The sequence below is a fragment of the Triticum aestivum genome, chromosome 2A, assembly GCF_018294505.1.
Source record: "Triticum aestivum cultivar Chinese Spring chromosome 2A, IWGSC CS RefSeq v2.1, whole genome shotgun sequence".
Lineage (NCBI taxonomy): Eukaryota > Viridiplantae > Streptophyta > Magnoliopsida > Poales > Poaceae > Triticum > Triticum aestivum.
This window is the reverse complement of record NC_057797.1, coordinates 454,656,955-454,729,043: the sequence shown is the minus strand read 5'-3', so window position 1 is coordinate 454,729,043 and position 72,089 is coordinate 454,656,955.

Below are 72,089 nucleotides of genomic sequence, written 5' to 3'. Positions count from 1 at the left end.
TCACGCGGTGACATCCGGAGTCCTACCTAGCCTGCTATAGCCCGGGTTCCCGGAGTCCTGTCAGCCCAGTGCTACAGCCCGGATTCACACGCTGCTGACCGACATGCTCGATGTGATTCATGTATGCCTGTCCCCATAGGTTAGTGCCGCTTTGGGTTCACGACTAGCCATGTCGTCCCGGGTTCTCTGTTATATGGATGCTAGCGACACTATCATATACGTGAGCCAAAAGGCGCAAACGGTCCCGAGCCATGGTAAGGCGACACCCGTGGGAATACCGTGCGTGAGGCCTCAAAGTGATATGAGGTGTTACCGTCTAGATCGATGTGACTTGGAATCGGGGTCCTGACAATTGTGGTGATGATGATGGCCGCGGTGGCACTCCGGTGCCACCGGAAGCGAGGGGAGAGAGCCCCCCTCCTTCTTCTTCTTCCTTGTCCTGCTCCCTAGATGGGAGAAGGGTTTTCTCTCTGGTCCTTGGTCTCCATGGCATGGGAGGGGCGAGATCCCCTCCGAGATTGGATCGTATCTCTGTCTTTCTTTGTTTCTGTGTTTCCAGATTCTACCCTTTTACCGTTTCTTATATTCCCGGAGATCCGTAACTCCGATTGGGCTGAAATTTTAACACAATCTCTATCCAGATATTAGCTTTCTTGCGGAGAAAGAAGGGCATCAACCGCCTTATGGGGTGGCCACGAGGGTCAGGGGCGCGCCCCCTGTCTCGTGGGCCCCTCGAGCATCATCTCGCGTGGATTTTTCTTCCCAAAAATCATATATATTCCAAAAAAAATCTCCATTAGTTTTTGTTCCGTTTGGACTCCGTTTGATAGGGATATTCTGCAAAACAAAAAACATGCAACAAACAGGGACTGGCACTGGGCACTGGATCAATATGTTAGTCCCAAAATAGTATAAAAAGTCGCCAAAAGTATATGGAAGTTGTAGAATATTGGCATGGAACAATCAAAAATTATAGATACGATGGAGACGTATCAACATCCCCAAGCTTAATTCCTGCTCGTCCTCGAGTAGGTAAATGATAAAAAAGACAATTTTTGATGTGGAATGCTACCTAGCATAATCTTGATCACATATCTAATCATGGTATGAATATTAAGATATGAGTGATTCAAAGCAATAGTCTATCATTTGACATAAAACAATAATACTTCAAGCCTACTAATAAAGCAATCATGTATTTTCAAAATAACATGGCCAACGAAAGTTATCCCTACAAAATCATATAGTCTGGCTATGCTCCATCTTCACCACACAAAATAATCACATCATGCGCAACCCCGATGACAAGCCAAGCAATTGTTTCATACTTTTGACGTTCTCAAACCTTTTCAACTTTCACGCAATACATGAGCGTGAGCCATGGACATAGCACTATAGGTGGAATAGAATGGTGGTTGTGGAGAAGACAAAAAGGAGAAGATAGTCTCACATCAACTAGGCGTATCAACGGGCTATGGAGATGCCCATCAATAGATATCAATGTGCGTGAGTAGGGATTGCCATGCAACAGATGCACTAAGAGCTATAAGTGTATGAATGCTCAGACTGAAAACTAAGTGGGTGTGCATCCAACTTGCTTGCTCATGAAGACCTCGGGTGTTTGAGGAAGCCCATCATCCGAATATACAAGGCAAGTTCTATAATGAAAATTCCCACTAGTATATGAAAGTGATAACTCAAGAGACTCTCTATATGAAGAACATGGTGCTACTTTGAAGGACAAGTGTGGTAAAAGGATAGTAACATTGCCCCTTCTCTCTTTTTCTCTCATTTTTTGGGCCTTCTCTTTTTTAGGCCTTTCTCTTTTTTTCCTCTTTTTTATTTTTTTATTTTTTCGTCCGGAGTCTCATCCCGACTTGTGGGGGAATCATAGTCTCCATCATCCTTTCCTCACTGGGGTAATGCTCTAATAATGATGGTCATCACACTTTTATTTACTTACAACTAGATATTACAACTCGATACTAGAACAAAGATATGACTCCATATGAATGCCTCCGGCGGTGTACCGGAATGTGCAATGATCTAGCGTAGCAATGACATCAAAAAACGGACAAGCCATGAAAACATCATGCTAGCTATCTTACGATCATGCAAAGCAATATGACAATGAATGCTCAAGTCATGTATATGATGATGATGGAAGTTGCATGGCAATATATCTCGGAATGGCTATGGAAATGCCATGATAGGTAGGTATGGTGGCTGTTTTGAGGAAGGTATATGGTGGTTTTATGGTACCGGCGAAAGTTGCGCGGTACTAGAGAGGCTAGCAATGGTGGAAGGGTGAGAGTGTGTATAATCCATGGACTCAACATTAGTCATAAAGAACTCACATACTTATTGCAAAAATCTATTAGTCATCGAAACAAAGTACTACACGCATGCTTCTAGGGGGATAGATTGGTAGGAAAAGACCGTCGCTCGTCCCCGACTGCCAATCATAAGGAAGACAATCAATAAATACCTCATGCTCCGACTTCGTTATATAACGGTTCACCATACGTGCATGCTACGGGAATCACAAACCTCAACACAAGTATTTCTACTATCCACAACTACCCACTAGCATGACTCTAATATCACCATCTTTATATCGCAAAACTATTGCAAGGAATCAAACATATCATATTCAGTGATCTACAAGTTTTATGTAGGATTTTATGACTAACCATGTGAATGACCAATTCCTGTCATCTCTCTAAATAGATATAAGTGAAGCAAGAGAGTTTAATTCTTTCTACAAAAGATATGCCCATGCTCTAACAAATATAAGTGAAGCAAAAGAGCATTCTACAAATGGCGGTTGTCTAAGTGAAGAGAAACAGGCAATCCAAACTTCAAATGATATAAGTGAAGCACATGAAGCATTCTATAAAGCCATACTCAAAAGATATAAGTGAAGTGCATAGAGCATTCTATAAATCAACCAAGGACTATCTAATACCAGCATGGTGAATAAAAGAAAAGTGAAAACTAAATGCAAAAGACGCTCCAAGATTTGCACATATCACATGAATGAAACGAATCCGAAAACATACCGATACTTGTTGAAGAAAGAGGGGATGCCTTCCGGGGCATACCCAAGCTTAGACGCTTGAGTCTCCTTGAATATTTACTTGGGGTGCCATGGGCATCTCCAAGCTTGAGCTCTTTCCTCTCTTCCTTCTTCTCACATCGAGACCTTCTCGATCATCGAACACTTCATCCACACAAGACTTCAACAGAAAACTCGGTAAGATCCGTTAGTATAACAAAGCAAATCACTACTCTAAGTACAGTTTCAAACCAATTCATATTTTGTTTTGGCATTTTGTCTACTATAATATAACTTTTTCATGGCTTAATCCACTAATATAAATTGATAGTTTCATCAAAACAAGCAAACTATGCATCAAAAACAGAATTTGTGTAAAACAGAACAGTCTGTAATAATCTGAACATTCACCATACTTATGATACTTCAAAATTTTTACCAAAATTTGGAAAAATAAAAAATTTTCATGGAAAGACATTGCAAAAAGAATCAGAACCATTTGACGTTCCATCTAAAAATGTAAAATCGTGCGCTACAGCCAAAGTTTCTGTCCTGCACTGTACAAACCATCAAGCTAATGTAAACATCCTAAAGGCAAACCTTGGCACATTATTTTTATAATACAATGAAATTGTACAAGGGGATAATTATTTTTGTTGAAAATTTTCTGTAATCAAGATTCACAAGGTTGCCGTGAGCATGAACAAAGTTCAAGGAGCTCTCCCACTTCAACAATGCTTGTCTTTCTCACTTTCACTTTCCTTTTGGAAAATGTTTTGGGTTCCCCTCTTTATTTTTGTTGTTTTTAAACCATAAGAAAGCACTCAATAGAAATAAATGACTCTCTAAAACTTCCTGGTTGTCTCCTTGGCAGCGCTTTCTTTAAAGCCATTAAGCTAGGCATATAGTGCTCAAGTAATGGATCCACCCGGATCCCAAGGTATATCAAAGCCAATTTTAATTAAAAATGATTTGTAATTTAGTAGTGAGCACAAAGTAACATATATATCATATAACAACGAAGTCTAACTCTCTTCCTATGCATCAGCATGTCATAAAAGAACAATTCATGCACACATAGTAAAGGCCAATGCATAGTATAAACAGTTTCTTGAAATTTTATCGTGTTGGAAACATAGAGAGGTGGAGATATAGTTCCTCTCTCATAATAATTGCGAGTAGGAGCAGCAAGCACATGCATATTTTATTCATCAAAATCATCATGTGCAACGGTAAAAGGCAACCAATCAATATAATCCTTAATAAGGGCAAACTTCTCCGATATAGTGTAGTGGGGAGAATTCAAAAAGATAATAGGACTATCATGTGTGGGTGCAATAGCAACAGTTTCATGTTTAACATAAGGAACTATAGCAAGCTCATCTCCATAAGCATAATTCATATTGGCATCTTGGCCACAAGCATAGCAAGCATCATCAAAAAGGGATATTTCAAAAGAATCAACGGGGTCATAGCAATCATCCTTCGGTAAGCACGAAGGGAAATTAAACAATGTATGAGTTGAAGAGTTACTCTCATTAGAAAGTGGGCTTAAGTAGCTAATCCGTTCTTCCTCCTTTTGTTCTTCGCTCTCCTCATCATCTTTTTCATCCAATGAGCTCACAGTTTCATCAATTTCTTCTTCCATAGACTCCTGCAAAATATTAGTCTCTTCTTGGACAGCGGAGTAGTCCTCAATATATGGTTCAACATAGGCATTAGAAGAATAATTATCATAGCAATATTTAAGTATGGCAAAATTTTCAGATTTGTAAAGAGTAGCATCATACGTTTCAATCAAAGAAGCAATTTCATAAGCACCCTTAAAAGCAAAAAATTCTTCAATTTGTTGAACATCATAGTAACTATAAACACCCTTAGCATACAAAGATACGATTCCATTATCACTAAACTCACATTGATAGGTAAGGTGTCTCTTAGGGTTTTCAGAACAACAAATAATATCATATATTTCGCATAAATTCCAAGCATAGCATTGCAACCGATGAATTTGACCCAGTAAAATTTTCCCTTTTTCAGATATTCGGTGTCGCACATAACAAGCATGCTCATCTAAAGATTTGCCCTCAACTAAGATAGTTGGGGTTTTAGCACGAGCACATAGGGATCGAAGATGATCCAAGTAACAAGCTTCATCAGTGTGATAGATTGTGAGTGGTTCTTCAACCATTGGTTTAGTAGGTACAACTAATTTTTTTGGTATTTTGTGTTTCCTACCCATAACTAAAGATAGAAAACAACTAAGAACAGCAAATAAAAATTACTTAGTGATAAAGCAAACAAACACACATGAGAATATTCACCCCACGTTATTGCTCCCCGGCAACGGTGCCAGAAAAAGGTCTTGATAGCCCACAAGTATAGGGGATCAATTGTAGCCTCTTTCGATAAGTAAGAGTGTCGAACCCAACGAGGACCTAAAGGTAGAACAAATATTCCCTCGAGTTCTATCGACCACCGATACAACTCTACGCACGCTTAGCGTTCACTTTACCTAGAACAAGTATGAAACTAGAAGTACTTTGTAGGTGTTTTTGGATAGGTTTGCAAGATAATAAAGAGCATGTAAATAAAAAGTAGGGGCTGTTTAGATAAAGACACAACTAAGTTAGGTTTAGTAGAGAGCTTGTTGTTACGAGAAAGTTATTTGTCCCTAGGCAATCGATAACTAGACCGGTAATCATTATTGTAATTTTATATGAGGGAGAGGCATAAGCTAACATACTTTCTCTACTTGGATCATATGCACTTATGATTCGAACTCTAGAAAGCATACGCAACTACTAAAGATCATTAAGGTAAAACCCAACCATGGCATTAAAGTATCAAGTCCTCTTTATCCCATACGCAACAACCCCCTTACTCGGGTTTGTGTTTCAGTCACTCACGCAACCCACTATAAGCGAATCATGAACGTATTGCAACACCCTACAGTGGGGATCCCTCACACATGCACGACACGGAGAGCACCATAGGACAACACCAATAATAAAACATGCAACTCAAACCAATCTTGATCATCAAGTAGCCCATAGGACAAAACGGATCTACTCAAACATCATAGGATAGCCATACATCATTGGGAAATAATATATAGCGTTGAGCACCATGTTTAAGTAGAGATTACAGCGGGTAAGAGAGACGTTACACCTCTGCATAGAGGGGGGAAGAGTTGGTGATGATGGCGGTGAAGTTGTTGGTGAAGATTGTGGTGATGATGATGGCCCCCGGTGGCACTCCGGTGCCATCGGAAGCGAGGGGGAGAGAGCCCCCCTCCTTATTCTTCTTCTTCCTTGACCTCCTCCCTAGATGGGAGAAGGGTTTTCCCTCTGGTCCTTGGTCTCCATGGCATGGGAGGGGCGAGAGCCCCTCCGAGATTGGATCTCTCTCTCTGTTTATGCATTTCCAGATTCTACCCTTTCAACGTTTCTTATATTCCCGGAGATCCGTAACTCTGATTGGGATGAAATTTTAACACGATCTCTATCCGTATATTAGCTTTCTTGCGGCGAAAGAAGGGCATCAAACGCCTTACGGGGTGGCCACGAGGGTCAGGGGTGCGCCCCCTGCCTCGTGGGCCCCTCGAGCATCGTCTCGCGTGGATTTTTCTTCCCCAAAATCATATATATTCCAAAAAAATATTCGCTAGTTTTTATTCCGTTTGGACTCCGTTTGATATGGATATTCTGCGAAACAAAAAACATGCAATAAACAGGAACTGACACTGGGCACTGGATCAATATGTTAGTCCCAAAAATAGTATAAAAAGTTGCCAAAAGTATATGAAAGTTGTAGAATATTGGCATGGAACAATCAAAAATTATAGATACGACGGAGACGTATCAGAGGCCACTGTCCGGTGCGAATTCCTCGAGAAGGATAACAAGGCCAAAGCGACCAATCTTGACAAGGCATTACAAGAGGCAAGAGAAGCACAATCTGAGTCTAGAGCGGCTTGGGAAGAGATCCGGCAAGCTGGGGAAGTAGCAGCCGGTAAGCCTTCCTTATTACAGACTAAGTTTCGTGATCCGAAGTATGCCCCTCTTAATCAAATGTGGAGCTCCCCAGGCACCTTTTTGGACTTGCCGAAGAGTGCCTCCGATGCGGCGCGGTTTTACGAAGCGCAGGAAGGGCATGCAACGGAGAAGGTTTTTTGGTCACAATTCGGCACGCAGAAGCACCCACTGTTACTGAATGAACAGATGGCCCAGTGGGACGAGCTCCACAAAATATCCAGCTCTGCCATGAAAGACATCGTAGTCCGGCTGTGGCCAACTGAGCCAATTCTGAAGAGTTATTTCAGTTTGGTACGACGACTAAGTGATGCGGTGCCGCGTATCGACGCTGTTAAGCGGTCCACGTGCATTGAAGGTGCACGGATGTCCCTTGCCCATGTGAAGACGTACTGGGCGAAGATGAAGGCCACCGATGTTGCAGCGAAAATCCACCCGAGGGCAAGGAGCATCACATGCCAGAGTATCATTTTGAAGATGTCTTAGAGGGTGCCCGCTTGATAGAGGGTCAGTGCTCGAAGGAGATGATGTTCGAGTGAAATGTATTGAGATTGTAAAAACAATATTACTATAATTTAAGATTATGCCTAGAAGTTGTGGCTCCTCCCGTGTGACCATTTTTGTATAATCTGAAAGTTTTCCAGTCGTCGGCTTAAGCCCCCTCGCATAAAATATGGGGGTGTTCGGAAAAGCACTTGATCACTCTTGATCCAACGTCTTGGTCCGTGAAGGAGGTGTCCATGCCGCGAACTAGGCAATCGGACTATAGGGTTTTAGAACTTTCACTTAGCCATAGGAGTTTGACAGTGGGTCTATGATATAGCCCCTGGTATGTACGCAGTCATCCGAGTATGGTGCGTTACTGATAACCCACAAGTATAGGGGATCGCAACAGCTTTCGAGGGTAGAGTATTCAACCCAAATTTATTGATTCGAAACAAGGGGAGCCAAAGAATATTCTCAAGTATTAGCAACTGAGTTGTCAATTCAACCACACCTGGAAACTTAGTATCTGCAGCAAAGTGTTTAGTAGCAAAGTAATATGATAGTCATGGTAACGGTAACAAAAGAGTAACGAAAGCAAAGTAATGTTTTTGGTATTTTGTAGTGATTGTAACAATAGCAACGGGAAAATAAATAAGCGTAAACCAGTATATGGAAAACTCGTAGGCTTCAGATCAATGATGGATAATTATGCCGGATGTGGTTCATCATGTAACAGTCATAACATAGGGTGACACAGAACTAGCTCCAATTCGTCAATGTAATGTAGGCATGTATTCCGAATATAGTCATACGTGCTTATGGAAAAGAACTTGCATGACATCTTTTGTCCTACCCTCCCGTGGCAGCGTGGTCCTAATGGAAACTAAGGGATATTAGGGCCTCCTTTTAATAGAGAACCGAAACAAAGCATTAGCACTTAGTGAATACATGAACTCCTCAAACTACGGTCATCCCCGGTAAGTATCCCGATTATTGTCACTTCTTGGTTAACAGATCATAACACATAACACGTGACTATAGACTTGCAAGATAGGATCAAGAACTCTCATATATTGAACAAAACATAATAGGTTCAGATCTGAAACCATGGCACTCGGGCCCTAGTGACAAGCATTAAGCATAGCAAAGTCATAGCAACATCAATCTCAGAACATAGTGGATACTAGGGATCAAACCCTAACAAAACTAACTCGATTACATGATAAATCTCATCCAACCCATCACCGTCCAGCAAGCCTATGATGGAATAACTCACGCACGGCGGTGAGCATCACGAAATTGGTGATGGAGGATGGTTAATGATGAAGACGATGACAAATCCCCCTCTCCGGAGCCCCGAACGGACTACAGACCAGCCCTCCCGAGAGGTTTTAGGGCTTGGCGGCGGCTCCGTATCGTAAAACGCGATGATTTATTCTCTCCTATTTTTCTCTCCCTGAAAGCAGATATATAGAGTTGGAGTTGGAGTCGGGAGGTCTCCAAGGGGCCCACGAGGTAGGGGGCACGCCCTAGGGGGGCGCCCCCACCCTCATGGCAAGGGTGTGGGCCCCTTGGTCTTCATCTTTGGCGAGGATTTTTTATTATTTATTAGAAGATGTTCCATGGAGTTTCAAGTCATTCCGAGAACTTTTGTTTTCTGCACATAAAACAACATCATGGCAATTCTGCTGAAAACAGCGTTAGTCCAGGTTAGTTCCATTCAAATCATACAAGTTAGAGTCCAAAACAAGGGCAAAAGTGTTTGGAAAAGTAGATACGACAAAGACATATCAACTCCCCCAAGCTTAAACCCTTGCTTGTCCTCAAGCAATTCAGTTGACAAACTGAAAGAAATAAAGAAAAACTTTTACAAACTTTGTTTGCTCTTGTTGTTGTAAATTTGTCAAGCTAGCATTCAAGTTTTCAGCAAAGATTATAACTAACCATATTTGTAATAATTCTCAGGTCTCATGATTACCCATATCAATAGCATAATCAACTAGCAAGCCATAATAATAAATCTCAGATGACAACACTTTCTCAAAACAATCATAATATGATATAACAAGATGGTATCTTGCTAGCCCTTTCTAAGACCGCAAAACATAAATGCAGAGCACCTTTAAAGATCAAGGACTGACTAGACATTGTAATTCATGGTAAAAGAGATCCAATCATAGTCACACCCAATATAAATTAACAGTAATGAATGCAAATGACAGCTGCGCTCTCCAGCTAGTGTTTTTTAATAAGAGGATGATGACTCAGCATAAAAGCAAATAGATAGGCCCTTCGCAGAGGGAAGCAGGGATTTGTAGAGGTGCCAGAGCTCGGTTTTGAAATAGAGGTGAATAATATTTTGAGCGGTATACTTTCATTGTCAACATAACAACCAAGAGATGGCGATATCTTCCATGCTACACACATTATAGGCGGTTCCCAAACAGAATGGTAAAGTTTATACTCCCCGTCCACCAACAAACATCAATCCATGGCTTGCTCGAAACAACGAGTGCCTCCAACATACATTAGGTCCCAGGGGGAGTTTTGTTTTGAAATTATTTTGATTTAGTTTGCATAAAGCATGGGACTGGGCATCCCGGTGACCAGCCATTTTCTCGTGAGTGAGGAGCGGAGTCCACTCCTCTTGAGAATAACCCGCCTAGCATGGAAGATACGGGCAGCCCTAGTTGATACATGAGCTATTCGAGCATACAAAACAGGATGATTATTTGAAGGCTTAGAGTTTGGCACATACAAATTTACTTGGAACGACAGGTAGATACCGCATATAGGAAGGTATAGTGGACTCATCTGGAATAACTTTGGGGTTTAAGGGGTTGGATGCACAAGCAGTATTCCCGCTTAGTACGGGTGAAGGCTAGCAAAAGACTGGGAAGCGACCAACTAGAGAGCGACAACAACCACGTACATGCATTAAAATTAATAAACATTGGATGCAAGCATGAGTAGGATATAATCCACCATGAACATAAATATCGTGAAGGCTATGTTGATTTGTTTCAACTACATGCGTGAACATGTGCCAATTCAAGTGACTTAAATCATTCAGAGGAGGATACCACCCTATCATACCACATCATAACCATTTTAATAGCATGTTGGCACGCAAGGTAAACCATTATAACTCATAGCTAATCAAGCATGGCACAAGCAACTATGATCTCTAATTGTCATTGCAAACATGTTTATTCATAACAAGCTGAATCAAGAACGATGAACTCATCATATTTACAAAAACAAAAGAGGTCGAGTTCGTACCAGCTTTTCTCATCTCAGTCAGCCCATCATATATCATCATAATTGCCTTTCACTTGCACGACCGAACGATGTGAATAATAATAAGAGTGCACGTGCATTGAACTAAGCTGGAATCTGCGAGCATTCAATAAACAGGAGAAGACAAAGCAATATGGACTCTTGGTTAAATCTACAATAAAGCATATAAGAGCCACTTCAACGATTTAATCATGATCTTCTCCTACTGACCCCCAAAGAAAAGAAAAGAAATAAAACTATTTACATGGGAAAGCTCCCAACAAGCAAAAGAAGAACAAGAAATATTTTTGGGTTTTCTTTTTAATTACTACTACGAGCATGGAAAGTAAATTAATTAAAAGCTACAACTAATTTTTTTTGGTTTTTTCTTAAGGTTTCTTAAACACACAAGAAGAAAGCATAAAATGAAATAAACTAGCATGGATGATACAATGAAAAAGTATGAGCACCGACATCTAGCAATGAGTGTGTGTGAACATAAATGTAATGTCGGTGAGAAATACGTACTCCCCGAAGCTTAGGCTTTTGGCCTAAGTTGGTCTATGGCCACGACTGGCCTGGCTAATATCCATAATAATAGTTGTTGGGGTCGTACTGTTATGCAGCAGCTATCGCCTGCTGAGCTGCAGCATGGCGACAAGCAGCCTCTTCTCTCCTCTCGTACTCATCCGCCTCCTCTCTGGTAATAGTATATCCTTCTCTTGCCTAATAATCAAAGAAAGCAGGAGCAGGGAGAGTAATACGGACAACACGGCGTCTGTCAAATATTAGTCTGTACTGGAGAGGCGATTCGTTCCTCTCGACAAAATGGTGAGAAACCATAGAATCAAAATCTAAATAAGCAGGAGGCAGCTCCATGTCTCCTTCACGGACGTCTATCTCAAGAAATTTAGCTAAGTGGGTTGCATAAATTCCTCCAAAGAAATCTCCATTATATCTATTATGATGCAGCCTACGAGCTACAATAGCTCCCATATGATAAGATTGGTCTCCTGACACAGCACTCCTGAGAATGCAAAGGTCAGGGACACACATGTGACATGCTTCATCCTTAGCATTTATGCACCTACCTATGAAGAGAACAAAATAATGTATAGCATGAAAGTGAATGCTCCCGATGGTAGCTTGCGTTATATCTCTAGATTCCCCTACAGTTATACTAGCAAGAAAGTTTCTAAATTCAGATTTAGGGGGATCCTCCATTGTGGAAGTTTGCAAGAAAAAGTGAAATCCTCTAAGTCCATGGTATAAGATTTGTCATAAATATCAAACATGACTGAAGGAGAATTACACGAAGATGAATACTGAAACCTCCTCACAAAAGAGCTTGTGAGATCATGATACTAGGGGCATTTGTCTGCCTCAAAGTCCTCAAGACCGGCATTACGCAAATATGCATTAAATTCTTCTTTAATTCCCGCTCAATCCATAAAATTTTCAGAAGGCCACTCACAAGGACGCACTGGAGCGTCTCTTGGTGGCTCTTCATTACCATCACGCATTGCAAGCCTAGGTGGCTCTTGGTGGCTCTTGGGGGTGTTCGGAAAAGCACTTGATCACTCTTGATCCAACGTCTTGGTCCGTGAAGGAGGTGTCCATGTCGCGAACTAGGCAATCGGACTATAGGGTTTTAGAACTTTCACTTAGCCATAGGAGTTTGACAGTGGGTCTATGATATAGCCCCTGATATGTATGCAGTCATCCGAGTATGGTGCGTTACTGATAAACCACAAGTATAGGGGATCGCAACAGCTTTCGAGGGTAGAGTATTGAACCCAAATTTATTGATTCGACACAAGGGGAGCCAAAGAATATTCTCAAGTATTAGCAACTGAGTTGTCAATTCAACCACACCTGGAAACTTAGTATCTGCAGCAAAGTGTTTAGTAGCAAAGTAATATGATAGTCATGGTAACGGTAACAAAAGAGTAATGAAAGCAAAGTAATGTTTTTGGTATTTTGTAGTGATTGTAACAATAGCAACGGGAAAATAAATAAGCGTAAACCAGTATATGGAAAGCTCGTAGGCTTCGGATCAATGATGGATAATTATGCCGGATGTGGTTCATCATGTAACAGTCATAACATAGGGTGACACAGAACTAGCTCCAATTCGTCAATGTAATGTAGGCATGTATTCCGAATATAGTCATACATGCTTATGCAAAAGAACTTGCATGACATCTTTTGTCCTACCCTCCGTGGCAGCGTGGTCCTAATGGAAACTAAGGGATATTAAGGCCTCCTTTTAATAGAGAACCGAAACAAAGCATTAGCACTTAGTGAATACATGAACTCCTCAAACTACGGTCATTCCCGGTAAGTATCCCGATTATTGTCACTTCTTGGTTAACAGATCATAACACATAACACGTGACTATATACTTGCAAGATAGGATCAAGAACTCTGATATATTGAAGAAAATATAATAGGTTCAGATCTGAAATCATGGCACTCGGGCCCTAGTGACAAGCATTAAGCATAGCAAAGTCATAGCAACATCAATCTCCGAACATAGTGGATACTAGGGATCAAACCCTAACAAAACTAACTCGATTACATGATAAATCTCATCCAACCCATCACCGTCCAGCAAGCCTACGTTGGAATTACTCACGCATGGCGGTGAGCATGACGAAATTGGTGATGGAGGATGGTTGATGATGACGACGGTGACGAATCCCCCTCTCCGGAGCCCTGAACGGACTCCAAATCAGCCCTCCCGAGAGGTTTTAGGGCTTGGCGGCGGCTCCGTATCATAAAACATGATGATTTCTTCTCTCCTATTTTTTTCTCCCTGGAAGCAGATATATAGAGTTGGAGTTGGAGTCGGGAGGTGTCCAGGGGGCCCACGAGGTAGGGGGCGCGCCCTAGGGGGGCGCCCCCCACCCTCGTGGCAAGTGGTGTGGGCCCCCTGGTCTTCATCTTCGGCGAGGATTTCTTATTATTTGTTATAAGATGTTCCGTGGAGTTTCAGGTCATTCCGAGAACTTTTGTTTTCTGCACATAAAACAACATCATGGCAATTCTGCTGAAAACAACGTCAGTCTGGGTTAGTTCCATTCAAATCATACAAGTTAGAGTCCAAAACAAGGGCTAAAGTGTTTGGAAAAGTAGATACGACGGAGACCTATCAGTTACATGAGTGACCAGAAGAACGGTCCTTCGTGCAATACAGGAGGAATCGTGAAAGATTCTAATAAGTCAGCGAGTGGTTGACCAGCTCTCACCACATCATGACAGTCCGTTTTCGGCTTTCTATACTGAGGTGCTCATCCAGATAAACTGGGACACAATCGCAGTAGTTCTCCCTTTACTACCCTAGCCGATATAGCGGAACGTAAGGTAGTAAGCACAGGAGCCGGGCAACCCAACTATTGACCAAAGAAATGATTCGGAGCTGATGCATATAAGGCCAAACTCGCGACGCCGAAGTGTGCTATAAAGTTGTTCAGACTTTGTCAGCAATTCATTTGTTCCCACATCAAGCCCCTGGCAACCCGTGCCGAAGTGCGAGTGTGAAATGACTATGTTTACTGGGATCTAATTGATATGTCAATTGCCTTTTTTCAAATAATAATGCCATGACCCTGGCTATTTGACATGCCGGTGGTCGAAGACTGAGGGAGAAGGCACTTTACATGCTCAAAAATAGAGTGCGGTCTACACAATTATTTGGACCTCCTGTTGCACGTCTGGGCCGCCTTGCCTCGGTTAAAGGATTCCTTTAACAAGAACAATCTTGGGGTAAGTGTATGAAGCTGAACTCTGAAAGAGTCTGTGAGGTGACCAATATTTTGCATCACCTGTGATAAGATAAAAAGAAATAGTTAGAAATGAAAAGGAGGAAATGGGAGTGCTTGTAGGCTTGCCCGTATTGTGCCTTCGTCGATGGCCAGGGTATTTTAAGTGCATAATTATGCATGCGCGGTATAAACTTCACGTGAATGTGAGGCGAATGACGGAGGATGAACTGGTAACCCTGCTCCAGGACAGATTGGTACCATTTAATGGAGACCGGCGACTTAATGGCTGATGAATTGTGCGGCTTGACGAGGCCACTTTGTGCTTCGACTGCAATGGCCGTAGTACAATCCCATGTACGGAAGGAGTGTCCTGTTTTTTGTTTATTTGGATGACTTCTATAACGGGTACTGCTCCTTTGAGGATTGTTGTGGTGGGTTTGATTCTAGAAGGATCAATGCCCGTTTTGTTGACACTGTCTTGGTACAGTAGATTAAGGCTACTACCGCCATCCCTAAGGACTTTCGTGAGATGGAACCCATCAATAATTGGATCGATGATCCGAGCTGCCGATCCTTCGGGACGGGTATGACTAATTTTTGGGGGAATCCGCTCTATGGCGTATGTGTCCCGTAGTGCACGCATGTGCTCCTTGTGGGGGTGTGCATTGCATATACCATATTTACGGTTTGCGCTTTGGGGGGAAATTGCTTCTGAACCCCGGTATTCGGCCGACGAGTCTCTTCATCATCGCTGTCACTGGGCGGCCCCTTCCCCTTGTGTTCAGCTTTGAATTTGCCGGCTTGTTTGAAGACCCAGCATCTTCTGTTGGTATGGGTAGCTGGTTTATCTGGGGTGCCTGATACGTCTCCAATGTATCTATAATTTTTGATTGCTCCATGCTATATTATCTACTATTTTGGACTATATTGGGGTTTATTTTCCACTTTTATATTATTTTTGGGACTAACCTATTAACCGGAGGCCCAGCCCAGAATTGCAGTTTTTTTTGCCTATTTCAGTATTTCAGAGAAACAGAATATCAAACGGAGTCCAAACGGAATAAAACCTTCGGGGACGTGATTTTCTCACCGAACGTGATCCAGGAGACTTGGACCCTAGTCCAAGGAGTCAAAGAGGCGGTCACGAGGGTGGGGGCGCGCCCACCCCCCTAGGGCGCGCCCCTGCCTCGTGGGCCCCTCGGTGCTCCACCGACGTACTCCTTCCTCCTATATATACCTACGTACCCCCAAACGATCAGAACAGGAGCCAAAAACCTAATTCCACCGCCGCAACTTTCTGTATCCATGAGATCCCATCTTGGGGCCTGTTCCGGAGCTCCGCCGGAGAGGGCCGTCATCACGGAGGGCTTCTACATCATCATAGCCTCTTTGATGAAGTGTGAGTAGTTTACCTCAGACCTTCGGGTCCATAGTTAGTAGCTAGATGGCTTCTTCTCTCTTTTTGGATCTCAATACAAAGTTCTCCCCCTCTCTTGTGGAGATCTATTCGATGTGATCTTCTTCTTTTTTACGGTGTGTTTGTTGAGACCAATGAATTGTGGGTTTATGATCAAGTCTATCTATGAATAATATTTGAATCTTCTAAATTCTTTTATGTATGATTGGTTATCTTTGCAAGTCTCTTCGAATTATCCGTTTGGTTTGGCCAACTAGATTAGTAGTTCTTGCCATGGGAGAAGTGCTTAGCTTTGGGTTCGATCTTGCGGTGTCCTTTCCCAGTGACAGAAGGGGCAGCAAGGCACGTATTGCATCGTTGCCATCAAGGATAACAAGATGGGGTTTATTTCATATTGTATGAATTTATCTCTCTACATCATGTCATCTTGCTTAAAGCGTTACTCTGTTTTTAACTTAATACTCTAGATGCATGCTGGATAGCGGTCGATGAGTGGAGTAATAGTAGTAGATGCAGAATCGTTTCGGTCTACTTGTCACGACGTGATGCCTATATACATGATCATGCCTAGATATTCTCATAACTATGCTCAATTCTGTCGATTGCTCAACAGTAATTTGTTCACCCACTATAGAATACGTATGCTCTTGAGAGAAGCCACTAGTGAAACCTATGGCCCCCGGGTCTATTCTCATCATATTAATCTCCATCACTTTAATCTTGCTTTGCTTTTTTACTTTGCCTTTTACTTTTCACTTTGCATCTCTATACCAAAAATACCAAAAAATATTATATCTATCAGATCTCACTCTCGTAAGTGACCGTGAAGGGATTGACAACCCCTAATCGCGTTGGTTGCGAGTAGCTACCGTTTTGTGTAGGTATGAGGGACTTGAGCGTGACCTCCTACTGGATTGATACCTTGGTTCTCAAAAACCGAGGGAAATACTTACGCTACTCTGCTGCATCATCCTTTCCTCTTCGGGGAAATCCAACGCAGGCTCAAGAGGTAGCAAGAAGAATTTCTGGCGCCGTTGCCGGGGAGTCTACGCAAAAAGTCAACATACCAAGTACCCATCACAATCCCTATCTGTCGCATTACATTATTTGTCATTTGCCTCTCGTTTTCCTCTCCCCCACTTCATCCTTGCCGTTTTATTCGCCCTCTCTCTCTCTCTATCCTCCCTCTCTATTTGCCTCTTTTTGCCCACTTGCCTTTTTGTTTGCTCGTGTGTTGGATTGGTTGTTTGTCGCAATGGCTCAAGATACTACCAAATTGTGTGACTTCACCAATACCAATAATAATGATTTCCTTAGCACTCCGATTGCTCCTCTTGCCAATACTGAATCTTGTGAAATCAATATTGCTTTGTTGAATCTTGTTATGAAAGATCAATTTGCCGGCCTTCCTAGTGAAGATGCCGCTACTCATCTGAATAGCTTCGTTGATTTATGTGATATGCAAAAGAAAAAAGATGTCGATAATGATGTCGTTAAATTGAAGCTATTTCCTTTTTCTCTTAGAGGTCGTGCTAAAGCTTGGTTTTCGTCTTTGCCTAAAAATAGTATTGATTCTTGGAACAAGTGCAAAGATGCTTTTATCTCTAAGTATTTCCCTCCCGCTAAGACCATCTCTCTTAGAAACGATATTATGAACTTTAAGCAACTTGATCATGAACATGTTGCACAAGCTTGGGAGAGAATGAAATTAATGATATGTAATTGCCCTACTCATGGTTTGAATTTGTGGATGATTATACAAAATTTTTATGCCGGATTGAATTTTGCTTCTAGAAATATTTTAGATTCGGCCGCGGGAGGCACTTTTATGGAAATCATGTTAGGAGATGCTACTAAACTCCTAGATAATATTATGGTTAATTATTCTCAATGGCATACTGAAAGATCTTCTAATAAAAAAGTGCATGCGATAGAAGAAATCAACGTTTTGAGTGGAAAGATGGATGAACTTATGAAATTATTTGCTACTAAGAGTGTTTCTTCTGATCCTAATGATATGCCTTTGTCTACTTTGATTGAGAATAACAATGAATCTATGGATGTGAATTTTGTTGGTAGGAATAATTTTGGTAACAACGCTTATAGAGGGAATTTTAATCCTAGGCCATATCCTAGTAATCCTTCTAATAATTATGGGAATTCCTACAACAACTCTTATGGAAATTATAATAAGATGCCCTCTGAATTTGAGAATTGTGTTAAAGAGTTTATGAATTCACAAAAGAATTTTAATGCTTTGCTTGAAGAGAAATTGCTTAAAGTTGATGATTTGGCTAGGAAGGTTGATAGAGTTTCTCTTGAGATTGATTCTTTAAAGCTTAGATCTATTCTTCCTAAGCATGATATCAATGAGTCTCTCAAATCCATGAGAATTTCCATTGATGAGTGCAAGGAAAGAACCGCTAGGATGCGTGCTTCCAAAGATGCCTTTATTAAAGCGTGTTCTTCCAATTCCTATGAAAATCAAGATGAAGATCTAAAATTGATGTGTATCCTATTAAATCTTTGTTTTGCACTATGAATCTTGATGAAACTTAATATGATCTTCCTTTACCTAGAAGGCGTTCTAAAAATTCGGAGTATTTAGATCTTTATGATGAAATTGATGAAATTGGGATTGAAAGAAATAAAAATCTAGATGTTGCTAAACCCACTATATTGGATTTCAAGGAATTTAATTATGAAAGTTGCTCTTTAATTGATTGTATTTCCTTGTTGCAATCCGTTCTAAATTCTCCACATGCTTATAGTCAAAAGAAAGCCTTCACCGAACATATTGTTGATGCTTTGATGCAATCTTAGGAACAAAAACTTGAGTTGAAAGTTTCTATCCCTAGAAAACTCTATGATGAGTGGGAACCAACTATTAAAATTAAAATTAAAGATCATGAGTTTTATGCTTTGTGTGATTTGGGTGCTAGTGTCTCCACTATCCCCAAAACTTTGTGTGATTTGCTAGATTTTCGTAATTTTGATGATTGCTCTCTAAACTTGCATCTTGCGGATTCTACTATTAAGAAACCTATGGGAAGGATTAATGATGTTCTTATTGTTGCAAATAGGAATTATGTGCCCCTAGATTTCATTGTTCTTGATATAGATTGCAATCCTTCTTGCCCTATTATTCTTGGTAGACCTTTCCTTAGAACGGTTGGTGCGATTATTGATATGAAGGAAGGGAATATTAGATTTCAATTTCCATTAAAAAGGGCATGGAACACTTTACAAGAAATAAAATAAAGTTTCCATATGAAACTATCTTGAGAGCCACTTATGGATTGCCTACCAAAGATGGCAATACCTAGATCTATCCTCGCTTTTATGCCTAGCTAGGGGCGTTAAACGATAGCGCTTGTTGGGAGGCAACCCAATTTTATTTTTATTACTTGTTTTTTGCCCCTGTTTAGTAATAAATAATTTATTTAGCCTCTGTTTTGTTTGTGTTTTTTTGTGTTTAATTAGTGTTTGTGCCAAGTAGAACCGTTGGGAAGACTTGGGGAAAGTCTTGTTGAACTTGCTGTAAAAAAACAGAAACTTTAGCACTCACGAGAACTGCTGTAATTTTTATTTGGAGAGTTATATTTAGTTAATTATTTTGTGCAGATGATTAATAGATAAATTACTCACTTCCAGCAATTTATTTTAGAATTTTTGGGGTTCCAGATATTGCGCTAGCTACAGATTACTACAGACTGTTCTGTTTTTGACAGATTCTGTTTTTCGTGTGTTGTTCGCTTATTTTGATGAATCTATGGTTAGTAAAATATTTTATAATCCATAGAGAAGTTGGAATAGAGTAGGTTTAACACCAATATATATAAAGAATGAGTTCATTACAGTACCTTGAAGTGGTTTTTTGTTTTCTTTCGCTAAAGGAGCTCACGAGTTTTCTACATTAAGTTTTGTGTTCTGAAGTTTTCAAGTTTTGGGTGAATTCTTTTGATGGATTATGGAACAAGGAGTGGAAAGAGCCTAAGCTTGGGGATGCCCATGGCACCACCAAGATAATCCAAGGACACCAAAAAGTCAAAGCTTGGGGATGCCCCGGAAGGCATCCCCTCTTTCGTCCACTTCCATCGGTAATTTACTTGGAGCTATATTTTTATTCACCAACATGATATGTGTTTTGCTTGGAGAGTCTTGTATTATTTTTGTATTTGTGTTTTAGTATGCCACAATCATCCTTGCTGTACACACCTTTCGAGAGAGCCATACATGAATTAAAATTTGATAGAATACTCTATGTGCTTCACTTATATCTTTTGAGCATTATAATTTTGCTCTATGTGCTTCACTTATATCTTTTTGAGCTAAAGTAGTTTTGCTCTATGTGCTTCACTTATATCTTTTGAGCATTACAATTTTTCTCTATGTGCTTCACTTATATCTTTTGATCTATGTAGTTTTGCTCTATGTGCTTCACTTATATCTTTTGAGCTATGTAGTTTTGCTCTATGTGCTTCACTTATATCTTTTTGAGCTAAGTAATTTTGCTCTACGTGCTTCACTTAGATCTTTTAGAGCACGGTGGTGGATTTGTTTTAAAGAAACTATTGATATCTCATGCTTCACTTAAATTATTTTGAGAGTCTCTTAATAGCATGGTAATTTGCTTAATAATAATATGCTTGGTATTCAAGATATGTGAAACTTTCTTTTGAGTGTGTTGAATACTAAGAAAAGATTGAAGCATGATAATTGTTTTGAGATATGGAGGTGATAATATTAGAGTCATGCTAGTTGAGTAGTTGTGAATTTAAAGAATACTTGTGTTAAATTTTGTGATTCCCGTAGCATGCACGTATGGTGAACCGTTATGTGATGAAGTCGGAGCATGATTTATTTATTGATTGTCTTCATTAGGAGTGGCGGTCGGGGACGAGCGATGGTCTTTTCCTACCAATCTATCCCCCTAGGAGCATGCGTGTAATACTTTTCTTTGATAACTTCTAGATTTTTGCAATAAGTTTATGAGTTCTTTATGACTAATGTTGAGTCCATGGATTATACGCACTCTCACCCTTCCACCTTTGCTAGCCTCTCTAATACCGCGCACCTTTCCCCGGTATCATACACCCACCATATACCTTCCTCAAAACAGCCACCATACCTACCTATCATGGCATTTCCATAGCCATTCCAAGATATATTGCCATGCAACTTTCCACCATTCCGTTTATCATGACACATTCATCATTGTCATATTGCATATCCCGGTACACCGCCGGAGGCATTCATATAGAGTCATATTTTGTTCTAAGTATCGAGTTGTAATTGTTGAGTTGTAAGAAAAATAAAAGTGTGATGATCATCATTTTTAGAGCATTGTCCCGAGTGAGGAAAGAATGATGGAGACTATGATTCCCCCATAAGTCGGGATGAGACTCCGGACGAAAAATAAATAAAAGAGGCCAAAGAAGCCCAAAAAAAGAGAAAGAAAAGAGGCCATAAAAAAGAGAAAAGGCCCAAATAAAAAAATGAGAGAAAAAGAGAGAAGGGACAATGTTACTATCCTTTTACCACACTTGTGCTTCAAAGTAGCACCATGATCTTCATAGTAGAGAGTCTCTCATGTTATCACTTTCATATACTAGTGGGAATCTTTCATTATAGAACTTGGCTTGTATATTCCAATGATGTGCTTCCTCAAATTGCCCTAGGTCTTCATGAGCAAGCAAGTTGGATGCACACCCACTTAGTTTATTTTTGAGCTTTCAAATACTTATAGCTCTAGTGCATCCGTTGCATGGCAATCCCTACTCACTCACATTGATAGCTATTGATGGGAATCTCCATAGCCCGTTGATACGCCTAGTTGATGTGAGATTATCTTCTCCTTTTTGTCTTCTCCACAACCACCATTCTATTCCACCTATAGTGCTATATCCATGGCTCACGCTCATGTATTGCGTGAAGATTGAAAAAGTTTTGAAGAAGTTAGACTATGAAACAATTGCTTGGCTTGTCATCGGGGTTGTGCATGATTTAAATACTTTGTGTGGTGAAGATAGAGCATAGCCAGACTATATGATTTTGTAGGGATAACTTTCTTTGGCCATGATATTTTGAGAAGACATAATTGCTTTGTTAGTATGCTTGAAGTATTATTATTTTTATGTCAATATAAACTTTTGTCTTGAATCTTTCGAATCTGAATATTCATATCACAATTAAGAAGATTTGCATTGAAATTACGCCAAGTAGCACTCCGCATCAAAAATTCTCTTTTTATCATTTACCTACTCGAGGATGAGCAGGAATTAAGCTTGGAGATGCCTGATACGTCTCCAACGTATCTATAATTTTTGATTGCTCCATGCTATATTATCTACCGTTTTGGATTATATTGGGCTTTATTTTCCACTTTTATATTATTTTTGGGACTAACCTATTAACCGGAGGCCCAGCCCAGAATTGCAGTTTTTTTTGCTTATTTCAGTATTTCAGAGAAACAGAATATCAAACGGAGTCCAAACGGAATAAAACCTTCGGGGACGTGATTTTCTCACCGAACGTGATCCAGGAGACTTGGACCCTAGTCCAAGGAGTCAAAGAGGCGGTCACGAGGGTGGGGGCGCGCCCACCCCCCTAGGGCGCGCCCCTGCCTCGTGGGCCCCTCGGTGCTCCACCGACGTACTCCTTCCTCCTATATATACCTACGTACCCCCAAACGATCAGAACAGGACCCAAAAACCTAATTCCACCGCCGCAACTTTCTGTATCCACGAGATCCCGTCTTGGGGCCTGTTCCGGAGCTCCGCCAGAGAGGGCCGTCATCACGGAGGGCTTCTACATCATCATAGCCTCTCCGATGAAGTGTCAGTAGTTTACCTCAGACCTTCGGGTCCATAGTTAGTAGCTAGATGGCTTCTTCTCTCTTTTTGGATCTCAATACAAAGTTCTCCCCCTCTCTTGTGGAGATCTATTCAATGTAATCTTCTTCTTTTTGCGGTGTGTTTGTTGAGACTGATGAATTGTGGGTTTATGATCAAGTCTATCTATGAATAATATTTGAATCTTCTCTGAATTCTTTTATGTATGATTGGTTATCTTTGCAAGTCACTTCGAATTATCCGTTTGGTTTGTCCAACTAGATTGGTAGTTCTTGCCATGGAAGAAGTGCTTAGCTTTGGGTTCGATCTTGCGGTGTCCTTTCCCAGTGACAGAAGGGGCAGCAAGGCACGTATTGCATCGTTGCCATCGAGGATAACAAGATGGGGTTTATTTCATATTGCATGAATTTATCTCTCTACATCATGTCATCTTGCTTAAAGAGTTACTCTATTTTTAACTTAATAATCTAGATGCATGATGGATAGCGGTTGATGAGTGGAGTAATAGTAGTAGATGCATAATCGTTTCGATCTACTTGTCACGGACATGATGCCTATATACATGATCATGCCTAGATATTCTCATAACTATGCTCAATTCTGTCAGTTGCTCAACAGTAATTTGTTCACCCACCATAGAATACGTATGCTCTTAAGAGAAGCCACTAGCGAAACCTATGCCCCCCGGGTCTATTCTCATCATATTAATCTCCATCACGTTAATCTTACTTTGCTTTTTTACTTTGCCTTTTACTTTTCACTTTGCATCTCTATACCAAAAATACCAAAAAATATTATATCTATCAGATCTCACTCTCGTAAGTGACCGTGAAGGGATTGACAACCCCTAATCGCGTTGGTTGCGAGTAGTTATCGTTTTGTGCAGGTACGAGGGACTTGAGCACGGCCTCCTACTGGATTGATACCTTGGTTCTCAAAAACTGAGGGAAATACTTACGCTACTCTGCTGCATCATCCTTTCCTTTTCGGGGAAATCCAACGCAAGCTCAAGAGGTAGCAGTGCCATGAATCTGGCATGGCCGATCCAATATCTTATCGAGGTTGGATGGTCCATCTCTGTTTGCCTTGGATGCCTTTTTCCGTTGACCGGGCTTGGAGCCATTGAATCCGGCATTAACTGTTGTGCCTTGTGTTATTTCATCATTATTATGACACTTGTATTTATTGCGTCGTGGCTTTCCGTTGCCATCTTGAACTTCGGAAGTGCCTGGGTCGCCGGCGCCATTGCTCCTACGAGCGAGCCAGCTGTCTTCTCCTACGCAAAAGCGGGTCATAAGAGTGGTCAGGGCTATCATGGATTTTGGTTTTTCCTGACCGAGGTGGCGAGTGAGCCATTCGTCCCGGACGCTGTGTTTGAAGGCCGCGAGGGCTTCGGCGTCCGGACAATTGACAATTTGGTTCTTTTTAATTAAAAACCTAGTCCAGAGCTTTCCGACTGACTCTCCGGGCTGCTGTATGATGTGACTTAAGTCATCGGCGTCTGGTGGCCGGACATATGTGCCTTGGAAGTTATCTCAAAAGGCGTCAGGTCTTCCTAGCTTCCAATGGAGTTCTCTGGAAGGCTCTTTAGCTAGTGCCGAGCTGGTCCTTTTAGTTTTAGTGGTAGGTATTTAATGTCGTGAAGGTCATCACCGCGGGCCATGTGGATATGAGAATATAGTCCTCAATCCATATCACGGGATCTGTTGTTCCATCGTATGATTCGATATTCATGGGTTTAAACCCTTCTGGAAATTCGTGGTCCATTACTTCGTCGGTGAAGCAAAGTGGGTGAGCGGTCAGATGAAGTCCGTCTGCGGTTCTCGGCCCGGGCGTGAGGATGCCTATTGCGTCCGGCAAGATAGCCGTTATCGTGTTTCGGGGCACGTCCCCGTGATCCATAGATCGACCTGTTCTGACCTACTCTACCATCCAAGTCCTACCGTAGGTCGTATGTGTGTCCCCGAGCTGTTTTATCTCTGCCTTTATGGTGAGGTAGGGCAGGCTGGTGTTCGGCTTGGGTTGCCGCTTTATCCCGATCACGTGTTGGTCGGTCAGCCACATTGCACGATGGTGGTATGGTCTCCAACGCCTCGTCATCAAACTAAGGTAGCAATTTGTGCTTCGGGTAGCTTTTGGCTGGGCGCTTGAGGCCATATTCCTTGGCTGCGAGGACGTCAGTCCATCTATCGTTGAGCAGATCTTGATCAGCTTGAAGCTGCTGTTGTTTCTTTTTTAGGCTCCTTGTGGTGGCTATTAGCTGGCGCTTGAAGCGCTCCTGCTCGAGAGGTTCCTCAGGCACGATAAAATCTTCGGTGCCGAGGCTCGCCTCGTCCTGGGAGAGCGGAAGATAATTACTGTCCTCCGAGTCTTCGTGCGTGGCCTGTTCATTATGGGGTCTTCGTTGTCTTCAGCACCGTCCAGAGTGTTATCTTCTCCTGTGCCGGTGTTGCTGTCTTTGCTGCGGCGTGACTTAGAGAGGCGCCGCCGATGTCGATGCTTTTGTTGTATCTCAGGAGGTTTATCCTCATGGATCTTCCTTGTCATCGCCACTATTCTCTTTTGGTGCATCCACCATGTATACGTCATATGAGGAAGTGGCCGTCCAGCGCCTGGTAAACGACGGGTTTTGGGCCTCCTCTTCTACGGCATCATCATCCATACCGTCGATGTCGTCGGAGCTGTAATCGAGCATATCAGTTAAATCTTCGAAAGTGGTTATTAAGTGGGCGGGGGTGGGAAGCGAAATTCGTCATCAGCCTCCAGTTCGAACCAGATATAATTCGGTCGTGAGTCCCCCGCTAAGGAGAGTGTTTTAATGAGTTTAGCACATCGCCTGAAGGCGAGTGCCAGAAGATGTCTGTGGAGCTGAATTCGATGATCGATGCTCGGTCAAGCTCGTCGTGCGCGGACGCACATGCTTTGGAACCTCTGGTCGGCAACGTGTCCGAGGTTCTGGAAACGCGGACCTCACTTAAGGTTGGGCCTGTGTGTGGCTCCAATGCCGCTGAGTATGCGGCCTTCGTGGCGGGGTTGAGCCCCCCGTCCTCGGATGGCGTGACTTGCTCCGGATCTAAGGCTGGAGCAGTTGCAAGTTCTATCTCTTGGGTGTAGTTCGATGACAGATTTAAGCCATGTTCATCGTGGTGGCAGGGAGCGGCTATTGCCGCGGTCTCGAATCCATCGAAGATCAAGTCTCCGCGGATGTCTGCGACGTAGTTCAAGCTTCCAAATCTGAACTGATGGCCAGGGGCGTAGCTATCAATTTGCTCTAGATGGCCAAGCGAGTTGGCCCACAGTGCGAAGCCGCCGAACACGAAGATCTGTCTGGGGAGGAAGGTTTCTCCCTGGACAATGTTGTTGTGGATGATTGACGGGGTCATCAAACCTCTTGGCGGCGACACAGTGGAACTCTCAATGAAAACACCAATGTCAGTGTCAAAATCGGTGGATCTCGGGTAGGGGGTCCCGAACTGTGCGTCTGAGGTCGATGGTAACAGGAGACAGGGAACACAATGTTTACCGAGGTTCGGGCCCTCTTGATGGAGGTAAAACCCTACGTCCGGCTAGATTAATATTGATGAGTATGGGGGTTACAAGAGTTGATCTACTACGAGATCGTAATGGCTAAAACCCTAGAAGTCTAGCCTATTTGATTATGATTGTTCTCTGCCTCTACGGACTAAACCCTCCGGTTTATATAGACACCGGAGGCGACCAGGGTTGTATGAAGTCGGTTACAGAGAAAGGAATCTTCATATTGGGATGCCAAGCTTGCCTTCCACGCCAAGGAAAGTCCCACCCGGACACGGGTGGGAGTCTTCGGTCTTGCATGTTCACTGTCCATCAGTCCGGCCTACGTACCACAGTCCGGACGCCCGAGGACACCCTAATCTAGGACTCCCTCACCTAGCATATGCAGATATGGCCTCGGAACACTAAGACTGAAAGTGTAACATCCCAAATTTTCAATTTGGAATGTTATACATTAGATCATCATTGCATATCATATTTTATTTTTTTTGCATTTTGGTTGATCCTAGAAATTCTACGCAACTCAATGACCCACGGGGAGAGTTGGAGATTTCGTTATTTTCATATTTGAGTTTTCTCAAATTTTGAGAATAGGATCATTTGATTTTATTTATTTTATCATCAATTATTTCTATTACAAAAATATGAGAGAGGGAATAAAATGACTTTCCCAAAATAAAGAAATATTGAGGATTTAATAATAAAATCAAATAAGATTTTATTTCGGAGTTTTTTGGTGTTTTATTTGAATTTAGGAAAAATGTGTGTTTTTCAAAATTGCATTTAGGTCCCAAATAAATGTTCATCTTGTGCGGCTTGATTTTAGAAGCCCGTGAAAATTTATTTTGGAATTTTTAGAGTCCGTTTAGTACTTCTTTTTATTTTTCTACCGAGCGAAATAATTTAAAAAAAAAGTGAACCGACCTAACCGGGTCGTGTCCGTCCGGGACTCTGGCCCGGCAGGCTTTAAAAGCCAGCCCAGCCCCCCCGGGAGAAACCCTAGCCGCCACCCAGCCCCGCCCTGCGCCGCCGCCGCCGCTTCCACACCGCGCCGCCGCCGCCGCCGCCCGCCTGCGTCGCCGCCACCGCTGCCCGCCGCCGCCTCCGCCGAGGTTCGCCGCCGCCTCGACTTCCGTGCCATCGGTTTTTTTTAAAATAGATCGGTTTTTTTAGTTTCGGTTTTTTTAAATAGATCGGTTTTTCCGGTTTATTCAGATAGCGAGCGTTCGTCCGTTCGTTCGTTCTAGCGAGCGTTCGTCGTTTTTCTTTTTCTCGGATTAAATCCGCGATTTTTCTCATCGCGATTTCTGATCCGATTTTCGTTTTAGTATAACTTTTCGCTCGTTTATCGGAATCAGGCGACTCAAGCGCCTAGAGTTTTGTCTCGAAACCCTCTATCCGTTTAACCAACTTAAACCAGATTTTGCTACTGTAAAATTTGCCCTAGATCCAGATTACTAGAATGAAGTGTTTTCTTTCGCTGTTTGACTTTCATTGCTTCGTTCGATTTGATTCTTTTTGCCAACCGGAGTTCTTAAGTTGAACCTTCTGGTTAGATCCCTTATTTGAGTTTTACCCGTGCATTAGATGAGTACTTATTGTATGCTTGTTTGTTTCTCTGCGATAGAATACCCGGAGTGCGCCACTTGTTACTTCGAATCGTTAGGTTTCGCGGATCATCAGCAAGGCAAGTAACACTTTGATCATACCTTTTCCACTACCCAGTTTTATTGCATTAGATCAATCCTCACACATTGCATGACGAGGATCTAATTAAATTGATGGATGGGAAGTAGATGAGGTAGAAACTATTACCTGTTTATTATCAAACCTTTGGGAGTTACTTCTACGTTTGCTTATTATGCCATGCTATGCTAGTAGACGTGGATTGGGTGAGTGATATCCATGACAGATGTGAGATTGTTAATTAATGGTTTATCTAAGGTGGCAACTTAAACACGCATCTGGGTGGATTGAGGCACCTGGGTATTCCAGGACTTGCCTGTTTTTCTTTTGGACCGCCACCAGGCTCAAAGGGATCATGAGACTATTCATACTAGAAACTTCCGTGTGCAGCCACAAGCTATTATGGGCTCTAGCATAGTTGACTAAGTCGTGCGAACTCTTACAGTGGTAGACTAGCAGATGTAGGGGATGTAGGTGGTACGGTCTACCCGATCGTAAGGTGCTAGCACTTCTGAAAGACTATGTCTCGGTCATCCATCTTCTCAAACACCATGTAGTGCGAGAAACCATACGGAGGCGATCGAGTCTTGTGGGGAAAAGTGCGCAAACCTATGCAGAGTGTAATAAACTAATCATGATTAGCTGTGTCCCTGGTTATGGACATCTTGAGTATCTAGTACCTGGATTATCATGTGAATCTCAACATGTTACTCTAAATTAATTTGTTGGGTTATGTTTAATGATGATGCTTATTTGGGATTGAGAATGTTGTCAACCATTCTCAATGTTTAACAACTACCATGATAGTTAAGTAAATTTATTCCTTTGCAGCAGGGAAAAATTGGCTTTACACAAAACTGTAACCATAGAGCCTTCCACCAGCCAAATATGCATATAGTATAGCTGTTTCATTCCATTACTCTCTATGTGTTACCTTGCCAGCATATTCCATGTGTTGACCCGTTTCAGGCTGCAACGTTAATGTTGCAGACTTTTCAGACGATGATTAAGGAGTTTTAGGTCGTGGTTCTATACTCAGTGATGCCGTTGGAGTTGATGGACTCACTTATCTTCCAAGCCTTCCGCTATTATCGTTATTAGATGGCCTTAAGCCATATTTATTATACTAAGTTCTCTTTTGAGACACTCGATGTAATTAGTGTGTGATTGCTACTCTGCTATAAATCCTCCGAGTACTGTGTGGTGTCAGCATTACTGATCCAGGGATGACACCTGAGCACAAAGATCAGACTGTTTGAGGTCTGGTCGCTACAGAGATGGTATCAGAGCACATGCTGACTGTAGGACATGACCACTAAGCTAAAAGACCTAGATCACTATTCACTCTCTTCTCTTATGACCTCTCATCTTTTCTACTCTTTAGGATGGCGGATGCAAAGAACAAGTTCACACAACCGGATGAAGATACACCCTTTTGACGTCACTTGAAGGAAATCACTAGATACCTGAACATAGGAGTACCAAGCTTCACGGGAACCTACAATGCCACTTTACCTAAAGAAGAGCACTGGATGATTCAAGTTCAAGTTCCAGGAAGGACGTTCATGCCAGTCACTGAGCCCATAGAGTTTTCTTTTGATGCACCAACTTGGAGTCTAGGAAAGAGCATGGCAGCTCACATCACCATGGGACACATTGGAGAAGTCTACTGCAAGGATCTCAAGGATACTATCTACCAGATTTGTGGGCGCCGAGATGAACACTGGGAGATGATCAACACCAGGAAGGATAGATCAATCGCAGCTTTTATCCAGGAGTTAAACCAGCACATTCGATGACAGGAGAACCAGATGTGCGTCGACATGATAGATCTGAAGAAGGCTAAGACAAGAATCAAGGAACTGGAGGAAGAACTCAAGGCTACACATGAAGATTATGAAGAGGAACTTGAAGTATTGGTGGAGAAGAATGACGACCTGATCAAGAAGATTGGAATATTTATGGGAGGCCCTAACACAGTAGATGAAGACGAAGAACCCCAGGAGATTAGCCCGGAAGACTACATCATCATCGATGGCACCGACTCGGAACCAGATAGTAGCGATGATGACTATGTTGATGAAGCTGGAGCAGATATCATGGAGCCTGCAACCGAAGAATATTTCTAGTAGACCACCTCATCAGTAGTAGTAGTCCACCATGTAAATATAGTAGTCCGAGCACTTTTGCGATAGATAGATCGATTGTATGGCTTTGTTTGATTGAATGAAGTGAATTGTTTGCTTTTGCCTCATGTGCATATGGGTAGTGTTTTCTCTTTAGACCCCCTCTATTCTTATATCTCATCTTTTCTAAACCCTCAGATGCCTCCGAGCCGTGACCCCGGATTTGCCTTTCCACCGGAGCTCACCTAGCTAATCCAGCAGCAGAACACATTGATGCAGTTGCTAGTCCAGAATCAGAATCAAGGGAACAACAACAACAACCCACCACCACCACCACCACCTGTTAACCACTTAGCCCGTTTTCTTAGGCTGAATCCGTCGGTGTTTTCCAGTAGCACCGAGCCGATAGTAGCAGATGATTGGCTCCGCAAGACGGCTAGGGAGTTGACCACATCAGGATGCACAGATGCGGAGAAGGTGAAGTTTGCCGCACATCAGCTAGAAGGACCCGCAGCATCATGATGGGAGAATTTCACAGCCACTTTCCCAGTCGACACTATCACATGGGACCATTTTCAGCAGGCTTTTCGTACTACACATGTTTCAGCGGGAGCTATGGCCATGAAGAAGCGTGAGTTTCGCAACTTGCGCCAAGGAGGACGGACAGTTGGCCGGTATGTGGAGGACTTTAGTAAGTTAGCACGTTATGCCCCAGATGACGTCGCTATGGATGCAGCTAAGCAGGAGAAGTTTCTAGAAGGACTGAATGATGAGTTGAGCATGCAGTTGATGGTAGCCACCTTCAACAACTACCAGGAGTTGTTAGATCGTGCTCTTATGATTGAAGGGAAGCAGCAGCAAATTGAGAATCGCAAGAGGAAGTATGGACAAGGAAAGTACAATTCAGGAGCTCAGCAGAAGCCACGTTTTACCCCTAGACTGGGAGGACATTTTCAACATACCCATGGAGGAGGTAGCTCGCACAACCACAATGGCACCAAGAATGGTAATGGCAATGGAGGAAGCAACGGCCAGAACCGCACCAACCCCTCAACCCCAGCCAAGAAGGACCTGAGCCAAGTCACTTGTTTTAAGTGTCAGAAGACCGTACACTATGCCAATGAATGTCCTGAAGGCCAAAATGGCAATGGAAGTTCTGGGAAGAAGTCGAACCCTTTCAACAGGGGACAGGTGAACCACGTTAGCGTGGAGGAGGTTGAAGCTCAGCCCGATGCAGTAATAGGTAAGTTTTTGGTTAAGTCATTTACTACACTCGTTCTTTTTGATACTGGTGCATCGCATTCATACATATCAAGGGGATTTGTGGATAAGTATAACCTATCAACCCAAGCCCTTAGGTCACCCATGTTAGTAACCTCGCCCGGAGCAGAGTATGTGGCTAGTCTATGGTGTGATCGGTTACCATTAAGGATTGGTAACTATGTTTTTCCCTCAGACCTAATAGTATTGGAATCTCAAGGATTGGATGTGATATTAGGCATGGATTGGTTATCAAAGTATGAAGGGAATATTGAATGTGCTAGTAAGTCAATTTTGCTTACCACCCCAGAAGGGAGAAGGATCAAGTATGTATCCCGACATGTGCCAAAGAGGACCCAAGTAAATTGCTTAACAGGAGTTGTGCAGGAGGAAGTACCAGTGGTAAGGGATTTTCCTGAAGTATTTACAGAAGAGTTGCCAGGCATGCCACCGGATAGAGATATTGAGTTTTTGATTGAGCTATTGCCAGGCACAGGGCCAATATCAAAGAGACCATATAGGATGCCAGCAAAGGATTTGGTAGAAATTAAGAAGCAGATTAAGGAGTTACTGGATAAGGGATATATTCGCCCAAGTTCTTCGCCTTGGGGATCGCCAGTACTTCTAGTGGAGAAGAAGGATGGATCGTTAAGGATGGTTGTTGATTATCGAGGATTGAATGAAGTAACGATCAAGAACAAGTACCCACTACCAATGATCAACAATCTATTTGATCGATTCCAAGGAGCTACGGTATTTTCCAAGATCGATCTGCGATCAGGATACCACCAGTTGAAGATTCGAGAACAGGATATTCCTAAGACAGCTTTTACCACCAGGTATGGGCTGTACGAGTATACCGTTATGTCATTTGGTCTGACTAACGCACATGCCCATTTTATGAACATGATGAACAAAGTATTTATGGAGTTTTTGGATAAGTTCGTCGTAGTGTTCATTGATGATATCCTGGTTTATTTGAAGAATGAAGAGGAACATAAGGAGCATTTGCGTTTGGTACTTGGAAAGCTCAGAGAACATCAATTATATGCCAAGTTCAGCAAATGTGAGTTTTGGTTGAAGGAAGTAGGATTCCTTGGACACGTTATATCTGGAGAAGGTATAGCAGTTGATCCCACTAAAGTTGATACCATGACCAAGTGGGAAGCCCCAACAACAGTTGGAGAGATCCGGAGTTTTATTGGACTCGCAGGATACTACCGGAGATTTACTGAGAATTTCTCAAAGATTGCGAAGCCTATGACAGAGTTGTTAAAGAAAGATACCAAGTTCATATGGACGGAGGAATGTGAGGCTAGTTTCCAGGAGTTGAAGAAACGTTTGGTTACCTCACCAGTGTTGATTTTGCCAGACCAGACCAAAGATTATGAGGTGTATTGCGACGCTTCACATCGAGGACTTGGAGCAGTGCTTATGCAGGAAGGGAGAGTTGTTTCATATGCCTCAAGACAACTGAAGCCTCATGAGTTAAATTATGCTATGCATGATTTGGAATTAGCAGCCGTAGTGCATGCATTGAAAACATGGAGACATTTCCTCATTGGAAATCATTGTGAGGTGTACACGGATCATAAGAGTTTGAAGTACATTTTCACACAGAAGGAGTTGAATCTTAGACAAAGGAGATGGTTGGATCTTATCAAGGATTATGATGTGAAATTGCATTATCACCCCGGAAAGGCTAATGTAGTAGCTGACGCATTAAGCCGTAAGAGCCATGTCAATACGTTAATGACGGGAGAAATACCCAAGGAGTTAGCAGAAAATCTTCGTGAACTATGTGTGGAAATAGTTCCGAGAGGCTATGTAGCAGCATTGGAGATTCAGTCAACTTTGATGGATAGAATCAAGGAAGCTCAGAAAACTGACAAAGAGATTGCCGCTATAAAGGAGAAACTGAGAAAAGGAAAAGCTAAAGGATTTCATGAGGATGAGCACAACACCCTATGGTTTGAAGACCGCGTTTACGTGCCCAATGACCCAGAGATCAGGAAGTTGATACTGCAAGAGGCACATGACTCACCATATTCAATTCACCCAGGAAATACCAAGATGTATTTGGATTTGAAGGATATTTTCTAGTGGACCGGAATGAAGAAGGATATTGCGGAGTATGTAGCAGTTTGTGATGTATGTCAGAGAGTAAAGGCAGAGCATCAGAAGCCAGAAGGATTTTTACAACCATTGCTGATACCCGAATGGAAGTGGGATAAGCTAGGCATGGATTTTATCACGGGATTACCCAGGACTCGTTCAGGCTATGACTCGATTTGGGTTGTAGTCGATCGATTGATGAAAGTAGCTAATTTCATCCTAGTAAAGACCACTTACACCAGTGCTAAGTTGGCAAAGATATACATGACTAGGATCGTATGTTTGCATGGAGTTCCAAGGAGTATAGTATCAGAAAGAGGAACCTAGTTTACCTCAAAGTTTTGGAAGCAGTTGCACGAAACTTTGGGAACCAGGCTAGAATTCAGTACAACTTTTCATCCATAGACAGATGGACAGACCGAGAGAGTAAATCAGATTTTGGAGGATATGCTGAGAGCTTGTGCACTAGATTACGGATCTAGTTGGGACGATAATTTGCCATATGCAGAGTTCTCTTACAACAACAGTTATCAAACCAGTTTAAAGATGGCCCCTTTCGAAGCCTTGTACGGAAGGAGGTGCAGGACACCGTTATCATGGGACGAAGTTGGAGACCCCCAGTTGTTTGGACCTGACTTGATTAAAGAGTCTGAACAGAAGGTGAAGTTGATTCGCGATAGGCTCAAGGTAGCCCAGTCCAGACAGAAGAGTTATGCAGATTCTAAACGCAAGGAGACAGTTTACAAAATCGGAGATAGAGCTTATCTTCGAGTATCTCCACTTCGAGGAACAAAGCATTTTGGAGTTAAAGGGAAGTTAGCACCACGATTTGTAGGACCATATCGAGTTTTGGAACGTATGGGAGAAGTGGCCTACAAGTTGGAATCGCCCGAAGGATTGTCAGGAGTTCATAATGTGTTCCACGTTTCTCAGTTAAAGAAATGTCACGCGGAGATGGCTGACATACCGTTGAGAGACACGGTGCCCTTAGAAACTATTCAGTTGGATAACGATTTGACCTACGAGGAGAAACCAATTAAGATCCTCGAGTTTGCCAGCTGAGTTACCCGCAGCAAGGTTATCAAGTTTTGCAAAGTTCAGTGGAGCCACCACACAGAGGATGAAGCCACCTGGGAACGAGAGGAAGATTTGCTCAAGGACCACCCTCACCTTTTTCTAGCCAGCCCGAATCTCGAGGGCGAGATTCATCTTAAGGGGGGTAGGTTTGTAACATCCTAAATTTTCAATTTGGAATGTTATACATTAGATCATCATTGCATATCATATTTTATTTTTTTGCATTTTGGTTGCTCCAAGAAATTCTACGCAACTCAATGACCCACGGAGTGAGTTGGGGATTTCGTTATTTTCATATTTGAGTTTTCTCAAATTTTGAGAATAGGATCATTTGATTTTATTTATTTTATCATCAATTATTTCTATTACAAAAATATGAGAGAGGGAATAAAATGACTTTCCCAAAATAAAGAATTATTGAGGATTTAATAATAAAATCAAATAAGATTTTATTTCATAGTTTTTCGGTGTTTTATTTGAATTTAGGAAAAATGTGCGTTTTTCAAAATTGCATTTAGGTCCCAAATAAATGTTCACCTTGTGCGACTTGATTTTAGTAGCCCGTGAACATTTATTTCGGAATTTTTGGAGTCCGTTTAGTATTTCTTTTTATTTTTCTTCCGAGCGAAATAATTTTAAAAAAAAGTGAACCGACCTAACCGGGCCGTGTCCGTCCGGGACTCTGGCCCGGCAGGCTTTAAAAGCCAGCCCAGCCCCCCGGGAGAAACCCTAGCCGCCGCCCAGCCCCGCCCTGCGCCGCCGCCGCCGCTCCCGCCCCGCGCCGCCGCCCGCCTGCGCCGCCGCCACCGCCCAGCGCCGCAGCCGCCGGCCGCCGCCGCCGCCGAGGTTCGCCGCCACCTCGACTTCCGTGCCATCGGGTTTTTAGAAAAAATAGATCGGTTTTTTTAGTTTCGGTTTTTTAAATAGATCGGTTTTTCCGGTTTATTTAAATAGCGAGCGTTCGTCCATTCATTCGTTCTAGCGAGCGTTCGTCGTTTTTCTTTTTCTCGGATTAAATCCGCAATTTTTCTGATCGCGATTCCTGATCCGATTTTCATTTTAGTATAACTTTTCGCTCATTTATCGGAATCAGGCGATTCAAGCGCCTAGAGTTTCGTCTCGAAACCCTCTATCCCTTTAACCAACTTAAACCAGATTTTGCTACTGTAAAATTTGACCTAGATCCAGATTACTAGAACGAAGTGTTTTCTTTCGCCGTTTGACTTTCGTTGCTTCATTCGATTTGATTCTTTTTGCCAAGCGGAGTTCTTAAGTTGAACCTTCTGGTTAGATCTCTTATTTGAGTTTTACACGTGCATTAGATGAGTACTTATTGTATGCTTGTTTGTTTGTCTGTGATATAATACCCGGAGTGCGCCGCCTGTTACTTCGAATCGTTAGGTTTCGCGGATCATCAGCAAGGCAAGTAACACTTTGATCATACCTTTTCTACTACCCAGTTTTATTGCATTAGATCAATCCTCACACATTGCATGACTAGGATCTAATTAAATTGTGGGATGGGAAGTAGATGAGGTAGAACCTAGTACCTGTTTATTATCAAACCTTTGGGAGTTACTTCTACATTTGCTTATTATGCCATGCTATGCTAGTAGACGTGGATTGGGTGAGTGATATCCATGACAGATGTGAGATTGTTAATTAATGGTTTATCTAAGGTGGCAACTTAAACACACATCTGGGTGGATTGAGGCACCTGGGTATTCCAGGACTTGCCTGTTTTTCTTCTGGACCGCCACCCAGGCTCAAAGGGATCATGAGACTATTCATACTAGAAACTTCCGTGTGCAGCCACAAGCTATTATGGGCTCTAGCATAGTTGACTAAGTCATGCGAACTCTTACAGTGGTAGACTAGCAGATGTAGGGGATGTAGGTGGTACGGTCTACCCAATCGTAAGGTGCTAGCACTTCTGAAAGACTATGTCTCGGTCATCCGTCTTCTCAAACACCATGTAGTGCGAGAAACCAAACGGAGGTGATCGAGTCTTGTGGGGAAAAGTGCGCAAACCTCTGCAGAGTGTAATAAACTAATCATGATTAGCTGTGTCCCCGGTTATGGACATCTTGAGTATCTAGTACCTGGATTATCATGTGAATCTCAACATGTTACTCTAAATTAATTTTGTTGGGTTATGTTTAATGATGATGCTTAATTGGGATTGAGAATGCTGTCAACCATTCTCAATGTTTAACAACTACCATGATAGTTAAGTAAATTTATTCCTTTGCAGTAGGGAAAAATTGGCTTTACGCAAAACTGTAACCATAGAGCCTTCCACAAGCCAAATATGCATATAGTATAGCTGTTTCATTCCATTACTCTCTATGTGTTACCTTGCCAGCATATTCCATGTGCTGACCCGTTTCGGGCTGCAACGTTAATGTTGCAGACTTTTCAGACGACGATTAAGGAGTTTTAGGTCGTGGTTCTATACTCAGTGATGCCGTTGGAGTTGATGGACTCACTTATCTTCCAAGCCTTCTGCTATTATCGTTATTAGATGGCCTTAAGCCATATTTATTGTACTAAGTTCTCTTTTGAGACACTCGATGTAATAAGTGTGTGATTGCTACTCTGCTATAAATCCTCCGAGTACTGTGTGGTGTCAGCATTACTGATCTAGGGATGACACTGGAGCACAGAGATCAGACTGTTTGAGGTCTGGTCACTACAGAAAGGTCGAGCGTGAATCATATAGTAGATATGATCAGCATAGTGATGTTCACCATTCAAAACTACTCCATCTCACATGATGATCGGACATGGTTTAGTTGATATGGATCACGTGATCACTTGGATTATTAGAGGGATGTCTATCTAAGTGGGAGTTCTTAAGTAATATGATTAATTGAACTTTAATTTATCATGCACTTAGTACTTGATAGTATTTTGCATGTCTATGTTGTTGTAGATAAATGGCACGTGATGTTGTTCTGTTGAATTTTAATGCATTCCTAGAGAAAGCTAGGTAAAAAGATGATGGTAGCAATTACACAGACTGGGTTCGTAACTTCAGGATTATCCTCATTGCTGCACAGAAGAATTACGTCCTAGAAGCACCGCTAGGTGACAAGCCTGCTGCAGATGTTGCTGACAACGTTAAGAACGCATGGCAGAGCAAAGCTGATGACTACTCGATAGTTTAGTGTGCCATGCTTTACGGCTTAGAACCGGGACTTCAACGATGTTTTGAATGTCTTGGAGCATATGAGAAGTTCCAGGAGTTGAAGTTAATATTTCAAGCAAATGCCCGGATTGAGAGATATGAAGTCTCCAATAAGTTCTATAGCTCCAAAATGGAGGAGAATAGTTCTGTCAGTGAACATATACTCAGAATGTCTGGGTACCACAACCACTTGACTCAGCTGGGAGTTAATCTTCCTGATGATAGTGTCATTGGCAGAGTTCTTCAATCACTGCGACCAAGCTACAAGAGCTTCATGATGAACAATAATATGCAAGGGATGGATAAGACAATTCCCGAGCTCTTTGCAATGCTAAAGGCCGCGGAGGTAGAAATCAAGAAAGAGCATCAAGTGTTGATGGTTAACAAGACCACCAGTTTTAAGAAGAAGGGCAAAGGGAAGAAGGGGAACTTCAAGAAGAACAACAAGCAAGTTGCTGCTCAAGTGAAGAAGCCCAAGTCTGGACCTAAGCCTGAGACTGAGTGCTTCTACTGCAAAGGGACTGGTCACTGGAAGCGGAACTGCCCCAAGTATTTGGCGGATAAGAAGGATGACAAAGTGAAAGGTATATTTGATATACATGTTATTGATGTGTACCTTAATAATGCTCGCAGTAGCGCCTGGGTATTTGATACTGGTTCTGTTACTAATATTTGCAACTCGAAACAGGGGCTACAGATTAAGCGAAGATTGGCTAAGGACGAGGTGACGATGCGCGTGGGAAATGGTTGGGAAGTCAATGTGATCACCGTCGGCATGCTACCTCTACATCTACCTTCGGGATTAGTTTTACACCTGAATAATTGTTATTTGGTGCCAGCGTTAAGCATGAACATTATATCTGAATCTTGTTTGATGTGAGACGATTATTCATTTAAATCATAGATTAATGGTTGTTCTATTTATATGAGTGATATCTTTTATGGTCATGCACCCTTGATGAGTGGTCTATTTTTAGTAGTGATACACATATTCATAGTATTCAAGCTAAAAGACATAAGTTTAATAATGATAGTGCAACTTATTTGTGGCACTGCCGTTTAGGTCATATTGGTGTAAAGCGCATGAAGAAACTCCATGTTGATGGACTTTTGGAATCACTTGATGCTTGCGAACCATGCCTCATGGGCAAGATGACTAAGACTCTGTTCTCTGGAACAATGGAATGAGCAATAGACTTATAGGAAATAATACATACTGATGTATGCGGTCCAATGAGTGTTGATGCTCGTGGCGGGTATCGTTATTTTTTGACCTTCACAAATGATTTGAGAAGATATGGGTATATTTACTTGATGAAACATAAGTCTGAAACATTTGAAAAGTTCAAAGAATTTCAGAGTGAAGTGGAAAATCATCATAACAAGAAAATAAATTTTCTATGATCTGATCGTGTAGTAGAATATTTGAGTTACGTGTTTGGTCTTCATTTGAAACAATGTGGAATACTTTCGCAACTCATGCCACCTGGAACACCACAGCGTAATGGTGTGTCCGAACGTCGTAACCGCACTTTATTAGATATGGTGCAATCTATAATGTCTCTTACAGATTTACTGCTATCGTTTTGGGGTTATGCTTTAGAGACGGATGCATTCACGTTAAATAGGGCACCATCGAAATCCGTTGAGACGACACCTTATGAACTATGGTTTGGCAAGAAACCCAAGTTGTCATTTCTTAAAGTTTGGGGCTGCGATACGTATGTGAAAAAACTTCAACCTGATAAGCTCGAACCCAAATCAGAGAAATGTGTCTTCATAGGATACCCAAAGGAAACTATTGGGTACGCCTTCTATCACAGATCCGAAGGCAAGATATTCATTGCTAAGAATGGATCCTTTCTAGAGGAGTTTCTCTCGAAAGAAGTGAGTGGGAGGAAAGTATAACTTGATGAGGTAATTGTACCTGCTCCCTTATTGGAAAATAGTGAAGGAAATATGCCCTAGAGGCAATAATAAAGTTGTTATTTATATTTCCTTATATCATGATAAATGTTTATTATTCATGCTAGAATTGTATTAGCCGGAAACTTAGTACATGTGTGAATACATAGACAAACAGAGTGTCACTAGTTTGCCTCTACTTGACTAGCTCGTTGAATCAATGATGGTTGCGTTTCCTAACCATAGACATGAGTTGTCATTTGGTTAACGGAATCACATCATTAGAGAATGATGTGATTGACTTGACCCATCCGTTAGCTTAGCATGATGACCGTTTAGTTTGATGCTATTGCTTAGTCCATAACTATGCATGTTCCTATAACTATGAGATCATGCAACTCCCGAATATCGGATGAACACTTTGTGTGCCACCAAATGTCACAATGTAACTGGGTGATTATAAAGGTGCTCTACAGGTGTCTCCAATGGTGTTTGTTGAGTTGGCATGGATCAAGATTAGGATTTGTCACTCTGATTGTCAGAGAGGTATCTCTGGGCCCTCTCGGTAATGTACATCACAATAAGCCTTGCAAGAAGTGTGGCTAATGAGTTAGTTACAAGAAGTAGCATTACGGAACGAGTAAAGAGACTTGCCGGTAATGAGATTTAACTAGGTATTGAGATACCGACGATCGAATCTTGGGCAAGTAACATACCGATGACAAAAGGAACAACGTATGTTGTTATGCGGTTTGACCGATAAAGATCTTCGTAGAATACGTAGGAACCAATATGAGCATCCAGGTTCCGCTATTGGTTATTGACCAGAGATGAGTCTCGATCATGTGTACATAGTTCTCGAACCCATAGGGTCCGCACGCTTAACGTTCGGTGACGATCAATATTATGAGTTTATGTGTTTTGATGTACTGAAGGTAGTTCAGAGTCCCGGATATGATCACGGACGTTACAAGGAGTCTCGAAATGGTCGAGACATAAAGATCGATATATTGGACGGCTATATTCGGACACTGGAAGTGTTGCGGGTGATTTCGGAGAAAATCGGAGTGCGGGAGGGGTTACCGGACCCCCCAGGGAAGTGTTGGGCCTTAATGGGCCTTAGGGGAGAGAGAGGGCAGCAACCCAGGAGGTGGCCCCCCCAAGGGGAGTCCGAATAGGACTAGGGGAGGGGGCGCGGCCCCTCTTTCCTTCTCCCTCTCCCTCTCTTTCCTTCCCCCTTCCTCCTTCCTAGTAGGACTAGGAAAGGATGAATCCTACTCCTACTAGGAGGAGGATTCCTCCTCTCCTTGGGCGCCACTAGGGCCGGCCGATCTCCCCCCTTGCTCCTTTATATATGGGGGCAGGGGGAACCCTAGGACACGCAAGTTGATTGTTCCAAGCCGTGTGCGGTGCCCCCCTCCACCATAATCCACCTCGGTCATATCGTAGCGGTGCTTAGGCGAAGCCCTGTTCCGGTAGCAACATCATCACCGTCATCATGCCGTCATGCTGACGAAGCTCTCCCTCGAAGCTCTACTAGATCATGAGTTCACGGGACGTCACCATGCCGAACGTGTGCAGATCGCGGAGGTGCCGTACCTTCGGTGCTGATATCGGTCAATCATGAAGATGTACGACTACATCGACCGCATTGTCATAACGCTTCCGCTTACGTTCTACGAGGGTACATAGACGATACTCTCCCCTCTTGTTGCTATGCATCACCATGATCTTGCGTGTGCATAGGAATATTTTGAAATTACTGTGTTCCCCAACAGTGGTATCAGAGCCAGGTTTATGCGTAGATGCTATATGCACGAGTAGAACACAAAGGAGTTGTGGGCGTGGGTATATACATATTGCTTGCCGTCACTTGTTGATTCTTGATTTAGCGGTATTGTTGGATGAAGAGGCCCAGACCGACGTTACGCGTACGCTTACGCGAGACTGGTTCTACCGACGTGCTTCACACAATGTGGATGGCGGGTGTCAGTTTCTCCAACTTTAGTTGAACCAGTGTGCTAACGCCCGGTCCTTGTCGAAGGTTAAAAAGCACCAACTTGAAACTATCGTTGTGGTTTTTGATGCGTAGGTAAGAATGGTTCTTGCTAAGCCCGTAGCAGCCACGTAAACTTGCAACAACAAAGTAGAGGACGTCTAACTTGTTTTTGCAGGGCATGTTGTGATGTGATATGGTCAAGACATGATGCTAATTTTAATTGTATGAGATGATCATGTTTGTAACCGAGTTATCGGCAACTGGCAGGAGCCATATGGATGTCCTTTATTGTATGCAATGCAATTCGCCTGTAATGCTTTACTTTATCACTAAGCGGTAGCGATAGTCGTGGAAGCATAAGTTTGGCGAGACGACAACGATGCTCGATGGTGATCAAGGTGTCGCCACTGGTGACGATGGTGATCATGACGGTGCTTTGGAGATGGAGATCAAAGGCACAAGATGATGATGGCCATATCATATCACTTATATTGATTGCATGTGATGTTTACCCTTTATGCATCTTATTTTGCTTAGATCGGCGGTAGCATTACAAGATGATCTCTCACTAAATTTCAAGGTATAAGTGTTCTCCCTGAGTATGCACCGTTGCTACAGTTCGTCGTGCCGAGACACCATGTGATGATCGGGTGTGATAAGCTCTATGTTCACATACAATGGGTGCAAGCCAGTTTTGCACACGCGGAATACTCGAGTTAAACTTGACGACCCTAGCATATGCAGATATGGCCTCAGAACACTGGAGACCGAAAGGTCGAGCGTGAATCATATAGTAGATATGATCAACATAGTGATGTTCACCATTGAAAACTACTCCATCTCATATGATGATCGGACATGGTTTAGTTGATTTGGATCACGTGATCATTTAGATGACTAGAGGGATGTCTATCTAAGTGGGAGTTCTTAAGTAATTTGATTAACTGAACTTTAATTTATCATGAAATTAGTCATGGTAGTATTAGCATATCTATGTTGTAGATCAATAGCTCGCGATGTTGCTCCTCGTTTATTATTTATATGTTCCTAGAGAAAACTAAGTTGAAAGATGTTAGTAGCAATAATGCAGATTGGATCCGTGATCTGAGGTTTATCCTCATTGCGGCACAAAAGAATTATGTCCTTGATGCACCGCTAGGTGACAGACCTATTGCAGGAGCAGATGCAGACGTTATGAACATTTTGACAAAAGCTCGGTATGATGACTACTTAATAGTTAAGTGCACCATGCATTACGGCTTAGAACCGGGACTTCAAAAATGTTTTGAACGCCATCGAGCATATAAGATGTTCCAAGAGTTGAAATTGGTATTTCATACTCATGCCCGTGTCCAGAGGTATGAGACCTCTGACAGTACTTTGCCTACAAGATGGAGGAGAATATCTCAACCAGTGAGCATGTGTTCAGATTGTCTGGGTACTACAATTGCTTGAATCAAGTGGGAGTTAATCTTCCAGATAAGATAGTAATTGACAGAATTCTCTAGTCGCTATCACCAAGTTACTAGAACTTCGTGATGAACTATAATATGCAAGGGATGACGAAAGTAATTCCCGAGCTCTTCGCGATGCTGAAATCGATGAAGGTAGAAATCAAGAAAGAGCACCAAGTGTTGATGTTTAACAAGACCACTAGTTTCAAGTAAAGGGACAAAGGGAAGAAAGGGGAACTTCAAGAAGAACGGCAAGCAAGTTGTTGCTCAAGAAGAAGCATAAGTGTGGACCTAAGCCTGAAACTAAGTGCTTCAACTGCAAAGGGACTGGTCAGTGGAAGCAGAACTACCCCAAGTATTTGGTGGATAAGAAGGATGGCAAAGTGAACAAAGCTATATTCGATATACATGTTATTGATGTGTACTTTACTAGTGTTTATAGCAACCCCTCGGTATTTGATACTGGTTCAGTTGCTAAGAATAGTAACTCGAAACGGGAGTTGCAGAATGAACAGAGACTAGTTAAGGGTGAAGTGACGATGTGTATTGGAAATGGTTCCAAGATTGATATGATCATCATCGCACACTCCCTATACTTTCGGGATTAGTGTTAAACCTAAAATAAATGTTATTTAGTGTTTGCGTTGAGCATGAATATGATTGGGTCATGTTTATTGCAATACGGTTATTCATGTAAGTTAGAGAATAATTGTTGTTCTGTTTACATGAATAAAACCTTCTATGGTTGTTGGGTGGTAGGTGCGACATATGCCAACGGATGGCTTATCATTGTGGGAGACAGTAAAACATCGCCGGTGCCTGGAAACGGGATGAGGCGAAGACATGCATGCCGGCGAATCTTACCCAGCTTCAGGGCTCTCCATGGAGATAACACCCCTACTGCTGCTCTGCGGGGTCTCCGCATGATCACTAGATCAACAAGTAGCTACACGATGCTCCTTGAGCTGTTTGGCGAGAGGAGGAAGAAGGGCTCTGCTTGCTCTCTTCCCCTCCCTATGTGGTGTCTGAGACTAGCAGGGATTCATCTCCCTTTGCATGGATGTCCTGGGGGGTTTATATAGGCCTACCCCCCGGGGGTACAATGGTAATCCGGCTGGGCATGGGGCCCAGCCGTCTGTGTCTTCGCTCTCCGGCTTCTGCGCCGGCTGCTGGGGCCTGCCGGCTGGTGGGTCCCGCTGGCTACCGGCTCCTTGGTCGACAAGCATGCCCCACTGTCTAGGGCCTTGTCGGTGGCTGGTTACTGTTGCTCAATCTTGGTGACGAGGGCTTCGCCGAGGTAAGCGTGGCTACAGTGCTGCCGTCCGGTGGGTGACCACTGTAGCCTCACTGCGTCTTTTCTCCTTAATGGGGCGTCTCCTTCGAGGGGGTGGCAAGCCGGCTGGAGAGAGCCGGCTCCGTCTTGGGCTGACTGGGGGAGGCCAGGCCACCTTCGGGTGTCTCTCTGCCCGAAGGGGCCCACCGCCCGTGGGCCACTCTGGCAGCCCGTCGTGGATGACATCAGGGTCGTCCTGGCAACAGTGCTGCGCCGGACGGGTCATAGCCACCCATACGGCGCACTGTGCCAAGCGTGCTCCGGGATTCGGGGGTGGCCAACCTTAAAGTAGCCACGCCCTGTCACATCGCCATTAGGTGGGTGCAAACTTCGAGGGTACGGTCTTGACCGCTTTATGGGAGCCGGCTCCTTGGAGTCGGCCTTCTCGCAGCCGGCTCCTCGGAGCCGGCCCTCCCACGGCTTTCTTCATGAGGGCTGAAGTCGGGCCGCCTTCCGATAGCCGGCCTGGGAGACAGCCGGCCAGGGGAAGGCGGCCCCATGTCTTGGATTCTTGAGAGCTGGATCGGCTCGTAATTTTTTTAGAAAGGCCAGGGGGAGCCGGCTAGGCTACCCGTGGTCTCTTACTCCGACAGTAGTCCCCGAAGCTGAGCGACCTTCGAGGCTGATAAAGGGACGAGAAGCTTGGTCAGCTTCCTATCCTGAGGAGCCGGCTTTGCTTGTGCGCGCCGTCTTCGGAAAAGCTCCGTTTCTCGTAGGCGGGAACACGGGCCACGTGGCGAGGAAATCCTGCCAACGCACGTGCGCGATGGGACGCCACTGCAGGCCCGGGCCCGCCACTCACAGGCCTCGGTCTGAGCGCGGATCTTCCGCGGCCCACATGGACCGCTCGCCTTCCCGCGGCGGTTTCATTCTGCCATCAAGGCACAATAATCGCGGGACGTGGGGGAGTGGGCGCAGTTGACCCCCACGTTCAACCACGCCGAGCCTCCTCAGCTCCGCCGCGCAGTCTATAAGTAGGAGGAGGAGGGGGAGCGGCAGAGGCTTGCGCACTCTCCCTCACTCCGCCCTTTCTCGTCTTCCTTATTCTCCTTCCCGCCGCCGCAGTAACTCTTTGCCGCGCTGCTCTGCCGCCGCATTGTCTTGCTTCTCACCGTGCTGCCCCATGGCGCTGTCAAGCTCGTGGGATGGCTCCAACGTCCATGAGGACCACGTCGAGTTCCTCCGCCAGACACGACGCCTGCCCGGCGAGAACTTCGTTCAGGTTCGTCTAGCGCCGGAGAAGGAGATTTCGCCGGCACCGGAGGAGGGCGAGCGGGTGATCTTCCGCTCGCACTGCCTGCGCGGCTTCGGCCTTCCGGCGAGCGGGTTCCTCCGAGCCTTCCTCGAATTCTACAACCTCCAGCCGCATCACCTCACGCCCAACGTGGTGATGCTGCTGTCGGCCTTCATCACGTTGTGCGAAGGCTTCCTTGGGTCCTCCCCATGCTCGAGCTCTGGGCGGAATTCTTCGAGAGCAAACTCGGCACCGTCGTCGCGGGCGTGCCCGCCCCCTGCGGAGCCTTCATTGCCATGAAGCGGGCGAGCGAGAACAATCTGTTCCCATCCATTCTGCTAATCCAGTCGGTGAAGCTTTGGCAGAAGTCTTATTTCTACGTGAAGAACGTCGCCCAGCAAGGCGACTACGTCAACCTGCCTAATTACGTAGCCGGCCCGCCGGCTGGGAGGCAGCCTTCGTGGAGCTACCGGGCCAGGTCGCTGTCTCAGGTCGGGAACGCAGCCGTCTCCCGGCTTCGGGTGATGATCCAGTCGGAGGGCCTGACCGGAGCCGACTTGGTGGCCGCCTTCGTGGAGCGCCGGGTTCTTGCCCTCCAAAGTCGGCCTCACATGGTTTGTCAGATGAGCGGCCGCTTCGACCCAAGTCGGCTGAGCACCAGGGAGATGCCTCATGCGGAGGTCTCCTACATGGTGAACTATATCTCCAACTGCAAGCTCGTCGAGGATTGGCGGTACAGCAAGGGGCCGTACTCTCGCTCCAACCCTCCGCCCGTCGTAAGTTCTTTTTTTGGTAGCCGGCCTCATGATAGCCGGCCTCTGATCAGTCGGTTTGCTCCTAGCAGAACCCTCTCCTTTCGCCGATGACGGGGCCGCAGGGGTAGAGCGCCAGCTCGTCCCTGACCATGCGGTGGACGACGCCGACGACCCAGACTTGGGAGCGGCCGCCAAGGAAGACGCCATCGTGGGGGAAAGCGACGAGGTCGGAGGCGCGGGGCTCACGGCCGGCTTCGAAGACTGGCTGGATGATGCCGAGGTCGAAGTCGCCCCGCGCCGCCAGCCGGCGCCTGATCATCAAGGCGCGAGCTCGTCCGCCGCGCCGGCTGCTGGCGGCGGCGCCCAGAAGCGCCGGGCCGTGTCGATCCTCTTCGGCAGTCGGCGGAAGAAGTCCAAGGCTTCCACAGCGGCGACCAAGCGAGATGAGGCGGCCGCGAAGGCGGCCCGCTTCCGCAAGGCGCTGAAGCAGCCGCAGGCGATCTCAGCGTAAGTCGTCGAATGCTTGGATACATATTTTTTTTTGTTCTTCTTTTCGATTGAAAACTCTTCTAAACCTTTCTTTGCTCGCCGGACAGGGCGCCGCTTTCCCTTGAGTGGGGTCCGGGCGGCTCCGTAGTCGGGCCGACTGGAGGGTCTTCAGGCTCCCGCCGCGTGGATCCCCGCGCCGACCTCAGGGAGGCCACGGAGCGGAACGCACGAGAGGCGCGGGAGGAGCGGGAGGCGGCGGAGCGAAGGGCCGCCCAGGCGACGAAGGAGCAGGCCGATGCAGCAGCCAAGGCCCGGGCGGAGGCGGCAGCTGTGGAGACGGAGGCGGAGGCTTTGCACAACCAGCCTCCGCTGCTAGCCATTCCCCTCCGCGCCGTGGCCCCCAACATTCCTGTGCCTTCGCTGGAGGAGGTTGACCAAGAACCGCTGGTGATGGAGCGGAGGGAGGACTCCGTGATCTTCGTGGAGAGGGTGCTACCGGCAGCGCCAACCGGAGCGGGCCAAGGCGACCAGTCGGCTGCGGCGCCAGAGCAGCCAGCTAGGGGTGAGCCGGAAGCAGGAGCCGGCCTCGAGGTGCAGCCGGCAATGCGCCAGCGCAGGGGGAGGCACCGCTGCGCCGGAGCCGCACCGAGCTACGGGTGCCAGCCAGACGGCGGAGGCCTTGGAGGCGGCTAGCACCGGCACGTCCGAGTGGACTCCCAGCAGCGGGACGGGTGGGCTGAATGTGGCGGCCCAAGAGGTTCAGAACCGGCTTCAGGCCCAAGCCGCTTCGCTACAGCAATACACCCAGGAGTTCCTTGCGACGTGGGCCGTCATCCGGGTGAGTCTTCTATCTTTGGTTGCTTTGTTCTCTTAATTACTTCCGTGGGGGCGCGTCAGCGCACCCACTGGGTGTAGTCCCCGAGATTCGGGCCGACTGCTGAGCAGTCGGGTCGGATCTTCCTTGACGACTACCTTATTCTCGCCTCCTGTCTAATCTTCCAGGAGTATCATAACCTCCGCGCTGCTGCCTTCAACTCCCAGGCTCAGGAGCTGGGTCAGAGAACCGAAGACCTGATCAGCAGCCGAAGTACGTACTTGGTTTCGTTCATCTCCTGTGGGGGCGCGTCAGCGCGCCCACTGGGTGTAGTCCCCGAGATTCAGGCCGACTGCTGAGCAGTCGGGTCGGATCTTTCCTGACGACTTCACCTTACTAGTTTTTCTTTTGTCTTTCGTGCTCGCAGAAGCCAATGCCGACTTAAGGGGGCAGCTCAGCGAGGCGCAGGCCGCCCTTCGTGCCAAGGAAACCGAGTACGACGCCTTGGTCCTGGAGCGTGACCGCCTGGCCAAGAAGCTAGCTGACCAGGAGGAGAGCCACAAGGCGGCTCTGAAGAAGGCGCAGGATAACGAAGCCGCCCTGAAGGCCGAGTTCGAGACTAAAGCAGCAGGCTGGGCTGAAACCAGGCAAGCGCTGAATGAAGGCTTCGGCCGTATTGAGGATTTGATCGACGGTAAGCCGCCTTCCTCGCTCCTTGCCTGCCCCTTGCCGCCTGATTTGTGTTCTGACTTGAGCTGCTTTTTATTCTCTGTGCAGACTACTTTCCTGGCTACTCCGTCTTCGCCGCCCAAACCATCGAGGCCCATCGCGAAGCGCGCCGGCAGGCGGGGGCTGAAGTCGCGCCGGACGCGAGTCGGTCGCTCGAAGAGCAACTCTTGGTGGTCCAAGCGCGGCTGCAGCCAGCTCATCGTATGCTCCGCCGCCTCCAGCGCGCCGGAGCGCAGGTGTTGGCCGCCCTCTGGCCAAGCGAGACGATTCCCCGCACCCCGAGTCGGACTGCCGACTGGCTGGAGGTTGCGGTTGGCCGCTTCGAGGCCTGGAAGGCGTCGGCGGCCCGGCTTGGAGCTGGGCGGGCGCTGGAGTTCGTCCGAGCTTGGTATCCGGGGCTGAACCTGGACCAGCTGCGCACCTGGCGGCTGGAGGCCGACGAAGAGCTAGCGGAGGTGCGGCCGGCTATCGCTCAGCGCGCATCGACAATCGCCGAGTGTACTGACATCAGCGTCTTTGCTCCCGAGATTAATGATGACGGCGTTGCCCAGCCGGAGGAGTGGTTCGGGCTGGACCCGGCGGCGGGTGAAGACTCGGCAGAAGAGATCGCCTCCAGCGACGAAGGCGAAGACGACGAAGGAGAGGAAAGCGAAGACATCGAGCCGGCCGGTGGAACAGCCAGCCAGCCTCAGCCTGACCGTGCCTCCAGCAACGAGGCGCGCGCAAGCGCGCCTTCTGCGGGAGGCGGTGATCATGCCGAGGTTCGCTAGCCGGCCACTCCTCCAGCCGGCACTGCCGTCTCCACCGACCTGCCCGGCTCGTCAGTCGCTCCGCCGGCTTAATCTGTCGTCCTTGTTTTTTCCTGCTTGTTGCCTTCTGAACAATTTTATTAAGCTTCCGCAGTTCCACCCACTGGGGGTGTATCCAAACTATGTTGAATGCTGGCCTTTTGAAGGACTTTTATGTAAATATTATCGTGTGCATGTTTGGTTTCCATTCACGTATGCTTTTTATCCTTAGGCTGTTTCCTTTGCCGCCTTCCCCTTCTGGGAAGGCAAGTACTCGAGCTTTCTTAGATTGGAGCGAGGTGAATGGAAGCCGGCCGGCCGGCTACTCTGGTAGCCGGTCGGCGGTGGGAGAAAAACCGGCTTTTGTTATATTAGTCCGTTAGTCCCTAGCCGTTTTTCGTGTGGGCACCCGTTCCTACCCTTAACTCTTGCCAGCCGGACAGCCGGTTCTTCGAACTGCGACTTTTGGCAAGAGAAGGCTTGGGAGCCGGCACACTACTTGTCTGACTGCGGGTAGGACTTCTAATATAACTCCAGGCGGCCAGTCCCCGGGCCGACTAGTCGAACCCGGTGCCGGACGGAAAAAAGTGAATGCAATGACAAGGCCATAAGCATGATACTTTTCATTTATAGACAAAAGATGGCAGTCCCCGAGCTCTCCTCGGGGGCCCTATTGTCTCGTACTTAGTACAAAAGTTAGCATGATACATACTGCATTTCAGCTATAAAACCTTCGGAGGAGGTTGGCGTTCCATGGTCGTTCCGACTCCTTGCCGAAGTCGTCTCTCTTTCATGCCTTCGGCTTCTGCGCGTCGATCAGGTAGTAGGAGTCGTTGCCTAAGGCTCCGCTGATGACGAAGGGGCCCTCCCAAGGGGCCGAGAGCTTGTGCTGGCCGGCTGTTCGCTGGATCAGCCGGAGCACAAGATCGCCCTCTTGGAAGGATCTTGGCTTGACCTTCCGACTGTGGTAGCGGCGCAGGCCCTGCTGATAGATGGCGGACCGGCTGAGGGCTAACAGCCGGCTTTCTTCCAGCAGGTCGACGCCGTCTTCTCGTGCTTCCTTGGCCTCCGCTTCCGTGTACATGGTTACTCGAGGCGAGTCGAACTTGATGTCAGTCGGGATGACCGCCTCGGCACCATACACGAGGAAGAAAGGGGTGAAGCCGGTTGACTTGTTTGGTGTAGTGCGCAGACTCCAGAGGACAGCCGGCAGCTCATCGAGCCAACAGCCGGCTGAACGCTCCAGTGGTACAATCAGTCGGGGCTTGATGTCGGAAAGGATGAGGCCGTTGGCTCGCTCGACCTGGCCGTTTGACTGCGGGTGGGTGACGGATGCTAGATCCAACCGGATGCCTTGTGTCGCGCAGAAACGTGCCAAGGCTCCCTTGGCAAAATTTGTGCCATTGTCGGTGATGATGCTGTGTGGCACGCCGTACCGAGTTGTTATATCTGCGATAAATGTGACGGCAGTCGGCCCATTCAGCTTCTTGATCGGCTTTGCTTCAATTCATTTGGTGAATTTGTCCACGGCGACAAGCAGATGTGTCATGCCGCCGCGCGCCGTCTTGAATGGGACCGCCATGTCCAGTCCCCAAATGGCGAAGGGCCAAGTGAGGGGAATGGTCTTGAGTGCTGAAGCCGGCATGTGTTGCTTGGAGCTGAAGAGTTGGCACCCTTTGCAATGTTTAACTAACTCCTTGGCGTCATCCAAAGCAGTCGGCCAAAAGAAACCATGGCGGAAGGCTTTGGCGACGAGTGATCTTGAGGCCGCATGGTGGTCGCATTCTCCTTGGTGGATGTCTCTGAGGATTGCAATGCCCTTCTCGTTCTCGACGCATCGCTGGAGGACTCGAGTGACACTGCGCTTGACGAGCTCTCTGTTGACGATTGTGTATGCTCCGGCTCGGCGTTGGAGTTGTCTTTCCTCAACTTCGTCAGCCGGCAAGTCTTGGTTTATTAGGAAGTTGAGGATGGATTGAGCCCATGACAGAGCTGCGACTTTTTCTATTGCCAAAACGGCTACTGCGACCAGGGCGGGTGGGCTGGGCGGTGAAATGCTAGAGTCGGCCGCCGCCTGTTGTGTTGGTGTAGTCTCCGGGCCGACTACCACAGTCACTGAGCCGGGTGAGGCAGTCCCCGGGTCGGGCGTAACTACGAAAGTCCCCGAGCCGCCTGCTGATACCCCCTGGCCGACTATCGAAGTCCCCAGGCCACCTGCTTGGTTCTTCGAGCCGGACCCGGCCGCCTCGGGGTCAGGCAGCACAAAGATGGAATCGGACTCTGGAGACGGCTTGATAGACGGCTTGAGGAGGCATTGTAGAGAGACGCCGGTTGGTATTGCTTGCCGGGTGGAGCTGATCTGCTGAACGAGGAAACGGTAGCTTGCCATATTTGTGTCCTTGGCGTCCCAGTCGCCGGATGATTGCTGGACCACCAAGTCCGAGTCGCCATAACATAGGATCCAGCGAATGCCGAGCTCTTTGGCAAGCCGGAGCCCATGTATGAGCGCCTCGTACTCGGCTACATTGTTGGAGGCGGCAAAGTGGATTTGCAGCGTGTATCTGAGCTTGTCGCCTTTGGGAGAGGTGAGGACGATGCCGGCTCCCAAGCCGGTGCGCATCTTGGACCCATCGAAGTGCATGCGCCAATGAGTGGAGTCGGGAGCCAGCGGCAGGTACTGGGTCTCGGCCCAGTCGACGAGGAAGTCGGCCAATGCTTGGGATTTGATGGCGGTGCGAGGCTGGTAGAAGATCGCGTAAGGGGCCAGCTCGATGGCCCATTTCGCCACCCGGCCGGACGCATCCTGGCTGCCTATGATCTCGGCCAGCGGGGCGGTGCATACAACCGTGATGGGATGCTCTTGGAAGTAGGGCTTCAGCTTCTTGGCGGCGAAGTACACGCCATAGCACATCTTCTGGTAGTGCGGGTAGTTCTGCTTCGAGGCAGACATCACCTCGCTCAAATAGTACACCGGCCTCTAGACCGGCTGGGCTCGGCCTTCTTCTGGGCGTTGGACTACGATGACAGTGCTGACCACCCGGTTGGTTGCGGCAATGTAGAGGAGCATGGGCTCTTTCTTAGTCGGCGCCGCCAGGACTGGCGGTGTGGCCAGCATCTTCTTCAGCTCGTGGAAAGCTTGGTTAGCTTGGTCATTCCACTCGAAGTGAGTGGTCTTCTTCATGAGGCGATAGAGGGGGAGAGCTTTCTCTTCGAGCCGGCTGATGAAGCGGTTTAGGGAGGCCAAGCACCCGGTGAACTTCCGGATGTCTCGAAGCTTGGTGGGAATCACCATTCTCTCAATGGCCTTGATCTTTACTGGGTTGCATTCGATGCCGCGTTCGGAGACCAGGAAGCCTAGGAGCTGGCCGGCTGGTACTCCGAACACGCATTTCTCGGGGTTAAGCTTGATTTGGAACCGGCGTAGGTTCTCAAATGTTTCCTTGAGGTCTTCCAGCAAGGTGCCGCGCTTCTCCGTCTTCACCACAATGTCGTCTACGTAGACGTGGGCATTTCTGCCGAGTTGCTTGAGGAGGCACTTCTGCATGCAACGCTGAAAAGTGGCACCGGCATTTCTCAAGCCGAATGTCATAGTCAGGTAGCAGAAGGCTCCGAATGGCGTGATGAAGGCGGTCTTCAGGCGGTCTGCCGGATCTAACTTTATCTGGTGATACCCTGAGTAAGCATCCAAGAAACTCAACAGCTCGCATCCGGCCGTGGAGTCTATCACTTGGTCAATCCTTGGCAGGGCAAAGGGATCTTTGGGGCAGGCCTTGTTGAGGCTCATGTAGTCTATACACATGCGCCACTTCTTGTTCTTCTTTAGCACGAGGACTGGGTTGGCGAGCCACTCTGGAAAGAAAACTTCCATAATGAAGCCGGCTGTCAGAAGCCGGGCTATCTCCTCTCCCACAATCCTGCGTTTCTCCTCCGACAGTCGGCGGAGGGGTTGTTTGACTGGCTTTGCGTCTTCTCGGATGTGTAGTTTGTGCTCGGCGAATTCCTTCGGAATGCCCGGCATGTCCTTGGGGACCATGCAAAGATGTCCCGATTCTCACGGAGGAAATCGGCGAGCTCGCCTTCCTATTTGTTGTTTAGGTTTGCCCCGATGACGGCAAACCTCTCTGGGTGCTCGGGGTCAAGAGGTATCTTCTTTGTCTCCTTGGCCGGCTGGAAAGATCCTTGAGCATCATGCTCCTTGGGATCGGGGGACAAGGCCGACTGCTTGCCGGCTATGGCCACGACTCGGTCCAACATCTTCTTTTCTTCGGCAATCACAAGGGACTCGGCCAGCCGGCTGCTGGCTGCTGCGCACTCAGAGGACTTCTTGTAATCGCCGGCTACGGTGATGACGCCTTTGGTGCTTGGTATCTTCATCTTGAGGTATGCATAGTGGGGAACTGCCATGAATTTGGCCAAGGCAGGTCGGCCAAGCAATGCATGGTAAGGGCTCTCCAGGTCCACCACTTCAAACCAGATCGCTTCCCGACGGAAATGCTCCTTGTCCCCAAAAAGTACATCAATCTTGATCTTGCCAATGGGAGCGCAGGACAGGCCTGGTACGATGCCATGGAACACTGTCCAAGTAGGCATGAGTTGCTTTGTCTTGACGTTCAGCTTCTCCAGGGTGTCGCGGTACAAGATGTTGATGCTGCTCCCGCCGTCTATAAACACACGGGAGAAGCGGGCGGCGCGTCTGTCCGTTGCAAGGGTGGCATCCAGAACCAACGCATAAGAGCCGGGAGATGGCATCACCTCTGGGTGGTCGGCCCGGCTCCAGCTGATAGGTTTTTCCGACCAGTGCATGTGCTCGACGGGGTTGGCAGCAACCATGCTGACTTCCTGGTTCTCTCGGCGTTTGCTGCACCGGTCTTCGGGCTGGCTTGTAAAGACGATATAGGCGGCATGCTCGTCGGGGAACTCATCATGCACGGCTCCGACTGCGGGCCAAGCGGCCGGCGGCGGCGGAACCGGAGGCGGCGGGACGGCAGGCGGAGGCGGCGCGAGCCCTTCGCCTTTGGAGATTCGGGTGAGCCAATGGCACTTCCGGGTTGTGTGGTTGGACGGCTTCGCGCCGCTGTGGAACTTGCACGGGGCGTCGAGAGTTTGCTCGTAGGAGAAGGCCGGCTGCCAAGCCGGCCAGCCGCCCTTGGGTTTCTTGGGCGCGGGACGCCCTTCGGGCGGCACGTCTTCGACTATGGCCACCTGCCGACTGGCGGGAGGCGGCGCGGGGCCCTTGCGCTTGTGGTCATTCGAGTGTGGGCCTCGGCCGGAATCCACAGCCGGCGTCTTGGGCGCCGGATTGAGTACTTTTCCGGACGCGTCTACCCGGAGCTCGGTCTTCATTGAGGAGTCGGCGGTGGCGTACTTGTCCGCTATGTCCAGAAGCTCGTCGAGGGTAGTCGGATCGTCGCAGAGAAGCTTGTGCTTGAGGAGGGTGCCTTCTCGGCACCCGGCTGTGAAGTATTCTATCGCTTGCACCTCGTGCACCCCTTCGCAAGAGTTGCGGAGCTCGGCCCAACGCGTGAGGTAGTCGCGAGTTGACTCGGCGGGGCCTTGTACGCACAAGGAGAGCTGTCTGGGCTTGGGAGCCCGCTTGTAGGTGCTGGTGAAGTTGCGGACGAAAGCTTCTGTGAAATCTAGCCAGCTGTTGATGCTGTGTGGTTTGAGGCTGTTGAGCCAGGTCCGCGCCGTGCCTTGCAGCATGAGGGGCACGTACTTCACGGCAACGCGCCGGTTGCCGTTGGCTATGCTAACCGCCGTGGAGTAGTCGATCAACCAATCTTCCGGCTTCACGGAGCCGTTGTACTTGGGCGTGTCTCTTGGGAGCGAGAACCCTTTGGGGAAGGGCTCGTCGCGGATGCGGGGGCCGAAGCAAGGCGGACCGACATCGTCTTCTTCTTCCAGCGCCAGGGATCGCGCCAGGCGGTCGATCCGATGGCGGGCGTCGTTTTCGCCGACTCCTTCGCGGCGACCTAGTCGGCCGCTGAGAGTCGGATGCGCCACAGGCGGAGGGGTGGGATATCTCTCTCCACGGGGCCGAGGCGGAGGCGGGTTGCCCCGCCACTCCACGGCCCGAGGGTGGCCTTCTGCATCTCGCTCGATGGAGATCCGGGTTTGGCTTCGGCTGGCAGCCGGCTCTTTCTCGCGCCGCGCGCGGTCTCTACCCGCAGTCGGCGTCCGGGACGTCGCGCCGTGATCTCGGCGCGGGGGAGGGCTTTCCGCGCGGGCGTCGGCTTCGTGCCGCTGCGCGGCTGCATCGATCAGCTGCTGGATGCGTCGGGTCATGTGGGGGAGTTCTTCGGCCCCCAGTCCGTCTAGCTCGTCTACGGCCGCCTGGGCGGTGCGCAGGTTCTCGAGTGGAGTGGCGTAGACTGGGCAGTCGACTCCTAACGTGTCGGCAACGACAGCGCCGCGCTGTCTAACAACGCCGACCCGTCTGGGCCCGCCTGGGGACGGCGTGCCAAAGGTGGCGCGGTCGGCCTCGTGTTGGTGGGCCTCAGCGAGGCGTCTCATGGAAACCAACTTCCGGCCCTCCGCGAGGAGGTCGAGGCGGCGAGCCTCCAGTGCTTCAGCGTCGGCGTCGGCCGGGAGGGGGATGGACAAGTGATGGACCGCCGCGTGCGGGGCGTCGTGGGCGCTCTCGTCAGCAGCGCCGTCGTGGCCGATGACCATCACCTCGGTGGTGACAGCGTCGCAGCCATCGGCTCAGGGAAACGGGTCATTGTAGATTGTGACGTTGGTGGGGAAGGTGTTGAATGAGGCCGTGTCGGAGTCGACAGGCATCGTATCGGTGGAGCCAACCAACTCCAAGTCCACAGCAGGCTCGCCGGAGACATGGAGCCGGCCGAGGAGGTTGACGAGGTGGTCGGTGCCCGCGTCGGAGGCGAGCTCGTCGGAGATGAGGGTCTTGTCGAGGAGATCAGCGAGGCTGCTCGCCGCGCAGGCATTGGTGACGCCTTGCAGTACGTCGTGGCAAGCGCCATCGGGCGTGCCGGGCTGGCTACGCTCGCGGGGGAGGAAGAGGGTTCCCGTCCAGAACAGGTCTCCGGACGACGGTGCACCTGGCCCCACGGTGGGCGCCAAATGTCGGGTGGTAGGTGCGACATATGCCAACGGGTGGCTTATCATTGTGGGAGCCAGTAAAACATCGCCGGTGCCTGGAAACGGGATGAGGCGAAGACATCCACGCCGGCGAATCTTACCCAGCTTCGGGGCTCTCCATGGAGATAACACCCCTACTGCTGCTCTAAGGGGTCTCCGCATGATCACTAGATGAACAAGTAGCTACACGATGCTCCTTGAGCTGTTTGGCGAGAGGAGGAAGAAGGGCTCTGCTTGCTCTCTTCTCCTCCCTACGTGGTGTCTAAAACTAGCAGGGATCCATCCCTTTGCATGGGTGTCCCGGGGGTTTATATAGGCCTACCCCCGGGGGTACAATGGTAATCCGGCTGGGCGTGGGGCCCAGCCATCTGTGTCTTCGCTCTCCGGCTTCTGCGCCGGCTGCGGGGGCCAGCCGGCTGGTGGGTCCCGCCGGCTACCGGCTCCTTGGTCGACAGGCAGGCCCCACTGTCCAGGGCCTTGTCGGTGGCTGGTTACTGTTGCTCAATCTTGATGACGAGGGCTTTGCCGAGGTAAGCGTGGCTACAGTGCTGCCGTCCGGCGGGTGACCACTGTAGCCTCACCACGTCTTGTCTCCTTAATGGGGCGTCTCCTTCGAGGGGGTGGCAAGCCGGCTGGAGAGAGCCGGCTCCGTCTTGGGCCGACTAGGCGAGGCCAGGCCGCCTTCGGGTGTCTCTTTGCCCGAAGGGGCCCACCGCCCGTGGGCCGTACTGGTAGCCCGTCGTGGATGACATCAGGGTCAATGTGGCAACAGTGCTGCGCTGGACGGGTCATGGCCACCCGTACGGCGCACTGTGCCAGGCGCGCTCCGGGATTCGGGGGTGGCAGGCTCCACTGTAGCCACGCCCCGTCACATCGCCGTTATGTGGATGCAGACTTCGAGGGTACGGTCTTGACTGCTTTATGGGAGCCGGCTCCTTGGAGTCGGCCTTCTCGCAGCCGGCTCCTCGGAGCCGGCCCTCCCGTGGCTTTCTTCATGAGGGCTAAAGTCGGGCCGCCTTCCAATAGCCGGCCTGGGAGACAGCCGGCCAGGGGAAGGCGGCCCCATGTCTTGGACTCTTGAGAGCCGGATCGGCTTGTAATTTTCTCAAAAAGGCCAGGGGGAGCCGGCTAGGCTACCCGTGGTCACTTACTCCGACACATATTCATAATATTAAAGCCAAAAGATGCAAAGTTAATAATAATAGTGCAACCTATTTGTGGCACTGCCGTTTAGGTCATATTGGTGTAAAGCGCATAAAGAAACTCCATGCTGATGGACTTTTGGAAACACTTGATTATAAATCACTTGATGCTTGCGAACCATGCCTCATGGGCAAGATGACTAAGACTGCGTTCTCCGGAACAATGGAGCGAGCAACTGACTTATTGGAAATAATACATACTGATGTATGCGATCCGATAAGTGTTGAGGCTAGCGGCACGTATCGTTATTTTCTAACCTTCACAGATGATTTGAGCAGATATGGGTATATCTACTTAATGAAACATAAGTCTGAAACATTTGAAAAGTTCAAAGAATTTCAGAATGAAGTGGAGAATCATCGTAACAAGAAAATAAAGTTTCTACGATCTGATCGCGGAGGCGAATATTTGAGTTACGAGTTTGGTCTTCATTTGAAACAATGTGGAATAGTTTCGCAACTCACGCCACCTGGAACACCACATCATAATGGTGTGTCCGAATGTTGTAATCGTACTTTGTTGGATATAGGTGTGATCTATGATGTCTCTTACCAATTTACCACTACCGTTTTGGGTTATGCATTAGAGACAACTGCATTCACATTAAATAGGGCACCATATAAATCCGTTGAGATGACACCGTATGAACTATGGTTTGGCAAGAAACCAAAGCCATCGTTTCTTAAAGTTTGGGGTTGTGATGCTTATGTGAAAAAGTTTCAAACTGATAAGCTTGAACCCAAATCGGAGTAGTGCGTCTTCATAGGATACCCAAAAGAAACTGTTGGGTACACCTTCTATCACAGATCCGAAGGCAAGATATTTTGTTGCTAAGAATGGATCCTTTCTAGAGAAGGAGTTTCTCTCGAAAGAAGTGAGTGGGAGGAAAGTAGAACTTAATGAGGTAATTGTACCTTCTCCCTAATTGGAAAGTAGTTCATCACAGAAATCAGTTCCAGTGATTCCTACACCAATTAGTGAGGAAGCTAATGATGATGATCATGAAACTTTAGATCAAGTTACTACCGAACCTCGTAGGTCAACCAAAGTATAGTCCGCACTAGAGTGGTATGGTAATCCTGTTCTGGAAGTCATGTTACTAGACCATGACGAACCTAAGAACTATGAGGAAGCGATGATGAGCCCAGATTCCACAAAATGGCATGAGGCCATGAAATCTGAGATGGGATCCATGTATGAGAACAAAGTATGGACTTTAATTGACTTGCCCGATGGTCGGTGAGTCATTGAGAATAAATGGATCTTCAAGAGGAAGACGTACGATGATAGTAGTGTTACTATCTACAAAGCTTGAATTGTCGCAAAACATTTTCGACAAGATCAAGGTGTTGACTACGATGAGATTTTCTCACTCGTATCGATGCTCAAAAGTCTGTCCGAATCATGTTAGCAGTTGCCGCATTTTATGAAATCTGGCAAATGGATGTCAAAACTGCATTCCTTAATGGATTTCTTAAAGAAGAGTTGTATATGATGCAACCAGAAGGTTTTGTCAATCCTAAAGGTGCTAACAAAGTGAGCAAGCTCCAGCGATCCATCTATGGACTAGTGCAAGCAGCTTGGAGTTGGAATATATCCTTTGATAAAGTGATCAAAGCATATGGTTTTATACAGACTTGCGGTGAAGCCTGTATTTACAAGAAAGTGAGTGGGAGCACTAAGACATTTCTGATAGGTATATGTGAATGACATATTGTTGATCAGAAATAATGTAGAATTTTCTGGAAAGCATAAAGGAGTGTTTGAAAGGAGTTTTTCAAAGAAAGACCTCGGTGAAGCTACTTACATATTGAGCATCAAGATCTATAGAGATAGATGAAGACGCTTGATATATTTTCAATGAGTACATACCTTGACAAGATTTTGAAGTAGTTCAAAATAGAACAGTCAAAGAAGGAGTTCCTTCCTGTGTTCAAGGTGTGAAGTTGAGTAAAGACTCAAAACCCGACCACGGCAGAAAGAGAATGAAAATCCATTCCCCATGCCTCAGTCATAGGTTCTATAAAATATGCTATGCTGTGTACCTACACAAACCTATTGTGTACCTCACCATAAGATTGGCAAGATGGTACAATAGTGATCTAGGAGTGGATCACTGGACAACGGTCAAAAATATCCTTAGTGGAATAAGGAAATGTTTCTCGGTTATGGAGGTGACAAAGAGTTCGTCGTAAAGAGTTACGTCGATGCAAGCTTTGACACCGATCTGGATGACTCCAAGTCTCGATCTAGATACATATTAAAAGTAGGAGCAATTAGCTAGAGTAGCTCTGTGCAAAGCATTGTAGACATCGAAAATTTGCAAAATACATACGGCTCTGAATGTGGTAGACCCGTTGACTAAATTTCTCTCACAAGCAAAACATGATCACTCTTTGGGTGTTAATCACATAGCAATGTGAACTAGATTATTGACTCTAGTAAACCCTTTGGGTTTTAGTCACATGGAGATGTGAACTAATCACATAAAGATGTGAACTATTCGTGTTAAATAACATGACAACGTGAACTAGATTATTGACTCTAATGCAAGTGGGAGACTGAAGGAAATATGCCCTAGAGGCAATAATAAAGTTGTTATTTATATTTCCTTATATCATGATAAATGTTTATTATTAACCAGAAACTTATTACATCTGTGAATACATAGACAAACAGAGTGTCACTAGTTTGCCTCTACTTGACTAGCTCGTTGAATCAATGATGGTTACATTTCCTAACCATAGACATGAGTTTTCCTTTGATTAACGGGATCACATCATTAGAGAATGATGTGATTGACTTGACCCATCTGTTAGCTTAGCACAATGATCGTTTAGTTTGTTGCTATTGCTTTCTCCATAACTATGCATGTTCCTATAACTATGAGATCATGCAACTCCCGAATACCGGAGGAACATTTTGTGTGCTACCAAACGTCACAATGTAACTGGGTGATTATAAAGGTGCTCTATAGGTGTCTCCAATGGTGTTTGTTGAGTTGGCATGGATCAAGATTAGGATTTGTCACTCTGATTGTCGGAGAGGTATCTCTGGGCCCTCTCGGTAATGTACATCACAATAAGCCTTGCAAGCAATATAGCAAATGAGTTAGTTACGGGATGTAGCATTACGTAACGAGTAAAGAGACTTGCCGGTAACGAGATTGAACTAGGTATTGAGATACCGACGATCGAATCTCGGGCAAGTAACATACCGATGACAAATGTAACAACGTATGTTGTTATGCGGTTTGACCGATAAAGATCTTCGTAGAATATGTAGGAACCAGTATGAGCATCTAGGTTCCGCTATTTGTTATTGACCAAAGATGAGTCTCGATCATGTCTACATAGTTCTCGAACCCGTAGGGTCCGCATGCTTAACATTTGGTGACGATCAGTATTATGAGTTTATGTGTTTTGATGTACCGAAGGTAGTTCAGAGTCTCCGATATGATCACAGACATGACAAGGAGTCTGGAAATGGTCGAGACATAAAGATCGATATATTGGACGGCTATATTCGGACACCGGAAGTGTTCCGGGTTATTTCGGAGAAAACCGAAGTGCCGGGGGGGTTACCGGAAACCCCCGGGGAAGTATTGGGCCTTAATGGGCCTTAGGGGAGAGAGAGGGCAGCATCCCAGGAGGTGGCGCCCCCCAAGGGGAGTCCGAATAGTACTAGGGGAGGGGGCGCGGTCCCTCTTTCCCTCTCCCTCTCCCTCTCCCTCTCCCTCTCTTTCCTTCCCCTTTCCTCCTTCCTAGTAGGACTACGAAAGAATGAATCCTACTCCAACTAGGAGGAGGATTCCTCCTCTCCTTGGGCGCCACTAGGGCCGGCTGGCCTCCCCCTATCTCCTTTATATACGGGGGCAGGGGGCACCCTAGGACACACAAGTTTATAGTTCCAAGCCGTGTGCGGTGCCCCCTCCACCATAATCCTCCTCGGTCATATCGTAGCGGTGCATAGGCGAAGCCCTGTTCCGGTAGCAACATCATCACCGTCATCACGCCGTCGTGCTCACGAATCTCTCCCTCGAAGCTCTACTGGATCGTGAGTTCGCTGGACGTCACCAAACCGAACGTGTGCAGATCACGGAGGTGTCGTACCTTCGATGCTGAGATCGGTCGATCGTGAAGACGTACGACTACATCAACTGCGTTGTCATAACGCTTCCACTTACGGTCTACGAGGGTACGTAGACGATACTCTCCCCTCTCGTTGCTATGCATCACCATGATCTTGCGTGTGCATAGGAAATTTTTTGAAATTACCGTGTGCCCCAACAAATAGTTCCTCACAGAAACCAGTTCCTGTGATTCCTACACCAATTAGTGAGGAAGCTAATGATAATGATCATGAAACTTCTGATCAAGTTACTACCAGACCTCATAGGTCAACCAGAATAAGATCCGGCCCAGAGTGGTACGGTAATGCTGTTCTAGAAGTCATGTTACTTGACCATGACGAACCTACGAACTATGAGGAAGCGATGATGAGCCCAGATTCCGCTAAATGACTTGAGGCCATGAAATCTGAGATGGGATCCATGTATAAGAACAAAGTGTGGACTTTGGTTGACTTGCCCGTTGATCGCAAGCCATAGAGAATAAATGGTTCTTCAAGAAGAAGACTGACGTTGACGGTAATGTTACTGTCTACAAAGCATGACTTATTGCGAAAGGTTTTCGACAAGTTCAAGGAGTTGACTACGATGAGACCTTCTCACCCGTAGCGATGCTTAAGTCCGTCCGAATCATGTTAGCAATTGCCGCATTTTATGATTATGAAATTTGGCAAATGGATGTCAAAACTTCATTCCTTAATGGATATCTTAAAGAAGAGTTGTATATGATGCAACCAGAAGGTTTTGTCGATCCAAAAGGTGCTAACAAAGTGTGCAAGCTCCAGCGATCCATTTATGGACTGGTGGAAGCCTCTCGGAGTTGGAATATACACTTTGATAGTGTGATCAAAGCATATGGTTTTATACAGACTTTTGGAGAACCCTATATTTACAAGAAAGTGAGTGGGAGCTCTGTAGCATTTCTGATATTATATGTGGATGACAAATTTTTGATTGGAAATGATACTGAATTTCTGAATAGCATAAAAGGATACTTGAATAAGAATTTTTCAATGAAAGACCTCGGTGAAGCTGCTTATATATTAGGCATCAAGATCTATAGAGATAGATCAAGACGCTTAATTGGACTTTCACAAAGCACATACCTTGATAAAGTTTTGAAGAAGTTAAAAATGGATCAAGCAAAGAAAGGGTTCTTGCTTGTGTTACAAGGTGTGAAGTTGAGTCAAACTCAATGCCCGACCACTGCAGAAGATAGAGAGAAAATGAAGGCCATTCCCTATGCTTCAACCATAGGTTCTATCATGTATGCAATGCTGTGTACCAGACCTGATGTGTGCCTTTCTATTAGTTTAGTAGGGAGGTACCAAAGTAATCCAGCAGTGGATCACTGGACAGCGGTCAAGAATATCCTGAAATACCTGAAAAGGACTAAGGATATGTTTCTCGTTTATGTAGGTGACAAAGAGCTCGTCATAAATGGTTACGTTGATGCAAGCTTTGACACTGATCCAGATGACTCTAAGTCACAAACCGGATATGTATTTTTATTGAATGATGGAGCTGTCAGTTGGTGCAGTTCTAAGCAAAGCGTCATGGTGGGATCTACGTGTGAAGCGGAGTACATAGCTGCTTCGGAAGAAGCAAATGAAGGAGTCTGGATGAAGGAGTTCATATCCGATCTAGGTGTCATACCTAGTGCATCAGGTCCAATGAAAATCTTTTGTGACAATACTAGTGAAATTTCCTTGGCAAAGGAATCCAGATTTCACAAGAGAACCAAGCACATCAAGAGACGCTTCAATTCCATCTGCGGTCAAGTCAAGGAGGGAGACATAGAAATTTGCAAGATACATACGGATCTGAATTTTGCACACCCATTGACTAAGCCTCTCTCACGAGCAAAACATGATCATCACCAAGACTCCATGGGTGTTAGAATCATTACAATGTAATCTAGATTATTGACTCTAGTGCAAGTGGGAACCTGAATGAAATATGCCCTAGAGGAAATAATAAAGTTGTTATTTATATTTCCTTATATCATGATAAATGTTTATTATTCATGCTAGAATTGTATTAACCGGAAACTTAGTACATGTGTGAATACATAGAGAAACATAGTGTCACTAGTATGCCTCTACTTCACTAGCTCGTTAATCAAAGATGGTTACATTTCCTAGCCATGGACAAGAGTTGTCATTTGATGAACGGGATCACATCATTACAGAATGATATGATTGACTTGACCCATCTGTTAGCTTAGCACCATGATCGTTTAGTTTATTGCTATTGCTTTCTCCATAAGTTATACATGTTCCTATGACTATGAGATTGTGCAACTCCCGAATACCGGAGGAACACTTAGTGTGCTATCAAATGTCACAACGTAACTGGGTGACTATAAAGATGCTCTACAGGTGTCTCCGATGGTGTTTGTTGAGTTGGCATAGATCAAGATTAGGATTTGTCACTCCATGTATCGGAGAGGTATATCTGGGCCCTCTCGGTAATGCACATCACAATAAGCCTTGCAAGCAATGTGACTAATGAGTTAGTTGCAGGATGATGAATTACAGAACGAGTAAAGAGACTTGCCGGTAACGAGATTGAACTAGGTATTGAGATACCGATGATCGAATCTCGGGCAAGTAACATACCGATGACAAAGGGAACAACGTATGTTGTTATGCAGTTTGACCGATAAAAATCTTCATAGACTATGTAGGAACCAATATGAGCATCCAGGTTCCCCTATTGGTTATTGACAAAAAGTGAGTCTCGGTCATGTCTACATAGTTCTCGAACCCGTAGGGTCCTCACGCTTAACATTCGATGACGATCGGTATTATGAGTTTATGTGTTTTGATGTACCGAAGGTAGTTCGGAGTCCCGGATGTGATCACGGACATGACGAGGAGTCTCGAAATGGTCGAGAAATAAAGATCAATATATTGGAAGGCCATGTTTGGACACTGGAATGGTTGCGGATGAGTTCGGGCATTTTCTGGAGTACCGGGAGGTTACCGGACCCCCCCCCGGGAGTCAATGGGCCTTATTGGGCCTTAGTGTGAGTGAGGAGGAGGCAGCCAAGGTGGGGGTGCTCCCCCCAAGCCCAATCTGAATTGGGAGGGGGTCGGCCCCCCTTTCCTTCTCTCCTTCTCCCTCTTCCTTCTTCTCCTACTCCAACTAGGGAAAGGGCAGGAAACCTACTCCTACTGGGAGTAGGACTCCCCCTTGGGCGTGCCATAGAGAGGGCCGGCCCTCCCCTCCTTTATATACAGGGGAGGGGCACCCCGTAGACACACAAGTTGATTGTTTAGCCCTATGTGGTGCCCCCCTCCACAGAATTCCACCTCGGTCATATCGTTGTAGTGCTTAGGTGAAGCCTTGCGTCGGTAACTTAATCATCATCATCATCACGCCGTTGTGCTGACGAAACTCTCCCTTGGCCTCAACTAGATCAATAGTATGAAGGGACGTCACCAAGCTGAATGTGTGCAGATCGCAGAGGTGTCGTGCGTTCGGTACTTGATCGGTTAGATCGCGAAGACGTCACTTAAGAGAGTGAGATCTGATAGAGATAATAATGATAAGATAAATATTTTGGTATTTTTATGATATAGATTGAAAGTAAAGATTGCAAAGTAAAATACATTGGAAACTTATATGATGGAAAATAGACCCGGGGCCATAAGTTTCACTAGTGGCTTCTCTCAAGATAGCATAAGTATTACGGTGGGTGAACAAATTACTGTCGAGCAATTGATAGAAAAGCGAATAATTATGAGAATATCTAGGCATGATCATGTATATAGGCATCATGTCCGTGACAAGTAGACCGACTCCTGCCTACATATACTACTATTACTCCACACATCGACCGCTATCCAGCATGCATCTAGAGTATTAAGTTCATAAGAACAGAGTAACACATTAGGTAAGATGACATGATGTAGAGGGATAAACTCAAGCAATATGATATAAACCCCATCTTTTTATCCTCGATGGCAATAATACAATACGTGTCTTTTCCCTTTCTGTCACTGGGATCAAGCACCGCAAGATTGAACCCAAAGCCAAGCACTTCTCCCATTGCAAGAAAGATCAATCTAGCAGGCCCAACCAAACTGATAATTCGAAGAGACTTGCAAAGATAACCAATCATGCATAAAAGATTTTAGAGAAGAATCAAATATTATTCATAGATAGACTTGATCATAAACCCACAATTCATCAGATCTCGACAAACACACCGCAAAAAGAGTTACATCGAATAGATCTCCAAGAAGATCGAGAAGAACTTTGTATTGAGATTCAAAGAGAGAGAAGAAGCCATCTAGCTAATAACTATGGACCCGAAGGTCTGAAGTAAACTACTCACACATCATCGGAGGGGCCATGGAGTTGACGTAGAGGCCCTCCGTGATCGATAACCCCTCCGGCGGAGCTCCGAAAAAGGCCCCAAGATGGGATCTCTTGGGTACAAAAGGTTGCGGCGGTGGAAATAGGGTTTCATGGTGCTCCTTGATGTTTTCGGGGTATGTGAACATATATAGGAGGAAGAAGTAGGTCGGTTGAGCCACGAGGGGGGAGGGCGTGCCTAGGGGGTAGGCGCGCCCCCTGCCTCGTGGACACCTTGTTCATTTATTGGCGTCCACTCCAAGTCCTCTGGGTCACGTTTGTTCCAAAAATCATGCTCCCGAAGGTTTCATTCCGTTTGGACTCCGTTTGATATTCATTTTCTGCGAAACACTGAAATAGGCAAAAAAAACATCAATTTGCACTGGGCCTTGGGTTAATAGGTTAGTCCCAAAAATAATATAAAAGTGTAAAATAAAGCCCATTAACATCCAAAACAGATAATATAATAGCATGTAACAATCAAAAATTATAGATACGTTGGAGATGTATCAAGCATCCCCAAGCTTAATTCCTGCTCGTCCTCGAGTATGTAAATGATAAAAATAGAATTTTTGATGTGGAATGCTTTCTAGCTTGTTCTTCAATGTATTTTTCTCTATTGTGGCATGAATGTTCAGATCCGAAAGATTCAAGATAAAATTTTATTGTTGACATAAAAATAGTAATACTCCAAGTATGCTAATCAAGCAATTATGTATTATCAAAATAACATAGACAAAGAAAACTTATCCCTACAAAATCATATAGTTTGGCCATGCTTAATTTTTGTCACACAAAATGCTCTCATCATGCACAACCCCGATGACAAGCCAAGCAATTGTTTCATACTTAGCCTTTTCAAACTCTTTCAACTTTTACGCAATATATGAGTGCGAGCCATGGACATAGCACTATGGGTGGAATAGAATATGATGATTGAGGTTGTGTGAGAAGACAAAAAGGGAGAAAGTCTCACATTGACGCGGCTAATCAATGGGCTATGGAGATGCCCACCGATTGATGTCAATGCAAGGAGTAGGGATTGCCATTCAACGGATGCACTAGAACTATAAATATACGAAAGCTCATCAAAGAAACTAAGTGGGTGTGCATCCAACTTGCTTGCTCATGAAGACCTAGGGCATTTGAGGAAGCCCATCATTGGAATATACAAGCCAAGTTCTATAATGAAGAATTCCTACTAGTATACGAAAGTGACAAAATAAGAGACTCTCTATCATGAAGATCATGGTGCTACTTTGAAGCACAAGTGTGGAAAAAGGATAGTAACATTGTCCCTTCTCTCCTTTTCTCTCTCTTTTTTGTTTTGGGCCTTTTTTATGGCCTCTTTTTTATTTTTTTATTTTTCGTCCGGAGTCTCATCCCGACTTGTGGGGGAATCATAGTCTCCATCATCCTTTCCTCACATGGGACAATGCTCTAATGATGATCGTCACACTTTTATTTACTTACAACTCAAGAATTACAACTCGGTACTTAAAAGAAAATATGACTCTATGTGAATGCCTCCGGCGGTGTATCGGGATTGCGATGAATCAAGAGTGACATGTATGAAAAAATTAAGCATGGTGGCTTTGCCACAAATACGATCTCAACTACATGATCATGCAAAGCAATATGACAATGATGATGCGTGTCATAATAAATGGAACGGTGGAAAGTTGCATGGCAATATATCTTGGAATGGCTATGGAAATGCCATAATAGGTAGGTATGGTGGCTGCTTTGGGGAAGATATAAGGAGGCTTATGTGTGATAGAGCGTATCATATCATGGGGTTTGGATGCACCGGCGAAGTTTGCGCCAACTCTCAATATGAGAAAGGGTAATGCACGTTACCGAAGAGGCTAGCAAGGATGGAAGGGTGAGAGTGCATATAATCCATGGACTCAACATTAGCCATAAAGAACTCACATACTTATTGCAAAAATCTACAAGTCATCAAAAACCTCGGCACTACGCGCATGCTCCTAGGGGGATAGATTGGTAGGAAAAGACCATCACTCGTCCCTGACCACCACTCATAAGGAAAGCAATCAAATAACACCCCATGCTTCAAATTTGTCACACAACATTTACCATACGTGCATGCTACAGGACTTGCCAACTTCAACACAAGTATTCATCAATTTCACAATTACTCAACTAGCACACCTCTAATATTACCACCTTTATATCTCAAAACAACTATTAAGCATCCAACTTCTCTTAGCATTTAAAATTTATAACCAAAGTAAATTACCATGCTGTTCTAAAAGAATCTCAAAATGATATAAGTGAAGCATGAGAGATCAATTATTTCTATAAAATAAAATCACCCTCGTGCTCTAAAAGATATAAGCGAAGCACTACAACAAAAATTATCCAACTCAAAAGATATAAGTGAAGCACACGAAGTATTCTAATAAATTCCAATTCATGTGTGTCTCTCCCAAAAGGTGTGTACAGAAAGGATGATTGTGTTAAACTAAGAAGCAAAGACTCAAACCATACAAGACGCTCCAAGCAAAACACATATCATGTGGCGAATAAAAATATAGCTCCAAATAAAGTTACCGATGGACGAAGACGAAAGAGGGGATGCCTTCCAGGGAATCCCCAAGCTTAGTATTTTGGTTGTCCTTGGATTTTACCTCGGGGTGCCTTGGGCATCCCCAAGCTTAGGCTCCTACTACTCCTTGTTCCATAATACATCAAATCTTTACCCAAAACTTGAAAACTTCACAACACAAAACTTAAAAGAAAATCTCGTGAGCTCCGTTAGTAAAAGCAAACAAACCACCACTTCAAGGTACTGTAGTGAACTCATTATTTATTTATATTGGTTTTAAACCTACTTTATTCCAACTTTCTATGGTTCATAAACTCTATTACTAGCCATAGATTCATCAAAATAAGCAAACAACACACGAAAAACAGAATCTGTCAAAAATAGAACAGTCTGTAGTAATCTGTAGGTTTCGAATACTTATGGAACCCAAAAAATTCTAAAATAAATTTCTTCACGTGAGGAATCTATTTATCAATCATCTTCAAAAAGAATTAACTAAATATAACTCCCACTAAAAAATGGCAGCAAATCTCGTGAGCGCTAAAGTTTCTGTTTTTTACAGCAAGATCGCAAAGACTTTCCCCAAGTCTTCCCAAAGGTTCTACTTGGCACAAACACTAATTAAAAGCATAAAACCACATCGAAATAAAGGCTAGATGAATTATTTATTACTAAACATAATCAAAAAGCAAGAAACAAAAATAAAATTGGGTTGCCTCCCAACAAGCGCTATCGTTTAACGCCCCTAGCTAGGCATAAAAGCAAGGATAGATCTGGGTATTACCATGATAATGATAAGGTAAATCACAAAAACTCATCTCATACTCCCTACGTTAAGCAGAAAGATTTCTTTGTGGCAAGCAAAAGAAATCAAAAAGGCTAAATTTAATGGGACAAAAGTCCCCAAGATCAAGCTTGGGAGGTGTTGGTTCCTCCTTTGGCCCCTCATATTGCACAACAAATTCATCAATATAAGCATTCTTTTGGCAAAAAGTCATGAGCCTTTGTTCAAGGGAAAAACCTAGCCCATTGTTCTGGATAGCAAATTTATCATTAAGTTCAGAGATCCTATTAACAAGAACATCGGTAGGAACCTTTTTTCTAAGGTTTTCATTAAAAACAACATGATCTAAAGATCATAAACGCATAATGTCTTCTTGATAAAAAAGGATTGCTTCTATGGGAGGATGGCCAACATCCACCCTATAATGCGCAAAAATTTCATTGGCTTCTTTTATTACAAATCTGAACTCATGAGCTAAAAAGATGGTTGCTGCTCGCTTAAGAGAATAATGCTCAATATTAGAAAATTCTAGGAACATCCTTTATATGGAAGGATGCATATGTAAAAATTGTCTTTCAAGTTCAACTATGAGCAAAGATATAGCATCTGCGAGACTACTAGTTTTATGAAGGATAGATCCGCTCATGGTGGGCAAAGCACCGGCACAAGTAAAGAAATCTTGAATAACTCCCTTCCCAATAATATTACCGCTACCAATCCGAAGCCTTTTAGTGTGTAAAATAGTAGAATTTTCAAGAGGATCATCAATAGCATCAAAGTTTTCCATATTATTATCCTTATCAATGATAACCTCCCTAGTTTCAGACATGAAGGCAACAAATTGCAAAAATAATGAGCACACAGAAGGCAGGAAGGAAAAAGAGGCGAACGGAGAAGAGGGCGAATAAAACAGCAATGGTGAAGTGGGGGAGAGGAAAACGAGAGGCAAATGGCAAATAATGTAATGCGAGGGATAAGAGTTTGTGATGGGTACTTGGTATGTCTTGACCCGGACTTGGGAGTGGGCGCCATGGAAGACGCCATCGTGGGGGAAAGCGACGAGGTCGGAGGCGCGGGGCTCACGGCCGGCTTCGAGGACTGGCCGGATGATGCCGAGGTCGAAGTCGCCCCACGCCGCCAGCCGGCGCCTGATCATCAAGGTGCGAGCTCGTCCGCCGCGCCGGCTGCTGGCGGCGGCACCCAGAAGCGTCGGGCCGTGTCGATCCTCTTCGGCAGCCGGCCGAAGAAGTCCAAGGCTTCCACAGCGGCGACCAAGCGAGATGAGGCGGTCGCGAAGGCGGCCCGCTTCCGCAAGGCGGTGAAGCAGCCACAAGCGATCTCAGCGTAAGTCGTCGAATGCTTGGATACATATTTTTTTTGTTGTTCTTCTTTTCGATTGAAAACTCTTCTAAACCTTTCTTTGCTCGCCAGACAGGGCGCTGCTTTCCCTTGAGCGGGGTCCGGGCGGCTCCGTAGTCAGGCCGACTGGAGGGTCTTCAGGCTCCCGTCGCGTGGATCCCCGCGCTGACCTCAGGGAGGCCATAGAGCGGAACGCACGAGATGCGCGGGAGGAGCGGGAGGCGGCGGAGCGAAGGGCCGCCCAGGCGACGAAGGAGCAGGCCGATGTAGCAGCCAAGGCCCGGGCGGAGGCGGCAGCTGTGGAGACGGAGGCGGAGGCTTCGCACAACCAACCTCCGCTGCTAGCCATTCCCCTCCGCGCCGTGGCCCCAAAGATTCCTGTGCCTCCGCTGGAGGAGGTTGACCAAGAACCGCCGGTGATGGAGCGGAGGGAGGACTCCGTGATCTTCATGGAGAGGGCGCCACCGGCAGCGCCAATCGGAGCGGGCCAAGGCGGCCAGTCGGCTGCGGCACCAGAGCAGCCGGCTAGGGGTGAGCCGGAAGCAGTAGCCGGCCTCGAGGTGCAGCCGGCAATGCGCCAGCGCAGGGGGAGGCACCGCTGCGCCGGAGCCGCACCGAGCTACGGGTGCCAGCCAGACGGCGGAGGCCTTGGAGGCGGCCAGCACTGGCACGTCCGAGTGGACTCCCAGCAGCGGGACAGGTGAGCTGAATGTGGCCTCCCAAGAGGTTCGGAACCGGCTTCAGGCCCAAGCCGCTTCGCTGCAGCAATACACCCAGAAGTTCCTTGCGACGCGGGTCGTCATCCGGGTGAGTCTTCTATCTTTGGTTGCTTTGTTCTCTTGATTTCTTCCGTGGGGGCGCGTCAGCGCACCCACTGGGTGTAGTCCCCGAGATTCGGGCCGACTGCTGAGCAGTCGGGTCGGATCTTCCTTGACGACTACCTTATTCTCGCCTCCTGTCTAATCTTCCAGGAGTATCATAACCTCCGCGCTGCCGCCTTCAACTCCCAGGCTCAGGAGCTGGGTCGGAGAACCGAAGACCTGATCAGCAGCCGGAGTACGTACTTGGTTTTGTTCATCTCCTGTGGGGGCACATCAGTGCACCCACTGGGTGTAGTCCCCGCGATTCGGACCGACTGCTGAGCAGTCGGGTCGGATCTTTCCTGACGACTTCACCTTACTGGTTTTTCTTT